This window comes from Microtus pennsylvanicus, chromosome 1, assembly GCF_037038515.1.
Source record: "Microtus pennsylvanicus isolate mMicPen1 chromosome 1, mMicPen1.hap1, whole genome shotgun sequence".
Classification (NCBI taxonomy): Eukaryota; Metazoa; Chordata; class Mammalia; order Rodentia; family Cricetidae; genus Microtus; species Microtus pennsylvanicus.
The window spans coordinates 150,764,707-150,820,490 of NC_134579.1; the positions used below are offsets into that span (position 1 = coordinate 150,764,707).

General features: G+C 51.7%; 5 protein-coding genes across 14 annotated transcripts; 3 read left to right on the top strand and 2 right to left on the bottom strand.

Moving 5' to 3' along the window:
• The first annotated feature begins 5,488 nt into the window (after positions 1-5,488).
• Znf784 (zinc finger protein 784) lies at positions 5,489-9,382 on the top strand. The gene is made up of 2 exons (XM_075941491.1): positions 5,489-5,637; positions 7,345-9,382. Exons 1-2 carry the CDS (start codon positions 5,560-5,562, stop codon positions 8,239-8,241), a joined length of 975 nt encoding a protein of 324 aa, XP_075797606.1. The 5' UTR covers positions 5,489-5,559; the 3' UTR covers positions 8,242-9,382.
• A 2,509-nt stretch (positions 9,383-11,891) lies between these two features.
• Znf865 (zinc finger protein 865) lies at positions 11,892-23,022 on the bottom strand. The gene is made up of 2 exons (XM_075941476.1): positions 22,934-23,022; positions 11,892-15,232 (listed from the first exon to the last, which is right to left on the bottom strand). The coding sequence occupies exon 2, from the start codon at positions 15,203-15,205 to the stop codon at positions 12,014-12,016; it is 3,192 nt and encodes a 1,063-aa protein (XP_075797591.1). The 5' UTR covers positions 15,206-15,232; positions 22,934-23,022; the 3' UTR covers positions 11,892-12,013.
• Positions 23,023-24,871: 1,849 nt separating this feature from the next.
• On the bottom strand, positions 24,872-28,758 carry Znf524 (zinc finger protein 524). The gene is made up of 2 exons (XM_075941582.1): positions 28,610-28,758; positions 24,872-25,917 (listed from the first exon to the last, which is right to left on the bottom strand). The coding sequence occupies exon 2, from the start codon at positions 25,877-25,879 to the stop codon at positions 24,938-24,940; it is 942 nt and encodes a 313-aa protein (XP_075797697.1). The 5' UTR covers positions 25,880-25,917; positions 28,610-28,758; the 3' UTR covers positions 24,872-24,937.
• Positions 28,759-28,767: 9 nt separating this feature from the next.
• On the top strand, positions 28,768-38,152 carry Fiz1 (FLT3 interacting zinc finger 1). 8 transcript variants are annotated; one of them, XM_075941570.1, is made up of 4 exons: positions 30,368-30,643; positions 31,076-31,419; positions 36,005-36,851; positions 37,017-38,152. In XM_075941570.1, exons 1-4 carry the CDS (start codon positions 30,568-30,570, stop codon positions 37,193-37,195), a joined length of 1,446 nt encoding a protein of 481 aa, XP_075797685.1. In that variant the 5' UTR covers positions 30,368-30,567; the 3' UTR covers positions 37,196-38,152. The 8 variants fall into 8 exon arrangements, with proteins under 8 accessions (XP_075797656.1, XP_075797645.1, XP_075797627.1 ...); XM_075941541.1 differs by lacking the exon at positions 30,368-30,643 and adding an exon at positions 28,768-28,966 and having other exon boundaries at positions 36,005-38,152; XM_075941530.1 differs by lacking the exon at positions 30,368-30,643 and adding an exon at positions 29,279-30,330 and having other exon boundaries at positions 36,005-38,152.
• Positions 38,153-49,718: 11,566 nt separating this feature from the next.
• Znf579 (zinc finger protein 579) lies at positions 49,719-52,849 on the top strand. Of its 3 annotated transcripts, none has more exons than XM_075941604.1 (2): positions 49,719-49,801; positions 50,360-52,849. In XM_075941604.1, the coding sequence occupies exon 2, from the start codon at positions 50,529-50,531 to the stop codon at positions 52,476-52,478; it is 1,950 nt and encodes a 649-aa protein (XP_075797719.1). In that variant the 5' UTR covers positions 49,719-49,801; positions 50,360-50,528; the 3' UTR covers positions 52,479-52,849. The 3 variants fall into 3 exon arrangements, with proteins under 3 accessions (XP_075797719.1, XP_075797730.1, XP_075797709.1); XM_075941615.1 differs by having other exon boundaries at positions 49,725-49,801; positions 50,794-52,849; XM_075941594.1 differs by having other exon boundaries at positions 49,784-49,801; positions 49,930-52,849.
• The last annotated feature ends 2,935 nt before the right edge of the window (positions 52,850-55,784 follow it).

The window sequence follows — 55,784 nt, forward strand, 5'->3', positions numbered from 1 at the left end:
ATTTTCTTATCTACTGTTTATCCTAGTTTGTTCTTTCTCTCTGTCTCTGCCTCCCCCTGTGCTAGGGACAGAACCTAGCACCATGCATACACTAGGCAAATACTCGACCATACAACTGCATTCCCAGCCTGCTATACTATTTCTACAGAAAACAGCTAGTGATCTTAACCTCTGAGCTATATCTCCAGATTATTTAAGAACAGAAAAATCCTGGGGTTCTAATAACCGAGGGTCAGGTGCCCACGCAGTACCTCGCTAATCTGAGCCCCATCTGGCTGTTGGCTAATCAGTTTTGAATGAGTTCTTTCCTCCTTCTGGCCTCATTTTCAGGTCTGTAGAGTGAAGCAGGGACAGCACTCGTCTGTACCTGGTGCCACCGGAGCACAAAATGAGGAAGAGGAAATTTCTGTGTGGGAAGCTGTTAGTATTCAGGTGTCCATACTGGCCTGACCTTGGGTTACACGTCCTCAGCTGTAGCCACGAAGAGCCCCTGGAGTGCACATTCACTGTGTTCCCTTTTAAAAGGCCATGCCCGCCTCCCATCTCTCTCTCTCTGCCTGTCTCCATCGGTCTTTCTCTTCTCTTCTCTTCTCTTCTCTTCTCTTCTCTTCTCTTCTCTTCTCTTCTCTTCTCTTCTCTTCTGCTACTCCTGTCCCCAGAGGCCAATCTCCCCTCTCCCTTCCTCCCTTTTCCCCAAGGAATCCCCCACACCTGAGCTCTGTCTTTCTCACACTGCTTTTTTTAAAAAAATAAATAAATAAATTACAATAGAAGTGACTGTGCTGGGGAAGGAAGAATCCTTTTAATATAAGAAGGTGAGATGGACCCTTGCCAATAAGAAGGGAATTTTATACTCTTAGCTTGGTTCTTTCCAGCTGCAGCATTTTTGCAAAGCGCCGGAATTCCCACCTGTTACTCATAGTTGGCCGCAAGTTACAACCTTTAATATTTCTCGACCCTTTTGTGAAAAAGTTCTTATACTGGCTGCTGCCTGGGTTTGGCAGCACCAGACATGCGACCAAAAGATGGATCTGAGGGCGAAGGAGGATCAAACTTAAAGTGTCCAGTTAAGAAGCTGTCAAGAGCCGGGCAGTGGTGGCACACACCTTTAATCCTAGCATTCAGAAGGCACAGGCAGATGGATCTTCTGTAGACCTGGCCAGCCTGGACTACACAGAAAAACCTTGTCTTGGGAAAAAAAAAAAGACCTGAGTTAGGTTCTCAACACCAAGTTACATGGCTCAGAAATTCACGGAACTCCAGCTCTAGAGATACCTCTCCATCTTCTGGCCCCCACAGGCACCCACACAAATACGCATAAATGAAAATTAAAGGTAGTTTTATTTTTGAATTACTTAATGTTTCTGTGTGTGCCTGCACATATGTTTGTGCACCATGTGTATGCGAGTACTCACTGAGACCAGAAGATAGTATCAGATCCCCTGGAACTGGAGTTACAGGCAGCTGGGAGCCATCTGATGTGGATGGTGGCAGTCAAACCCTGGTCCTCTGCAAGAACAGCCAGTCTTAACCACTGAGCCAACTCTCCAGCACCAAAGATAATGTTTTCAAGATTCCTCCACTCTGTATGCTGTACCTGAAGAGACACTAGCCCGCTGGAGCACGTGGCTCTGGCAGGCCTGGCCCTTTTCCCCATTTCCTCTGTCTTGATGAAAATCCTTTGACTAGGATATAGCTTGTGCCTAATCCGGGTCCAGGAGGATGCCCCCACTGTTCGGGGGTCTCCTTCAGTACCAACAGGACCATCCCATCATAGCACTCTGTCACATCTGTTTGGGTCTTTGTTAATTGATTGACATTTGCGTTGATTCAGCATTGTGACTGTTTTTAAAATCATAAGCTTCTAGCTGAGGGGCGGTGGCACACGCCTTTAATCCAGCACAGGGAGGCAGAGGCAGGTGGATCTCTGTGAGTTCAAGGCCAGCCTGGTCTAAAGAGCTAGTTCCAGGTCAGGCCCCAAAGCTACAAAGAAATCCAGTCTCAAAAAAACCAAAACCAAAACAAAACAAAAAAATCCATAAGTCTCTACATAAATTTTTTTTTCCTAAAAATGGTTTTCTCTGTGTGGACCCGGCTGTTCTGGAACTCACTCTATAAACCAGACTGACCTCAGACTCAGAGAAATCCAACTGTTTCTGCCTCCTGAGCACTGAGATTAAAGGCGTGTGCCACCATCTCTTTTTTTGTGGAAATACACCTTTTTAATATTTTTATTGTGTGTGTGTGTGTGTGTGAGAGAGAGAGAGAGAGAGAGAGAGAGAGAGAGAGAGAGAGAGAGGAAGAGAGAGGAAGAGAGAGGAAGAGAGAGGAAGAGAGAGGAAGAGAGAGGGAGGGGGGAAAGAGAGAGAGAGAGAGAGAGAGAGAGAGAGAGAGAGAGAGAGAGAGAGAGAGAGCAAACACACCACAAATGTTCTCTAGGAGCTCAGAGGACAACTCGAGGGAGCTGGCTCTTTCCGCTCACCATGGAAGTTCTGAGGATTGAACTCAGGACATCAGGCTTGGCATCTTACCCACTGAGCCATCATTTATTTTATTTTATTTGGAATTGCTGGACCCCTTGGTAGATCTATAAGTCAATCGATTTTGAAAGACAGAGGATCTAGAGCCAACAAAAAGGAGAGGGGATTGCTGCAGGTCTTACATTGAAGACGGGACAGAATGAAGCGGGTATAACCTCGACTCTTCCACACTTAAGCCTCAACAGGGGCTGGAGAGATGGCTCAGTGGTTAAGAGCACTGCCTCCTCTTCTAAAGGTCCTGAGTTCAATTCCCAGCAACACATGGTGGCTCACAACCATCTGTAATGAGATCTGGTGCCCTCTTCTGGCCCGAAGGCATGCTTGCAGGCAGAATACTATATACATAATAATAAAGAAATCATTTTTAAAAAAAGCCTCAAGAGATCATTATGTCATTTCCTGATGGTTCCCGTAGCCAGACTCAGGTTATACAAAAGACTGTCTAGTGTCATGTACATGGGGGGGGGGGGCTGGTCCTGAGCCCAACTCCATTCCATGCCCGGGTGTTGGTGTAGATCTTGAAAGGATAACCTCAGCTGCTGTGAATTCAAGGGAGCAACAGCCCCAATGCTGTTCCACACCACCTACCCCCATGATCTGGCTCTTACATTCTTTTTGTCCCCTTGTGGTGGTTTGACTAGGAATGACCCCCATAGACTCAGGTGTTTTAATGCTTGTCCCATAGGGAGTGGCACTATTGGGAGGTGTGGCCTTGATGGAGTAGTGTAGCCTTGGAGGAAGCTGTCACTGTGGAGGCAGGCATTGAAATCTCAGATATGCTCAAACTATGCCCAGTGTGGAGCAGTCTCCTGCTGCTGCCTGTGCATCAAGATGTAGAACTCTCAGCTCCTTCTCCAGCACCATGTCTGCCTGTGTGCGATCATGTTTCTCGCCATGATGACAATAGACTAAACCTCTGAAACTGTAAGCCAGCCCCAATTAAATGTTTTCCTTTATAAGAGTTGCCATGGTGGGGCTGGAGGGTAGCTCAGTGATTAAGAGCACTGACTGTTCTTCCAGAGGATCTGGATTTAATTCCCAACACCCACAAGGAAGCTCACAACTCTAACCCCAATTTCAGGGAATCTGACATCCTCACACAGACATACATGCAGGCAAAACACTAACACACACAAAAATAAATAAATCTTTAAAAAAAAGAGTTGCCATGGTTCATACACCTTTAATCTCAGCCCTCAGGGAGGAAGAAGCAGATGGATCTCTGTGAATTCGAGGCCAGCCTGGTCTACAGCGTGAGTCCCAGGACAGCCAAAACTACTGTCTCAAAAACCGAAACAAAGCACGCAGTGGCTAATACAACAGAGGTTTACTTGAAATGTTGCACATCCAAGGCAAAGCAGCACCACGTCTGTGCCGAGTACAGTCACTCTGGGATTCAGTCTGATGGAGATTTCACTTCCTACCAAAGAACAGGAGCAATGGATGGTTGTGTGGGCGTATCTGAGGCTTGCAGTGTGTGTCAAGAGGGACCAAAACACTATCATTTATATGTCATTACCCAAAGAAAATCACATGGCCACATGTAACTTCAAGCAGAAGTGCCACCATAACCCCCCAAAGAACAGAAATCTTAGCTGTGGTGATAAATATTCAGGGTCTCCTGTTTTGTTCAAGTAAACAGAGTGTTTCGAAGCTCAAAGCGCTCTCTCTCTCTCTCTCTCTCTCTCTCTCTCTCTCTGCCTCTGTCTCTCTCTCTCTCTCTGTTTTGTTGGTTTTTCAAGGCAGGGTTTATTTGTGCAGCTCTGGCTGTCCTGGAACTAGCTCTGTAGACCAGACTGGCCTTGAACTCACAGAGTTCACCTGCCTCTGCCTGTCCCGTCCTGGGAGTAAAGGTGTGTGCCACCACCGTCCTGGTCCCACATCTCTTCTCTGTTTCCACTTCTAGAGGTCTATACAGAAAACAGAAGAATGGAGTTGGGCATGGGAGTGCGCGCTTGCAATCACAGTACCAGAAAGATGAAGGGTTCAAGGCTAGGGCTGGAGAGATAACAGCAGCCAAGCATTAGTTGCCCAAGTTCAGTTCCCAACACCCACATGACAGCTAGCAACCATCTGTAACTTCAAGAGGCTACGACACCCTCTCTGGCCTCCATGGACACTGCTAACATGTGGTGCCCAGACATGCATGCAGGCAGAGCACCCAATACCTAGTTTTTTTTTTAAAAAAAAACTTAATCTTTGAAAATAGAGTTCAAGGCCAGCTTAGACTACCTAGTAAATTTGAGGTCAGCTCTCAAGGTCAAGCTCTCTTGTCAATAGGAGGGAAACAGGGAGTAGGGAGAGGAGGAGTTGGCTACAAAAATGTCCTGACTTATCCAAAGTCAGAAAGCCAGGCCCCAGACTGAATTGAAGCCTCAGAAAAGCCCTGTCCTTGGTGTTGCTGAAAACCTTTTGACCTCTTTTCTTCTAAACATCACAGCAGCACCCGGGGCTTTTCTTCCTTCTGGAAGTTCCTGAACTGCTAAGTCTTTGACAGAGACTTTTGCAAAACCTTCGTTCATAAACTGCACCACTTTGTCGCCTGCACATGAATTGAAGGTAACCTTAGAAACGTTTTCTGAAGCATAAATCAAAGCTGCTTCCGTGCCTTGAGGTTCAGATAAGCCAACTTCGTGCTCGGCCGGAATTAGTTTTAAAAAGGGACTTGTAGGGCCGAGCATAGTGGCTCAGAGGCGAGCGGATCTCTGTGAGTTCGAGGCCAGATTGGTCTACATAGAGAGTTCGAGGGCAGAACGGACTAGACAGTGAGAAACTGCATAAACAATCATTTTTAAAAGGGAGGGGGACGACGTCGGAATTCGTCTTCAGGATCTGGTCGACCTTCCAGCTAAAAGCTCAGTCTGTCCCGTGGAGGATTGACAGGTAATGAAGACTTTCTGTGGCTCCCGGCCACGGCCCCGCCCGTCGCCGCCCTGCCGCGCGCTTGCGCAGCGCCGCCAGCCCGGCCCCGCCCCTCGCGGAGCGATCATTGGCCTCAGGGACAGGGTTTAGCTACAAGATGGCCGCCGCTCACCCGGACCCCTCGATTCCGAGCTCACCGACCCGGGAGTCGCCATCCCCGGAGCCGTCGGACCTGGTGCGGGAGACGAAGGGGTCTGGGCCGGGAGTTCACGGCGATAGAGGGCGCAGGACAGGGGGCGGGGCCTAAGAGGACTGGGCGGGAGTATGGTAACATTCTGGGGGCGGGGCTTGGGGAGAAGCCTATGGGGGATGAGGAGCGAGGCCTGGTTGAGGCGGGGCCTGAAGACAGGTTGCGTATTGGCAGGGTTAGGTCCTGAGAGAGGACTAGGGAATTGGTTTGCATAGAGAGGGGTGGAGTCTTAAGAGGAGCGGGCCGTCAGGGAAATTATAGTGGATGGATGGGAAGGTGACCTCAAAGGGGAGTTATAATCCGGACACCATGTTGGGATGCCATGTGATGATACAAGGTCTGCCTTACGAGTGCCTAAGGGAAGATTCTGGAGGAGAAATGGGTGTTCCGGGTGACTTTGGAACCTCTCACTCGTGACTGAAGAGTAACTCAGAATATTGATTCGTTCAACCAATATTGACTGAGTTCCAGGGGACCAAAACGGACAGAGATTGCGTCCTCTTGCAGCTCGCAGTCTCGTGAGGACTTGTGAGGAGTGGCAATGAACAGAATTTATTGTAATATGTTCCATAAGGGGAATAAAAAGTAAACTGATAGGGTGGGGACGGGGCGAGCTAAATTTAGTTGGCAGAAGTCAGCTGGATGACGGGTTATATTTACACGGCAGTCAGTGCGATAAGCAGGATCCAGACCGTGTTGGATATTATAGGGACGACACGGGGCTTTTAATGCAATTGGAGGGCTTAGAGTGGCGAAATGCATGACCTTACTTACATTTTCCAAAGTCTATTCAGGTGCTCTAGAGAGGGAGGTAATGAGGGGCAGTAATAAGAACGGGGATTCCCTTTGAGTGGTATTTTTTTTCAGATGCAAGGGCAAGAAATGATGAGGCTTTTAACTAGTATAGAGGAGAGGCACGTCTGTGTTTGTGGTATATTTTGGGCAGGAAAAGGAAATGCCACCCGAATACAGCAAGAATTCTGGATCATGGATAACAGAGTTGAGAAACCAATAGCCAGGGCTGGAGAGATGGCTCAGCAGTGAAGAGCACTGGCTGCTCTTTTAGAGGTTCACTTCCCAGCATCCATTTGGAGGCTCATAACCATCTGTAACTCCACTTCTGGGGGATCTGACCCTCACTTCTGGACTCCATAGGCACAGCACACATGTGGTGAACATACACACATGAAGGCACTCACACATACACATAAAAAGAAAAACTCAGGCCTGGTGGTACACGCCTTTAATCTCAGCACTTGGGAAGACAGAGGCAGGCAGTGTCTCTGAGTTCTAGACCAGCCTGGTCTACACAACAAGTCCCCGTTCGGCTAAGGCTAATAGTGAAACTCCTGTCTCAAAATAAGTAAATAATAAATCATAAAAATAAGGATCCAGTGGACTACAGAGGAGCAAATATTTTATTTAAAAGTTTTAATTTAATTTATATATTTGAGGAAAGGGTGTGCATGTGTGCCATGGCACAGGCATGTGGAGGTTAAAGGGCAATTTGGGAGAGTCAGTTCTGATTTCTACCCTGCGGGTTCCAGGGATCCTACTCAGTTTGTTAGATTTGGCAAGTGTCTACGCGCTGAGCCATTTCGCCGGCCTGAGCAAGTGGTTTAAGTGGAAGCACATTGAAGAATGTTCTCCGAGAAGGGTCCACAGCCTCCCGTTTCTTCTTCTGCTCTCCAGGTCCTGGTGCCTGATGGTGGCCGCTCTGCCACACCCCCAAGTGACCTCATCGAGATCCAGGTGGTAAAAATTACAGATACTACATTGGTACCTGAGCCCCCAGAGCCCGGATCTTTTCACTGTGCCCTGTGTCCCGCTGCCTTCCATCTGGTCTCAGAGCTGCTGTTTCACGAACATGGCCACCTGGCAGGCGTGGAGGGGGTTGGACAGGGTGGGGACCCAAGCCGTTGCCACGTGTGTGGCCACCGCTGTCCAGGTCCTGCTAGCCTGCGTGCCCACTACAGCTTGCATACGGGAGAGCGGCCTTACCGCTGCCCACTCTGCCCACGAGCTTTTAAGACCTTGGCACCTCTGCTCCGGCACCAGCACCGTCACGGGGTGGAAGCAGGCACCTCTCAAAGGCTTCCACCGGCAGCATCAACTGGACAGCCGAACCCAGGGATGGCCCAGGAGAGGTCGGAGGTGGTGAAGGCTGCGGCAGCTGCAGGGGCTGCAGTAGGCAAGCCTTTCGCCTGCAGGTTCTGTACCAAGCCCTTCCGCCGCTCCTCAGACATGCGAGATCATGAGCGTGTGCACACGGGGGAGAGGCCCTACCACTGCGCCGTCTGTGGCAAGGGCTTCACACAGTCCTCTGTGCTGAGCGGCCACGCCCGCATCCACACTGGCGAGCGCCCCTTCCGCTGCACGCTCTGTGCGCGCACTTTCAATAACTCCTCAAATTTTCGCAAACATCAACGCACCCACTTCCACGGGCCAGGGCCTGGGGTGGGAGAGTCTGGAGGTCAACTGGGACCATCTTGGGTGGTCCAGGATTCAGGGAGTAAGCACGGGACAGAGAACACTACTGAAGAAAGGTGCAGAGAGCCTGTGGAGGTGAAAGTGGAGGTTGACCAGTAGGCTGGGGAGTAGGAAGCCTATTATAGGGGAAGTGGGTGGACAAATAGAAGCAAAAGCCAAGGAGAAATAATGAGCAGCTGGGATTGGAGAGCTGAGAAGGAACCAGGTTCTGGTCTCCCAGAAACCCACGCTACACTTGAGACTCAGGAAAGAGGTACCTGCAGTTCTGTAGATGCCCAGCTGAATGTAAAAACACAGAGAGAGCTGAGCATGGCCCATTCTTCTAAGTCCAGTATTCTAGAAGCTGAGGCAGGAGGATTGTGAGGTCTAGACCAGCCCAGGCTGCAAAGCAAGACTTAATAATCCACAACCACCACCCTGGTCCAATCCTGAACAGCCTCTGGACCATGCAGTGATTGCCCTAAGGTGGACTAATATGAAATCTCTTTCCTACCTCAACTGGGTTGCCTACCCTCCCTAGGCAGAAGATGCCCACAGGTCATCTCTAAAGGGATGCTGGGATTTTTTCTCCCTTAAAACCAGAGAGTACCTAAACCGCAGGTGGGTGTCCATAAATCTCTAGGATGAGCCTGCCCATAGAGATGAACTCTAAGTTCTGCTCACTCACCATCTTACCCCAGAGTGTACTTTCCTTAGCCACTAGACTCTTCTGGAAGCATCCAAGAGCACACACTGCAAGCAAGCAATCACCCAGTATCCCCTTAAGCTTTAGGCTTAGAGCCTGTGTCTCCCGTGTCTACAGACAAGTTTCAGATTTCTCTGTTTTCCACCACTGTGAGGTAAACAGCTTCCTGCTTAGTTCTGGGCAATTCAGAGGAAGGGTTGGCTGCTGCTCACAACCTTGGTGGGCTGGTCCTGGGTGTAAAGAGTAAGAGGAAACACTGTGGAAAAGGGCTGAAAGGACTTGGGAGCTGGAATTTGGGGTGGGAGTGGGGCCTTTGAGTCTGTTCCTATTAAAAGACTTTCTGAAATGCTTCTCTGTCAGTCTTGTATTCCAGTTCTCTGGGTAGTTGGGAGATCAGGGCCTCACTATGCCTCTGTTTTCTTTTCTTTTCTTTTCTTTTTCTTTCCGAGACAGTTTCTCTGTAGCTTTGGAGCCTGTCCTGCAACTAGCTCTTGTAGATCAAGCTGGCCTCGAACTCACAGAGATCCACCTGCCTCTGTCTCCTGAGTGCTGGGATTAAAGGCATGTGCCACCACTGCCCAACGCCTCTATTATTATCTGGAACGGGGAGGGACTAGGCTTTGACTGTGTGGTTGTATTGTAGTTTTGTGCACTGAAGGGATGTTGGAGGTTGATGCTCTTACTCAGCAGAGGCCTTGATTTTCTCATGGAGAAGATGTGTTGCTATCTCAGTCCTTGTTCATCCAGCATCCCCAAGAGATGACTCTCAGATGATGCATAATACAACTCACCATTCCCTCTAAAGAGAGGACCCTGCTTCCCATCTGTCTCACTAGCTCCTCAGCTGAAGCCAGAGACCTACAGGGTTCCTTAAGCCACCTTCCCTCACCTTGTTTCTGATCAGTCTCCCACATTGAGCAGTTAAGCACCCTTGGGGTCCGGGCACTTCTTTCCATCATCTGTTCATCAACGCCCTCATGTCTGAATGACTGAAGCAGTGTGCGTCAGGTCCTGGCCTTCTCTACTTTCTCACATGGATCCTTGCCACTAAACAGAAACTCCCGATTGCTATGGGAAGGGACCACCAACACATTGGCAGTATGGGTAAGTGGCCAGATTCAAGGGGAGGGGAAATATAGCAACTGACACTCAGGCTCGGTGTTCAGATTCAAAAGAAGCAGGGGAACTGGATGCTAATGGAATTTGCACACTCCATCAGAAGAGGGCAGTGGGGCTGGGGTGTAGCTAGAGTGCTTGCCTAGCATGCTTGATATCCTGGGTTCAATTGCCAGCACCACAGAAACCAGGCATAACAGCACATGCCCATCTTCCCAGCACTCCGGAAGTGGAAGCAGAGGGGTCAGAAGTTTGTAGTCATGAGGAAGAGGCTCTTAAGGCCCCACTCCTCTCTGAGAAGCTGTAGGTAGTTAATGGTTGCCCAGGGAAGAGGGGTTGTAGTCCAGTGATGTAGCTGTTGGTAAGCTGCCCTTGCTCAGGTAAATCAACTGCCCAATCCATTTATGCAAGCAACCCTGACTAAACACAATGGGGCACCAAGAGAATAAAGGACATGGAAGTAGAAGAGCCTGCTGGAAAGGAAGAGTTCAGCAGGAGGGTGAGAGGGATGAGCATACTGAGGGCTTTATAGACAGAACCAAAGTTGTATGTGTGTGTACACATATACATATATGTATGAAACTGAGAATAAAAATAAAATTCCAAGGCTGGAGAAATGGCTGCTCTTCCAAAAGTCCTGAGTTCAATTCCCAGCCACCACAAGGTGGCTCACAACCATCTAGAATGAGATCTAGTGCCCTCTTCTGGCCTGCAGGCATACATGCAGGCAGAATACTGTATGTATAATAGATAAATAAATCTTTAAAAAAATAAAATTACAAATTTGGGACTGAAGGAATGGCTCAGCAGTTAAGGGAGCAGCGTTTCAATCACAGCACACACACCGTGTCACAACCATCTGTTACTCTAGGGCCAGATGATCCAATGGCCTCTTTCAGCCTCCAGGGGCACCAGGCATCAAGTGGTGCATAAACATACACAAAGGCAAAATAACCATACATAAAATTTCTTTAAGTTAAAAAAAAAATCTAACTAAAAAAAAGAAAGTTCCAGATTAGCCAGCTGTGGCGGTGCACACCTTTAATGTCAGTACCAGGGAGGTAAAGGCAGGTAGATTCTGTGAGTTCAAGGCCAGTCTGGTCTATAGAGTTCTGGAACAGCCAAGAATTACAGAGAGAGACCCACCCTGTCTCCAAAACAAAACAAAAATCAAGGCTATCCTTACCTCCAAAGCAAGTCCATAGCCAGCCTAGAATCCATGAGATCCTGTCTCCAGAAAGTCTGCAGGCAGTGGTAAATTCCACAGACGTGCTCTCCCAGCTACTGGAGTGTGAATGTCATGTCCAATCAATTCATGTTTCCCTAGTACCCAGGCCAGGACTTGGCAGACAGGAGACTTCCGGTCATGGTGGCTGAAAACATCCTGAAGAGGAGTCTCGGAATCTCAGATCAGTTCCCGGGAGATGGACTTACCTGTCTCACTCTCGCCACTTGCCCAGTTCGTAGGCTAACGCCGGGGACATGGCAAATCCTCACTCAACCCAGGTGAAACGCGACAGAGGTGCTGTGTGTCCATCCAGTTACAGAATCCCCCAGGAACAGCAAGGACAGACCCCAGCGGCCCTGTTGATACGATTTATTGTTCTCTGCTCTGTACAAGCCGCGTCTGTTCCCCCCTCCCCCCAACCCAAGAGCACCCAGACCCCCAACCTGTGCCCCCTCAACTCTGTTCATAGTCCACTGTCCAGCCAGATCCCAAAGGAAGTAGAGGCGGCGGGTAATTCAGGCCCATCTTCACTGCGGAGTTCACGGGAGCCAAAATGCGGCTGGGTAGCAGATGAGGTTTACAAAAGAAGGCTGGACGGAGGATCAAGTTCAGTGTCTGACGGACGAAGAAGGAAGGGCCAGAATGGCCTGGCATTGTAGCAATTTAACCTTCAGTTTATAGGGCAGGGCATGGGGTCAGAAGGAAGCTAGACCATCTGTAGTTCTTTAGAATGGGTAACAATAAGGAGGGGTGGGGAGAGTCTGACCAGCAGCCCCAGGAAGGTGGGGGGGGGGAGTCCAGAAGGGAACATCTGATTGGAGTGGTGCATTGAAATTCCCTGGTCAGGGATCCTTCCCAGGCAAGGCGCTTCCCCCTGTTCCGGGCCCCCCAAGACCCTCAGCCTTGTGCACCAGGCGATGTTTCTTCAGACCATAGGTGTTGGCAAAGCCCTCACCGCAGGAGGAGCAGCGGAAGGGCCTACCTCCCTGATGGGCAGCCAGGTGCTTCCGGAAGTAGCCAGGATCCTTAAAGGCCTTGAGACAGGCGGGACAGCGCAGCTCGGGCCGTGGGGGCTCGTGGGCACGCTGGTGGCGCAACACCGAGCTCAGGTAGAAGAAGCCCTTGCCGCAGTGCTCGCAACGGTAGGCACGCTCGCCCAGGTGCAGCCGCTGGTGCTCCAGCAGGTTGGAGCGGTAGCGGAAGGTCTTGCCGCAGGCGCCACAGCGCTGAGGCCGGGCCACGGCGTGCAGTCGCCGATGCTCGGCCAGGCTGGAGGACTGCGCAAAGCGCTTGGCGCATACTCCGCACTTGAAGGCGCGCTCGCCCGTGTGCACTACTCGGTGCTGCCGCAGGTACCAGGAACGCAGGAAGCCTCTGCCGCACACGCCGCACCGGTAGGGCCGCTGCTCTGTATGACAGCGCTGGTGGCGCATCAGCAGGGCCGCCTCCCAGAAGCGCTTCCCGCACACCGGGCAGCGGAAGCCCCGCTTCTGTCGGTGGCTTCGGCGGTGCAGGAGCAGGTCGTACGCGCCGGCAAAGCTCTGGCCGCAGAGGCCACAACCCAGGGTCCGGCGCACCAGGTGCACATACTTGTGAGTCACCAGACCAAGGAAATGCTTGAAGCTTTGGCCGCACGTGGCACAGCTGAAGCGCTCAGCGCCTGAAGTGGCCCCGCCACCCCCTCCGGTCACAGTCGTCCCACCCGAATCCTCGCTGCCCCCAGACACGCCGGCCAGCGCTGCCACCGCAGCCCCCACCTCTCCGGCCAGTCCGTTGTCCAGCACGCTGGATGCGTCGGTGCCACCGCTAGAACTATCAGAGGACTGGGGGCCACTGGGAGTTGGCGGCAGAAGACGTTCCGGGGCAGCCTGGTGGACCAGCTTGTGCCACATGAGATTCTCGATGAAGCCGAAGGTCTTGCCGCAGGAGTCACAGCCGTATGGTTTCTCTGACATGTGGGCTTCTTTGTGGCTCATGACGTGAAAGAGATCCGGGAAATGCTCCCCACAGTCCGAGCAGGCGTAGCTCAGGCCGTCGGCGGGCCCGCCCGAAGCACCTGCAGCCCCGGGTCCACAGGCCCCCGTGGTCCCCTGGCCCCCGGTGAGGCCTGTGGCTCCGGCCAGGGCGCAGGGCAGCTGGAGCCGGTGCACCTGGCGATGACGCGTGAGGCTCTGCGGGTAGCCGAAGACCTTGCCGCACAGCTCGCACTTGTAGGGCCGTTCCCGGGTGTGCACCACATGGTGCTTGCTCAGGTGGAAGGACTCGCGGAAGCGCTTCCCACACACTGGGCACTGGTGGGGCTTCTCGCCGGTATGGATGCGCTCGTGGCGCTTCAGGGTCTCGCGGCGCCCGAACGCCCGCCCGCAGATGCCGCAGCAAAACGTCTTGCCTGGGACGCCCGTGCCCGCGCCACCAGCGCCGCCGTTCCCGGCACCACCGAGCAGCAGCGGATGCGCGCCGAGAAGTGGCACAGGCACCGCCCCATACACCACCGCCGCTGCAGCAGCTGTGGCTTTCTCGTCGGTGGTGGTCGGGTCCGCCGGCAGGAGGTAGGGGCCAGGGGGGAAGGTGGGAGGTGGTTGCGGGACTGGGGCCGCCCCATCCTTGGCCGGTTCGGTGGCCACAGGTGGCGCGTGGGCAGCCTTGTGCCGCAACAGGCTCTGGGGCGCTGAGTAGGTCTTCCCGCACAGGTCGCAAGGGTAGACCGGCCGCGGGGCCCCGGCCCCGGCATGAGCCGCCTGGTGCTTGAGGAGGTAGGAGGCATCGCGGAAGGCCTTGCCACAGATGCCACAGGGCAGGCGCAGCAGGTCGGCCGAGTGCGTTTTCACATGCCGCTTGAGGCTCTCCCTCCGGTTGAAGCTTTTGCTGCACACGGAGCAGGAGAAGGGCTTCTCACCCGTGTGGATGATCTGGTGCTGGTGGAGGTGGCTGGGCTTCTTGAAGACCTTCCAGCAGAGGGGGCAGGCAAATGGGCCCTCCCCGCCAGTAGTGGGTGGGGGAGGCAAGGCCACCCCAGCTGCGGCAGTGGCAGCGGCAGCGGCAGCGGGGGTGGCATTCCCATCCGTGGAGGTGGCAGGTGCTGCAGGTGTAGCTGAGGGGCCGGAGGACACTGCAGCAGGAGCGGAGGTGGCTGTGGCACTGGAAGTGGGTACTGGGAGGCCCAGCGAAGGAAGCGGTGTCCCGGGCTGCGGCGGACCACCAGCAGTTGGTGGCACATCCTTGTGGCAGCGTCGGTGGCGTATGAGACTGGATACGTGGTTGTAGGTGCGGCCACAGACGCCGCATTCGTATGGTCGCTCCCCAGAGTGCACCAGCATGTGCTGGACCAGATGTGAGGACTGTTTGAAGGACTTCTGGCACACACCGCATGGGAAGCGACGCTCCATCAGGTACTTCAGCCTTCGAAAGTAGCCCTTATCGTCCTTGGTTGGGTCGCAGGCCGCCCCGACCGTGGGCCCAGGTGGGGTCTGCGTGGGTGTGGGAAGTGGCCCAGGGGTCCCGGTGGGAGTGCCAAGACCTGATGCCACCCCAGGCCCAGGTGTGGGCCCTCCTCGTTTCAGGTTTCCGAACAGGTGCTGGTGCCCAGAGAGGTCGACAATTCCCCATTGCGGGGCAGGGAAGGCAGCATCAAAGAGCGGAGGGGGTGGCGCCCCGAAGGTGGGCGGCAATGGCGGATCCAGCTTCTTGGCTTGGGAAGAGGATGAAGAAGATGAAGAAGATGAAGATGAGGAGGAAGATGATGACGAGGAGGATGAGGAAGGAGCCTCCGCCTTGGGTTTGAAAGTGGACTGGGGTGGGTAGTCATACTGAGGCGGAGGAGGCTGGGGTGGGGGCTGGGGCGGGGGCCCCGGGGTGCAGGGCAGGGCCGCCACTGCTTTGGCATGCTCCCCGTACAGTTCCATGGGCTCAAAGCGCTGGTGGTTGAGGAATTCCAAGAAGTCAAAGGGGTAACTCTGGAAGTGGACCCCGTCCTCGCCCCCGATGCCGCTGCTCCCGCCACCCCCGGCACCGCTGCCTGCCTGGTTTGCCTCCATCTCTGGCCGGTGGAGAGAAGGGAGACCCTGTGAAGAAGAGGATGGGGACTGAGCAAGGGGAGCCCGTGAGTAGCAGGCAAAGGGAACTACGTCCATGCCCCTGCACCAGCGCCAATCTCTTAGATCACCTGACAATCTGTCCATACAAGTTTCCCTCTTACCTGTGTGAATCCAGGGTCATTCCTAGCCTCCTCCCAACCTTACCCCCATCTTTTCCTGGATCTTCACGCACCTCCCTATCCACCCTCAGACTGTCTTCTCTATGCACCCGTAGGCACTTGCTTTCTCCCCCAAAACTAATTCTCCGAGGACCTTGGTGATGGAGGGGGACGGGGAGGTTTAAAACCCTCTCCTGGCTCTACATTGAGATTCCTCCACTCCTTCCATATACTTTCCTCTGGTCTTGATCTTTCCAGGTTTGCCACTATAAAATGAGGATAAAAATAGCACCCAGCTAAGTAGTTAAGACAGGGGCTTCAGGAATCAAAATGGCAACTTCAAACCTAAGTCCAGTCCCTTTCTTTTCTTTTTTCCCCCCCAAGACAGGGTTTCTCTGGGTAGCTCTGGCTGTCCTGGAACTCACTCTGTAGACCAGGCTGGCCTCAAACTGAGAGATTCAAGTGTTGGAATTAAAGGCATGGGCCACTACTGCCCCCCCCCAACCCGTCACTTTCTAGCTGTGTAACCACGGGCAAATGACAGAACCTCTGCCTCCACAACCATTGTGACTAAGGGCAAACCAAGCACTCAGGAGGCTGAGATTGCTCCAAGTTTGAGGTAATCTTGTGGTAGGGGAGGGAGGCAGGGAGGAAGGAGAAGGTCTAGGGCAGCAGGATCTATCAAGCACTGGGCTGTTGTGAAGATCCAAAAGTTTAACATTAGCATGTGGAAGGCTCCTCCTGGCGCCTTGTAAACACTCAGTATATGGTAATGCCTTCCATGAATTGATAGTATCTATTCCAGTAGTAGAAAAGGGGAAGCCAAGAAAACTGGGTAAGAGCTCAATACTGAGGGAGAGGGAATATTCTTTGATTGCAAGGCAGAAAGAAAAATCCACTAGCCTAGGTCAAGGTAGTTACGGCAAGAGTGCCTGCATAGACCTGGGTTCTGATCTGATCTTTGCTGGGTCCATGCTTTCTCCACATTGAAAACGAGGCCTGAACTTCCACATGGGGAGCTGAGGGTGAAATGCAACATTATCAGTAGTGTGCATCCACCCTAGGGCTGGATGCCATAAGTGATGACATCACAACCTGGTCCTTGAAATGCAACATTATCAGTAGTGTGCATCCACCCTAGGGCTGGATGCCATAAGTGATGACATCACAACCTGGTCCTTGAAATGCAACATTATCAGTAGTGTGCATCCACCCTAGGGCTGGGTGCCATAAGTGATGACATCACACACCTGGGCCTTGGATTACAGTTTCTCTTAGCTCCTCCCAACAGGCAGGCAGGCACTTTTTGTACAACTTTTTCTGTCTGTTTTCCATTCCTGCTGTCTGTCCTCTCTCCTCACTGGAACCTCAGCTTCCGGAGTTCACTCCTGTGTTCACACACACAGCAGCCCTACTGAGCTTCTGAAGAGTGGCTGGGAGAAAGGCCCATTTTTGCCCATCATCCCTTGCCCCTATAGTTCGGCAGTCTGGCCCAGTCCTCACCTTTCTAATCATACTATACTCAAAACCTAAGGAGCCGCAGGGGACAGGATGTCCCTCCAAGGCCCAGGACCTTTATTTAGTCTGCCTGGCTGGCTCTTGGCACACACAGGTAAAAGGTGTCTCCACCCCACCTCTACACAGAAATAGATATTTTTAGTATCCAGCTCTGAGTGTTCTTGAACAAGAGTCAACACCCATGCCCTTTACAGCCCTTCCATTCAGTCTAAGCTCCAGGAGAAGCAAAGGCATGGCAACCAGAAGACTGCACACAGAGCCTAAGTGCGGGATGCCGCCAGCAAGGAGGAAGACACACAGTGGAAGGATGCAGGAGGCAGAGACCAATTCAGAGTGCTACGGAAGGGGGGAGGGGACCTTTGCGTGCCTCCATGAGGACCTTAGTGACAGCTGCTGCAGCTGGGGTGTCTCACACGGACTGGCCTGTTCTAAGCTCTTCCACTTCTTAACTCATGAGATCCTTGTTACAACTCATATGGAGACGCTTCTCTCTCCACTCAACGCACTGAAGCACCAAGGATCTAGTGATTCCTCGAGGTCCCCAGAGCAAGCGTGCAGTAGAGCAGCTGGTGTGACAGCCAGAGATGCCATCCCCTATGGGAGAGGCTTTCCCAGAGCTGCACCCTGAAAGAGGAGGGAGGTGCAGGGTAGAATTATGGCAACAGGAGTCTCCTTGAGGGGAGCTCTCTGGGCTATTATTTATATGAGGTGGTGTGGGGATTACTATTCAATAGATTCTGCCAGGCATGGTTGTGCAGCTCTATTACCCCAGCTTCTGTGAACCTGAGGGAGGACTCAAGGCTAGCCTTGCCTATGTAGTGAGTTTGAGGTCAGCCTGGGATACAGGAGACTGTCTCAAAAAGCAACAAACCCCATGGATTCTTTGTCTGCCTCAGGACATCCTTCCCCAGCAGTCAATGATACCCTCCCACACACACATCCTATTCAAGTTTCTATCCTCACACTGTCTCCGCTAGTCCATAACCCAGCTCTATTCTTTTCACCACAGCTAGTGCCATCAACAGATTATGCGCTACTTTGCCATGCATTATTACTGTCTGGCCTCTCCACTACGGGAGCAAGGACTAAAGTAGCCTGCTTTCTTTGCCACTATGCCCTAGCACCTATCACAGTGCAGATGTGGACAAGCTACAGATACTTAAATATCTGTTGCTATGTAGAGATGAGCAACACCTCTCTCTCCTCTAGGAGATCCATGAAGAGAATCAGAGAATGTGTTGCAATGACTGAAAATGAAGTCACAGACAGGTGCTGTGGCTCATAATCTCAGCAGCACTTAAAGAGGTAGGAAGACCAGGAGTTCAAGACTAGCCTCAGCTGCATAGCATGTTCAAGGCCAGCCTGGGCTACCTAGCACTCTGTCTCAGACAATAAAAAAGAAAAAAAAAACCCATACCAACACTGAAGAGATGTAGGTAATACAGTGCTCAAAGGGAAATTTATTGCAGTAGACATCTATATTAATAAATATTTGCCAAATAATAAGAGACTAGAAAGATGGTTCAGTAAGTATTTACTGAGTAAGCATGACATAAGTCTTCAATTGCCCCGTTTTAATAATATTTGTTTATTTTCTCCAGGCACATCTGTCTGTGCACTGCCTATGTGACTGAGTGGAAGTCAGAAAAGAATGTCAGATTCCCTGGATTGCTCCAGGGGGTTGAGAGCCACCATGTGGGTGTTGGGTTCTATGAGAATAGCAGGCACTCCTAGTGTGGATCCATCTCTCCAGTCCCAAACTGCCCCTTTCCTGAGGTGCCGTGTGCCAAGGAAAAGTTTATGCAATTATAATGGAAGAGACTGCCCCACTCCACACACCAAACGGAGTTCCACATAAATACAGCAAGTTTTAACAGGGGTGAGGAGATGGTTCAGTGGATAGAGCACTTGGCATGCAAGACCGAAGACCAGAATTTGCATCCCCATAACCCACAGAAAAGTAAGTCAGGCGGGCAAAACAGTTCTCTGTTACCCATACTTAAGAAGAAGGTAGAGGGGGCTAGAGAGATGGCTCAGAGGTTAAGAGCATTGCCTGCTCTTCCAAAGATCCTGAGTTCAATTCCTAGCAACCACATGGTGGCTCACAACCATCTGTAATGGGGTCTGGTGCCCTCTTGTGGCCTGCAGGCATACACACAGACAGAATATTGTATACATAATAAGTAAATAAATATTTAAAAAAAAAAAGAAGGTAGAGATAGGGCTGGGGAGATGGCTCAGCGGTTAGGAGCACTGGCTGCTCTTCCAGAGGACCCAGGTTCAATTCCTTGCACCCACATGGCAGCTCACATGTCTGTGACTCCTGTTTCAGGGGATCTGACACCTACATGCAGGCAAAACACCAATGCACATGAAATAAAAATAAACTAAAAAAAACAAAAAAAAAACAACCCAGCAGAGATGAGAGATCTCCATGGCAAGCAGGTTAACTACACTAGCCCAACTTGAGTGCTTCAGATCCAGTGGGAGCCCTTGCTTCAATAAAGCAGAGCAGAATTGGGGAAGACACACATGTCAACCTCTGGCCCCTATATAAGTATACACATGTACCATGCCACACACAGGGGGAAAATATTAACAAGTCACATCTGTTATTTGACTCTTCTAAGTTCTCCTCGAAACAGTAAGAAAGGACGGGTAGACTCAGAAACACTGAGGCACAGCTGGGCAGTGGTGGCACACACCTTTACTCCCGGCACTCAGGAGGCAGAGGCAGGCTGACCTCTGAGTTCCAGGACAGCCAGAGCTACACAGAGACCCTGTCTCAAAAAAAAAAAAACCACCCAAAAAAATCACTAAGAACTGGGGGTTCACTGAGATGAGTGGGGTTGAAGGAAAGTGGTGGGGTTCCAGACTCCACTCTTCCCTGTCAGTATTTTACTTTCCAAAACAGAAGTGGGGCCCCTACAGCTGCATACTGGAGCTGTGACCTGCTCCATCCTCTCCTGCCTCCTGCCTCCTGCCTCTCAGTCTGCCCGACTCCAGACCAGCCACTGGCATTCACTCAAATCTAGAATATGGGGCTCGCTGCTTCACACAGTGTGTCCCATTCAAGATTCCCAACAGCTCAGTGGTTAAGAGCACTGGCTGCTCTTCAGAGGACCTAGGTTCAGTTCCCAGCACCCACACAGAAGCTCACAACTGCAACTGCCGCTCCAGGAGTTCCAGCACCTTCACATAGAGACAAATGCAAGCAAAAACACCAATGCATGGAAAATAAAAAATAATTTTAAAAAATTCCCAACACTCTCAGAAGTATTGCTATCCTGCTTAGTTGGGAGGATGAAGGCCAGGCCAGGCCCTTCTTGCAGAAAACCTCGAGACCCTGCCTTCCCAAAGTCCTTCCATGACCAACACAGGCCCCCACAAGCTTGCAGCTGTTCTTCCACTGCGCTGGCTCCATTTCTGCTCCGGGGCTTGTGTTTCAGGACTGTTGCTTTTGCAGGCAAAATTAACTCCCCCCCACTCTCCTCATCTCCTTCCTGTCTCTGTTCAATTGTCTTCTCCAGGGAGGCTCTGAGAGGTCACTGCCACCTGTCCCCCAGACCTACACTCCCCAGCTAGCTTCATTTCCCTCCAGATCACCAGCATTGAATGCACCCCACGTTCTGTTTTCCTGACTGTGTTTTTACTGAGATCACTCTCTGATGCCAAGATTTTCTTTTTCCATTTTCACATGTGTAGGCACACGTGTGCATGTAGAGACAGGATGCTAGGAATGATCCTCCATCTCTCTTCCACTCAGTCAAACTCAGCTCACAGATATGGCCAGTCTCGTTATCCAGACTGCTCTGGAGGTCCTATTTCTGCCTTCAGAGACTGGAATTACAGGTGGATCTCCCAACTCACTGGCATTCAGATGGGTTCTGGGAATCCGAACTCTGATCCTTATGCTTTTATGGCAAGTGGTTTAACTACTAAGCCATCTCCACAGCCCCAGAAACAAGATTTTTAAATGCTTTGCTCTGAACTCTGTCCTCAGGACCTGGGACAATACCTAGCTTGCTAATAATTAAATAAAAACAAAAACAAAAAGTGTTACATTTATTTCTTGTGTGTGTGCACATGTGTAGGTCAGAGGACAACTTACAGGAGTCAGTTCTCCCCTTCCACCATGCGGGCTGTGGGAACTGAACTCAGGTCATCAGGCTTGGGAGCAAGAGCTTTTACCCCGAGCCATCTCACTGGTGGCTTGATAAACATTACTGAAGAAGCGAAGGAACAAGGCCAGGCACACAGGGTGAGAAAAGACTCGAGTCTAGTCAAATCCACAGCCTGCAAGGTGAGGCGCTGTCAGAGCAGCCCCGCGGCAGCCAACGGCAGTCTAAGACCAAACTGTCTGTTCCTGAGGGGCAAGATGGAATAAGAGCATCCCCAAGAGATGAAACTCTGTCCACATGTTTATTTTTATTTTGTGTGTGGTTTATGTTTGCATGTGAGGGTGTGGAGGCCCAGGCCAATGTTGCTTGGCCTCCTCAACTGCTCTCCTCTCCTTCTTTGAGGCAGTCTTTCATTAAATCTGGAGTTAGCCAGTGAGCCACAGGAATCCCCTCATCTCCACTTCCCCAGTGCCAGGATTACAGACATGTGCCACTATGCCCATTTTTTTCTTTAATGTAAGTGCTGAGACTATGAATTCAGGATCAAACACTTTACTGATTGAACTATGCCCCCCAACTCCAGGTAGCTTGATTTCTAATGTCCACCTTCTCAACTAGCATAGCCACTCTATGTGGACAGGAATCTTTGCCCATTTTATTCTCTGTAGGAAGTAGATGCTCGTTAAATGGGTGTTGAAAGTGTTTATGAGTCAATAAGGAACAAGTGGATGCAGGAAGAATCTTAGGAGCTTGGTAGAGCAGACAAAAGCCAGGCAATTTATCCCCAGGCTCTTTGGGATCAAGCCTTTTCTCCTTCGCTTCTGCTCCAAGCTCACTGCTGCTCTTCCACACATCACTGTTACCTCCGGAATTCTGCACCAGCTGTTCCCCCAGATCTTTGAATGGCACGATTAAATCTTCTGTTTCAGCATTCACCTCCGGGCATAGCTCACCAGACTCTCAGAAAACCCAAAGCGCACACTGTTTCTGATCTGCCTCTCAACTAGGCTGCAAACCCCCTGGAAAATGAGGGTTAGCTGCGCCTTTCCCCTTCACAACTGCATGGCGTGGGCCTAGAACGGTGGGGCTCATTCAGTAACGAGAAAGAACATATGGTAAAGGATGTAAGCAGCGCCAGGGTCTTTCCTAGGAAGTTTGGGACAATGTCACGAGACTTGGCTAAAGATGGGGACAAGAGCTGCTGATGCTCCATAGAGGAACATTCTCTGCTAACTTGCATTGTTCTGGGAAAGCAGAGGCCAGGATGAGGGGAGGGAGGGAAGTGGGGCGGGAGTGTTTCATGAGAACCTGATGCTAAGCAGGCAGATGTCTCTCCCTAAAGGGGGAAAGGACTCTGGAAGGAGCTATGCCACTGAAGGGTCTTTTTGATGGGGTTGCAGGAAGGGGTTTTTAAAAAGCAATCTTGGCATAGGCCAGAATAGAAAATATTTTTGCACCCACAAAGAAGGCATTGGGGATGGGTTGTGTGTGGTCAGACACGGTGGGGGGGCAACTCTTGTCACAAAGTGCTAATGCAACACCCCCTGGAGGCAATCATACAGGAGATAGGGACCGAGGGCTCATGGGCAGCTGCCCTGCAAGCATAGCAATGCTGATGGCATGGGGAGGGTCCCGTGGTGGAAGCTGACGAGGCTGTAGGGAAAGGATCCATGGGGGGCCCTGGCTCTTGAGAGGTTCGTTACGAATGAAAACGCGTTGGTAGCCAGCCCACGGTGAGGGGGGCGTCCATGAGGGGGTATATCTGGAGTGATCTTGTGGGGGACTAGTGATTGGGGATCCCCTGCCTCGGGCCCGGCAGTGAAGCACTGACGTTCTGGGGGGGGGTGCGTCCTGGGGATTGCGGCAGGCCAGGAAGAGGCCCCCCGCCCCCGAGGAACCCGGGTCCCCGGGCCGCGCACCCCGTCACTCACCGGCGCTGGGGTCTCCGCCGGGAGGAGGCTGAGGAGGCGGAGGTGGTGCCGCCGCTCCGGGGAGACCCGAGGGCCCAACCGGAAGTGCCGCCCCTTCCCCCCCACTCCCCACCAGCCCCGCGCCTCCTGCCCGGAAGCGGAAGTCGCGCAGGTTCCCCCAAAGCGCCGGCGTGGAGGATGGCGGCCCGGGAACGGGGAAGGGAAATTACGCCCGCACAGTGTCTCACGACACGGGAGGGGGGGGGGACAGCTTAGGCTGCTTCCGGTGGGCGAACGGAGCCTGCTGCGCCTGCGCTCACACCACCCACGGACTCTAGGCATCCGGCTAGGACACACCCTGGGGCTCGGGTCTCACGCTTGAGCTCCGCCCCCTAGGCTGGGCCCCGCCCATTTCCGAACGTCTTGTTATAGGTTGGTTCGATTGCTTTTGCTGCACCTCCAATTAGTTTGTTCTAGTCTTCTCTCTAAACTTTTGGAATTCCACCCTCCCGCCCAGGCCACACCCACAGATCACGCCCCCTTTTAAATACTGTCTCTTATAAAAAAAGCTGTGCACCGCCCCTCGCATTTAAGAGACATCACTTTTTTACTTTTTAATTTCTTTTCAGACGTGGTCTCACGCCGTGGCTCAAAGTGGCCTTGAACTCCTGTGTAGGGCATACTGGCCTCAAATTTGCGGCAATCCTGTCAGAGCTTTCGGGAACTCTGAGATTGTGGGGCTGGCTCTCTAATAACTTGTATGCTTGTAGTTCGGCTTTGCACTTTGAAAGCGTTCCTTTAAGTCAGTTATTCTCAACCATTGGCATCAATCAACGTGATGCTCCTTAACCCAGACTTACTGAATAGAAAGCTTTGGGGTGGGTTTCAGAGATTCGACACTTTGGATGCACGACTTTTTGTTTGTTTTGGTTTTTCAAGACAGGGTTTCTCTGTATAGCCCTGGCTGTCCTGGAACTCTCGCTGTAGACCAGGCTGGCCTCGAACTCAGAGATTCGTCCATTTCTGCCTTCTGAGTGCTAGGATTGAAGGGGGATGCACTACTCTTAACTTAGTCCCGCTATGAACAGCTGAACCTAATTTTAGTCTATTTTTCTTCCCTCTCCATGGCCTGAATAGCAATAATGTCCATCCCTAAGCACCCTCTCCAAATGGTTAATACCGCACTTTGGAAAGTACTTCTATGGAATTGATTTTTGAGATGCTCCTATGAATGTTCGCAGGGGTGCCTTAATTGCTTTGTACGCCTATATTAAAAGATCTTTAAAATCAACAATCTGAACTCTACTTCATTTTTAAAAGACTTCTTTTAGCCCCACCTTTCAGTTAAATGCCATCCATCCCCTTTAACTTGCTTTCTGCCAGCCAAGCCTTAAAGTTCTTTGATCCTCAGCCCAATTTTTTGCCTCCTTTCCTAAACTGCGACCTAGTTTTTATTGCCCAGGTTTTGTACCTCGTCTTAAGTCCCACCCTCCCCTCGAGCTCACATCCTTTTCTCTAAACCCTATGGAAATGTTCGGTTCTGTTCACCCTCCTCACCCCACACCCTGGAGCTGGCCTCTCACTCCACCCAGGGCCTTGTGCATTGAAAGCACATTACCACCGAGTTATACTGCAAGCCCTCAACTTAAGTTTTTTTCTTCCGAATAGCAAGTCCTCTGGAAAAGAAGTTGGAGCAAAGAGTGTCCTAGGTAGAATTTCTGGGGACTCAGCTAGGATGGAGGGACCCAGCGTCACGTTTGCATAGTGAGTTAAATGTTTTACAGTACTTGTCTGATGGAGATGAGCTTGGGCCAAGGTTTGTTCCAAGCCATTGGTTCTTTGGCACCATGCTAAGGAGATATGTGAAATGGTTTCTCTCCAATCACACACACCACAGTCAGGGAAGGTAACAGAGGAACATTGAAAGGGACAGGCACCATGACTGAACACACACTGGAAGTCAGTAGGCAGGGATTTATTTCCACAGCCCATGCCTCCCAGAGCCTGTCAGTCCGAAGGAAGGTGCTAGATGGCATCAGGACCCAGCGGTTTAGGTCCCTGCTTTCGACCCCCTTCCGTGACGGGAACACCACTAGAAATAAGGGTGTCTTGGCCTCCTTGCCCAGCACCAGCTGAACTCCCTGCTGTAAACCCAGACAGGGGAGAAGTGGTGGAGGATACAGGCCAAGCAGGCGTCTTTCCTTCAGGACTCTCTTCCTGCACCCTTTCTGGAACAGGCACACCCTCATCATCATCCCACAGCGGTTGGGGTCTTGGGTTTGGGGGGCACAGGCGCACGGGCATCCCCACAAGCTCTGGGTGTTTGCGTTTGTAATGGCGCCGAAGAGTATTGGCTTCGGTGAAGCGCACCCTGCACGAGGGACACTGATACGGACGCTCGCCAGAGTGGATGCGGTGGTGATGTGCGAGCTCCCCGGCCTCGCGGAAGCGACGAGGGCAGAGCACACAACGGAAGGGCCGATGGCCGGCATGGATGTTGCAATGACGCCGCAAGTGGCTGGACCGCTTGAAGGTCTTGCCGCAATCTTTGCACACATGTGGCTTCAACTCTGAGTGCGAGATGCTGTGGCGCTCCAGGTCGGAGAGGTAGGGGAAGGCTCTCAGGCACACAGGACAGAAGTGTGGAGCCCTCTTGGAGCCAGAGCCCTGGGGCCCATCTGCTGCTGATCCTTCCGGAACTGTGTAAGGAACACCCTGATCATCGATCAACAGAAGATCGTTGCTGCCACCGCCATCCACTGGTGCTGCCAACGGGGCTTCCTGCACTGATTTGGGGGGGCGGCCCCGCTTTCGAGGGAGGGAGGACTTGACAGTCCGATTGGAGGTGGTGGCTCCCCCTGGTGGCCGGCCTCGGCGGCCCCGGGGAACAGGAGGAAGTAAGGCCAGAGGTTTTTCTTCCTCCCCAGACAAAGTTGAAGGCAACGGGTCTGAGCTGGGGTTGTCCATTGAGCAGTGGGGAGCTTGAGTCTGGGTACTGGAGCCGGCTAAGAGAAGAGAGGGGGCGGCGTCAGTGTGGTGAGGGTCTAAGCCCCCATGTACCCCAATAATTCATCTATCCCTCCTAAGTCTTTGGAGACCTATATAAGAAGACAATTCTGTACAAGTTGATAAGACACATTGACTGCCCTCCTCCGAAGTGTATCCCATGACTCTCTAGCATTCTTTCATGGCAGTTTGAGAATGATCCCGCTCCACACAGGCTCCTAGGTTTGAATGTCTGGCTCCATCAGGGGAACTCTTTGGGAAGGATTAGGAGGTGTGGTGTTGTGGGATATTTGTACACTGAGTGAAGATGTATTGCTGCGACTGGTCTAACAGCTGATCAGCCAATAGCTAGGCTGGAGAGGTTAGGCGGGACTTGTGGGTAGGAAGGAACTCAGGGTTAGAATCTGGCCTGGCAGGAGCTGCCTACCAGACACTGAAGAAGCTGGACATAGGGTACGGAGGAGCAGTAACCAAGCCACATGGCAGAATGTAGATTAACAGAAACAGGTTCGTTTAAATTATAAGAGCTAGTTGAAAAAGTCTATGCTAAGGCTAAGCTTTCATAATTAACAACAAGACTCTACGTTGTTATTTGTAAGCTGGTGGCCCGAGGGAAAGTCGGACTACAGTGTGCCCTTGATGGAGTAGGTGCTGCCTTGTGGGAAGAGGTGTTTCACCAGGAGTGAGCTTTGAGATTTCCAAATCCTACACCAGGCCAGTCTCCCTCTACCTGAAACTTATGGATCAGACATGAACTCTTAGCTACTGTTCCAGCAGTAGGTCAGCCTGTTGGCCCCCAGGCTCCTGACCAAGATAATTGTGGACTCACCCTCTGAAAATGTAAGCAAGCCCCACTAAATGCTGTTTTTTTTTTGGGGGGGGTTGGTTTTTGTTTTGTTTGAGGCAGGGTTTCTCTGTGTATTTCTGGCTATCCTGGAACAAGCTCCTGTAGACCAGGCTGGCCCTGAACTCACAGAGATCTGCTTGCCTCTGCCTCCCTGAGTGCTGGGATTAAAGGCGTGCGCCACAACTGCTCAGCAAATGCCTTTTTTTTTTCGAGATAGGGTTTCTCCGTTGCTTTTTGGTTCCTGTCCTGGAACTAGCTCTTGTAGACCAGGCTGGCCTCGAACTCACAGAGATCCGCCTGCCTCTGCCTCCCGAGTGCTGGGATTAAAAGCGTGCACCACCACCGCCCGGCAGTAAATGCCTTCTTATAAGTTGCCGTAGTGACGGATTTTCATCACAGCAACAGATCAGTAACTACTTTAGTCTTTAAGGTCAAAATGAGTAAAAAGAAAAAAATCTAGCTGAGAATGGAACTCTGGGCCACAAAGGCCTCCAAAAAGCCCTCTTCCACACAGATGGGGAGGAGGTCTGGAAAGGGGCAGGTGCTAGGCAAATCTGCTGATGTGTGAAGGACGAGTATCCAAGGTGCTAAATGTCTGGACTTTGGAGTCAGATAATCAGAAATGAAATGCTGAATCTGTCCCTTCCTTTCTGTGTGGCATTATACAAGATTCTAACTTCTCTGGGCTCATTTATGTCCTTTGCAAGATGGAACTCAGGGTTTGTTTGTTTGCTTTTCTTTCTTTCTCTTGTTGTTATTGCTGTTGTTAATTTACTAACCCAGACATGCAGTGAGCATGATACACAAAAGCCGGCAACAACCTTTCGAGGAAACACATTTTCTGTTTTGCAGACAGGGAAACTAAGGCACAGAAAGCCAAGTGAGTTAAAGTTCTCTCTGCCAGTAAGTGCCAATTAAGTCAAATCAGTTTTACTGACCTTGGTGGTCCAGGAAATGAGAAAGACCTAGGAAGACTCTGTGTGTGTGTGTGTGGGGGGCATACTTGAGGTCTCCCAGTCATGGGTTTGGATCCCGTTCTACCAATAATTAGCTGCAAGTCAGTTTCCTTCTCTGTAAAGTCAATATACCGAGGTTGTGGGGGAGAATCGACTGAAATAAGGAAGTTTCAAAAATGTCCCCAGAACATCTGCCTGGAATACAGAAAGCACCTGAAAAACCACCACCGTCCTTTCCCAGAGCCCAGATCTCGGGACCATAGAACTGGAGTGTACTTGGAGGACAAGAGCGCTACAGGTGCAGCTAGTAGCACATGCTGCTGGGGCCCCTGCATTCCTCTTTAAACAGTTCTGTTGTCTGGTTGGATTTTAAGTTTTCTTTATGTGTGGTGCTGGTTATCCAACTCAGGGGCCTCACGCATACTAGGCCTGAGTTACAACCCCAAGCCTTGCACCCCCTTTTCATATGCACACAGCACGAGGTCCACACGGGGGCAACCTTTCCAGGACCACAAGGTTCGCACCATGCTGTAGCCAGGACAGGAAACTGAATTTCTGGAACACACCTAGGAAGTGAGTGATCCCTCGACCCTCCCCCACCCACAGTCTGGTGGGACGTCTGCCTGTCAGCCCCGAGTGGCCCAGCCCGCAAGCGGGGCGGGCCCTCAGGGTGCGGTGGCCAATAAGCGGAGCGGGGACATTGGCGGCAGGGGCTGCAAGGAAGGGGTCTGCGCTGGCGAGCCCGGACCGCTCGGCGGGGCGCGAGGTCGGCGCGCGCAGGACAGAGCGCAGAAGCAGGGAACAGGTGCCGGGGGCGCGCTCGGGCACGCGCACCCGGGACCACCCCTTCCCCCTCCCCCCCCACCCGGGCCCCCCGCCTCTAGGTACCTCATTTGCATGCTGCCTGGGCTCGCGTGTGTTTGCGCGCGCGCGCCGGGGGCGACGGGCCGAAGCGTGGGAAGGGGCGGGGGAGAGGGGGGCCCTGCCCCTAGGCGGCGGCGGGGCGGGGGCGGCGGAGCGCGAGCCGGGCCCCGCCCCTCGGTACGGACGCCGGTGGCCCCGCCCTCCCCGCCGCCCGCGCCCGCGGGGAACAAAGGGGACGCGCTGGATCCCAAGGCCCAGACGCGCCTGCGCACCAGTCGCCTTCCTCGTCTCTGTGAGAACCAACGCACGAAAATCCCCGACCACCTCCAAATGCCTTTCCTTCCACAAAGCACTCCAACCCGGTGACCCAATCAAATACAGGTACCGGATAGATGAGACGCGGGAAATGGCTGCTAAGTGCCCCTAATTAACATGGCGCCCGATAGCTTCAAAGCCCCATGGTGTTAAAGCAGTAAAATGGTGCTTGGTGTTTCCTAACTCCGTATTAGTTCGCCCGCTTGGCTTTTTTTCCTTCCGAATGCAACTCGACAACCTGCCCAGCAGGAGTCCAAGGCTAGGAGAAGGAAATCATATCTGCGCCCATCTATGTAAACTCTTAAATATAATCACCGTGGACTAAGAGAAGCGGCGCGTCGCCCTTAGTCTATAGCGCGCCAGGGTAACGTAAGCCCCGCCCCTCCCTCTGCCCTCAACCAAGATGGCACCAGCCTAGCTTCTTTGACCTCCTGGGCTGGGAAAAGGAAGGGAATGTAGAAGGGCCGGGTGGGGGCGGGAAAGGGGAGCCAGGGGGAGGGAGAAAAGAAGACGGAGGGGGGGCGCTTGGGGGGGAGGGAGAAGGGAGCCGAGGCGGAAGTCGAGGGGCCCCTCAGGTGGAAGTGACGCTGACCCCGCTGCCCAAAATGTCGGCGCCCAGAGGGAGGTGTAAGTAATTAAAGAGGAAAGCCGACAGACTTTCCCGGCCTCCCGGGGTCCTGCCTGGTCTCCAGGACCTCCGCAACGCAAAAGCAAGGTGGTCTCGCCTAGTCCCAGGCCGCCTGACCCTGCTCCTGCTCCGGGCGCCCGGGGCCGCACCTTCTAGGGACAGGGAAAGGGGTACAAAGGGCTAGTTTTCCGGGCCTGGTTCGAAAGATCGAGCAGGGTGGGGGAGCCCCCGCAGCACCACACACAGTGGGGTGCAGGAGGAGGAGGCGGAGCTTATGGCGGTTGGGGCGGGGCAGGAGAGAGGGAGGAGCTTGTTGGGGCGGGGCCTAGAGTAGGGAGGGAGGGATTTCGTGGAAGGGTAGAGACTGGTTAGGAAATGGGTGAGGTTTATGCAAAGGGTAGGGCCTGGTAAAGAGGCGTGGATTATATACCATGGGTGAAGGGGCCTAGGTTGAAAAATTGAAGAAACTTGTTAAGGTTAGTGGAAAAATGGGGTGCAGGAAGACAAGAGAGGCCCAGAATATGATGTGGAGTTTGCCTAAGGTGTGGCTTAGAGAAAAAGTTGCCATGGCAAGGGTGCCCGATGGAAATATGCAATTTTGAGAGTATTAGTGAAACTATCAGGTCTTTATCATGAAGGTGAAAGCAGGCTAAGGACGGAGGTGATAGAAAAATGTGCCGGGCAGTGATGGCGCACATCCTTAATCCCAGCACTCCGGAGGCAGGGGCAGATGTATCTCTGTGAGTTCGAGGACAGCCTAGTCTACAGAGTGAGTTCCAGGAAAAGAAAAGAAAAGAAAAAGGTGACTTATTTAGAGGGAAAGTTGGGTGGGATTTGGAGGCAGGTTTCAGCGAAAATCTAACTTAGAAAAGTCAAGTTAACCTTTAAGGAAGCAGATGGGAATAAAGGAACTGAGAGGAGCTTAAATATCCAAACTGCTCAGTTAATCCTTTGCTGTGCAGCAGTGGCTTTGGGAAGTACACTGATCACGTTAGCTCAGACCGTCACCGTGTGACGTAGGCACCAGTATACCCATTGCATGGGTAAAGAGTTCCAGTTGGCTTCATCCAAAGCTACAGACCGACTGCAGAGGAGCTACTGCGATCTCCCTAGAAGTATGAGAGCAGTGTGCGCAGCCCCAAATCCCTTCTCACTAGCAGCTTGTCTTCGGAGATGAGTTAGAAGCAAGAAGTCTTTCGAGGAACACTGGGTGCTTAGGGAACAGAGGGAGGGGCCCAGACCTAGGCAAGAGTAGGAGGGCCTTAATTTGTAGTGGGCGGGGCTTGGAGAGGATTGAGAGAGCCTATAGAAACCTAGAGTAAAATGGAAGTGGCTAGGAAAATTAGAGAAGGAAGAGGGTCTGGAGAGGGAGAGAGACAGAGACAGAGAGATTTCAAGGGCAGTGGGTGTGGCTTGGTGGTGGACAGGTCTTAGCATTGGGCGGGTCTCCCAGAGGACAAGTGTTTCTGAGCCCAGAGAGCTAAAGGAGGGGATGGCCATTGGGGAGGTGATTTTTTACCTGCTTTTGTGTCTCTAATATACTCCAGAGAAAGCCCCAAGCCACCCTGGACCTGCCACCATGGATGAGTCCTCGCTGCCTGTGGTTCCAGCCCCTATTGCTGCTCCAGGGCCAGCACCATCTGCCGCTGCCCCTCGGGTGCCCTTTCACTGCAGCGAATGTGGCAAGAGCTTCCGTTACCGATCGGACCTGCGGCGCCACTTTGCTCGGCATACAGCGCTCAAGCCCCACGCATGCCCTCGCTGTGGCAAGGGCTTCAAGCATAGCTTCAACTTAGCTAACCACCTGCGCTCACACACCGGAGAGCGGCCCTACCGATGCTCCGCCTGCCCTAAGGGATTCCGAGACTCCACTGGCCTGCTGCACCACCAGGTGAGTCCTGGGAGCCACGCGGGGCTGAGATCTGGAGCTCCATTCCACTCAGGGAAAGGCAGCAGGAGATGGGAGTACACTCCTAATCATAGCTTCCTAATCGTAGAAAATTTCACTTTCCTTTCTGCCAAAAACCAATCAAAGCATGACCCTGCAGAGCAAGTTTGCCCCATGTAATTGTTTCACCCCCGCTACTGCTGAAGCCTCTAGTGCCTGCCAGTATCTGCAGCCTTGTGTTTACAGTTCTCTCCCTTACCATCTTGAAAGCAGGTTTCTCCGTGCACACCCAGCTCCTTTATTCTAAGAGCACAGGCTTTGGAGGGAGCTCAACAAGGCCTTCGGGGAAACTTACTCCTTTAAATGACCAGAAGCCAGATGGAGGGTAAAGAAAGTAGTTCCCTAAGGGAGAAGTTGGGAAGCAAATTACAAAAAAAAAAAAAAAATTCAAGGCATGTGATGCATTCTTATAATTCCAGTTCTCCGGAGGTGGAGGCAGGAGGATCAGGAGTTCCAGATCATCCTCAGCTACACACAGAGTTTGAGGCTAGCTTAGGCTATAGGACACACTCTGTCACAAACAGCAAAACAAGAACTAATGTGTAAGAGTGAATTGGGAGTGCTGCAGGTTACCGTAGACAAGAGGGCACAGTGATGTCTGCCTGAGTCTTTTGAAGGGTGGGAAGTCCACCCGGGCAAAGCACTGCAGACAGAAACAGTGGCAGGTGCAAAGGCTGGGAGGTGGGAAGGACCTCCGTGTGCTCATGGGCATTGGCTTCTCCTGGGGAGAACAAACTCACGCATTCACCCCAGAAAGGGCCCCAACAGAAGACCAAAATGTAGCCGCACCAGTTCAGTGTGGCAAATCAGTTTGGCTTTCATCAGAGAGCGCAGGTGAGGGTTTACAGAACATGTGTGAACCCCAAGTACGTGCTTTACCACAAAGCCCCATGCTGTCATGGAGATGGTCTGGTGGACGCTGCATAATGGAGCCCACATTCGGTTACCCTAACTTCCTACATAATGGAGCCCACATTCGGTTATATTAACTTCCCACGTAATGGAGCCCCACATTCGGTTACCCTAACTTCCTACATAATGGAGCCTACATTCGGTTACCCTAACTTCCCACATAATGGAGCCCACATTCGGTTATATTAACTTCCCACGTAATGGAGCCCCACATTCAGTTACCCTAACTTCCTACATAATGGAGCCCACATTCGGTTACCCTAACTTCCTACATAATGGAGCCCACATTCGGTTATATTAAATTCCCACGTAATGGAGCCCCACATTCAGTTACCCTAACTTCCTACATAATGGAGCCCACATTCGGTTACCCTCACTTCCTACATAATGGAGCCCACATTCGGTTACCCTAACTTCCTATATAATGGAGCCCACATTCAGTTACCCTAACTTCCTACATAGATGGAGCCCACATTCGGTTACCCTAACTTCCCACATAATGGAGCCCACATTCGGTTACCCTAACTTCCCACATAATGGAGCCCACATTCGGTTACCCTAACTTCCCACATAATGGAGCCCACATTCAGTTACCCTAACTTCCTACATAGATGGAGCCCACATTCAGTTACCCTAACTTCTTACATAATGGAGCCCCACATTCAGTTACCCTAACTTCCCACATAATGGAGCCCACATTCGGTTACCCTAACTTCTTACATAATGGAGCCCCACATTCAGTTACCCTAACTTCCTACATAATGGAGCCCACATTCGGTTATCCTAACTTCCCACATAATGGAGCCCACATTCAGTTACCCTAACTTCCCACATAATGGAGCCCACATTCGGTTATCCTAACTTCCCACATAATGGAGCCCATATTCAGTTACCCTAACTTCTTACATAATGGAGCCCACATTCGGTTATCCTAACTTCCCACATAATGGAGCCCACATTCAGTTACCCTAACTTCCCACATAATGGAGCCCACATTCAGTTACCCTAACTTCCCACATAATGGAGCCCACATTCGGTTACCCTAACTTCCCACATAATGGAGCCCACATTCAGTTACCCTAACTTCCCACATAATGGAGCCCACATTCAGTTACCCTAACTTCCTACATAGATGGAGCCCACATTCAGTTACCCTAACTTCCCACATAATGGAGCCCACATTCAGTTACCCTAACTTCCCACATAATGGAGCCCATATTCAGTTACCCTAACTTCCCACATAATGGAGCCCCACATTTAGTTACCCTAACTTCCTACATAGATGGAGCCCATATTCAGTTACCCTAACTTCCCACATAATGGAGCCCACATTTAGTTACCCTAACTTCCTAGCACTCTAACGCCTTGCCAGGCCCCTTTCAGCGGGCAGAGTAACAGCTGCACTCCCAGGAGCTGCCTTGGTTCCCTGGCTCAGGTGCTCTCCTAGATAGACGACAAACAAACAAAACAGTTGTATCTTAACACATATGTTGTTGGGGAACCACACAGTTGAGACAGTGTTGAGGGCACTGTGAAGTGGGCCATTTTGCAAAGGGAAAAAGTGGAGCGTTCACAGAGAAGAGAGATGGGTGGACTCAGGCTGTGGATACCTAGCGCCCTGGCCATAGCTGTATTCTGTGATGAGCCTGTTGAAAAGGGAACAGTGTGTACAGAGGCCATCAGTGTAAGGGACTGGGTCAGAGCTGGCCTGTAGCAGGGCTGTGACTGGGGAACTAGGGTCTCCTTTTGTGGGTTCCTGCTCTCTTGGACAAAAAAAAAATTAAAAGCAGAGTTAAAAGCTTAGGAATTATTTTATTAGAATTTGAAAGAAAAATCATAGGAAAGGCAGCATTGTGTGGGGCTGGAGGCTGGAGAGGCGGTAAGAGGATAGAAAGATGCACCTTTTCAGTTAGTCCAGGTGAGAAGGCAGGTTTATCAGTGAAGGTCTGCAAGCAGCCTCGTGGGAAGTGCCTCTTCTGAGAGACAGTGAAAAAGTCCAGAGTGTCAGGACAAGCCTGCTGAAAATTTGGGCTGGTATCCAAAGAAGAGACAGAAAGTAGGAAAAGAGTCAGACGGTGGTTTCACAGACCCTTAGTCCCAGCACTTGGGATGAAGAAGCAGGTGGATCTCTTGAGTTCCAGGATAGCTAAGGCTACACAGAGAAACCCTGTCTTGAAAAACCAAAACAAAGCCAGGCGGTGGTGATGCACATCTTTAATCCCAGCACTCAGGTGGTGGAGGCAGGTGGATCTCTGTGAGTTCAAGGCCAGCCTGGCCTACAATAGTTAGTGCCAGGACAGGCTCCAAAGCTACAGAGAAACTCTGTCTCGAAAAACCAAAAAGAAATAAAGATAAACAAAAACAAAAACAAAGGAGAAAAGGAAAGGTTAAACTTTTTGAGTTAAGAACTCAGAAAAGAGCCAGGGGTAGTGGCGCACGCCTTTAATCCCAGCACAGGCAGAGGCAGACAGATCTCTAGTTCAAGGCCAGCCTGAACTACAGAGCGAGTTCCAGGACAGGTTCCAAAGCTACACAGAGAAAACCTGTCTTGGAAAACGAAGGGGTAGGGGGGACGATGAGGGTGAGTACATGACCTCATTAAGGAGATAATCATTCCTCCCATCTCCATAAGCTGTTTCCTGACCAGATAATTGACAGGACCAATTGCTTTAACCTTCTGGAAAAGTCAGTAGTATGCAGTGTTTGAAGCAGTTTAGAATGTAGCATCTACACCCAGGGCTCAAAGTAGATTTAGATCCTCTTCTTTTGTAAGTTCTATTTATTTATTATCTGTATGCATGTTTAGCTGGCATGTGTGTCTGCACTGCATTTGCTCCTGGTGCTCCAGCAGATAAGAGAGCGATGGATCCCCTAGACCTGGAGCTACAGGCAGGTGGGAGCTGCCTTGTGGGTGCTGGGAAATGAACCCAGAGCCTCTGCAAAAGCAACAAGTGCTCTTAACTGCTAACCCATCTCTCTAGCTCCTGTTCTTTCCTTAAAATGTTTTTATTTCATTATTTGTTGATGTTCAGTTGATTGCTCTGTGACAGAGTTTCCCTGTGTAGACCTGACTGGCCTCCTTCTCACAGGGTTGGCCTGCCTCAGTTTCCTGCCTCCTGAGTACTGGAATTAAAGGCTTGTGCCAAGGTGCCCAACTCCGTTATTTCCGTAACTTAAATATCTTTGTTTTGTATTTTTGGGTTTTTTGTTGTTGTTTTTCAAGACAAGGTTTCTCTGTGTAACAACCTTAGCTGTCCTGGAACTCGCTCTCTAGAGCAGGCTGGCTGGCCTTGAACCCACAGAGATCCGCCTGCCTCTGCCTCCCAAGTGCTGGGATTAAAGGTGTGCACCACCATTGCCCAGCTCCTACTACTTCTTCATAATGATATCTGAACTTTATATGAAGGGTCCTTGTGAAGCTTCCCAATACAAAGAGGTGGGGGTCTCTTCTTAGTGGCCTCCACCCCTGCTTATGCCTGTCTAGCAACCTAACAGAGGAGCGCGGTGAAAGCTAGATCATGTCCCATGAACAGAGGCCGAGAACTTGGGTCCCGTCTCCTAGGAATCTGTTGCAGGACCCGGATCCTCAACCCTGCCTCTTTGCTCTTGCTCCCAGGTCGTCCACACTGGCGAGAAGCCCTACTGCTGTTTGGTCTGCGAGCTCCGCTTCTCCTCTCGCTCCAGCCTGGGCCGCCACCTCAAGCGGCAGCACCGGGGCGTCCTTCCGTCTCCCCTGCAGCCAAGCCCAGGCCTGCCTCCCCTGAACTCCCCCTGCCCAGTGTGTTGCAACGTGGGTCCCTGTACGGTTTGTGGAGGTGGAGGGGCTGGCGGAGGAGAGGGCTTGGAGGGAGCAGGAGCAACCAGCTGGGGACTAGCAGAGGCCGCAGCTGCCGCAGCTGCCTCGCTGCCCCCGTTTGCATGTGGCGCCTGTGCCCGTCGCTTTGACCACGGCCGGGAGCTAGCTGCCCACTGGGCCGCGCACACTGATGTGAAGCCATTCAAGTGCCCACGCTGCGAGCGCGACTTCAACGCGCCCGCGCTGCTGGAACGCCATAAGCTTACTCACGAGCTGCAGGGGAGCAATGCACCCCCAACGCAGGTCTGGCCCTCGGGTGGGGGTCCAGAGGTGGCAGGAGATGGCGATGCAGTGGAGGTAGGGGATGCCCCGCCGACCTGGGACGCCGGGCTACTTCTAAGCCCAACCGGGGCAGGCATCCCCAAGCTGGAGGCACTGCTCCCTGAGGGTGAAGGTGCAGAGAATGCTCGGGCTCCGGCTGCAGCTGCCGAGGCGTCCTCGGAAGACACCCTGTACCAGTGCGACTGTGGGACCTTCTTCGCGTCTGCCCCAGCCTTGGCCAGTCACCTAGAAGCCCACTCGGGCCCAGCCACCTATGGCTGCGGCCACTGCGGAGCATTGTATGCAGCGCTGGCCGCTCTGGAGGAGCATCGGCGTGCCAGCCACGGTGAGGGCAGTGGGGAGGTGGCCCCTGATGGCGAGGGCGAGCAGGCGACTGGAGGGCCGGTGCCCGGCTCCTCCAGCCGTGGCAAGAAAATCTTTGGCTGTTCAGAATGCGAGAAGTTGTTCCGTTCGCCTCGCGACCTGGAACGGCATGTTCTGGTCCACACAGGGGAGAAGCCGTTCCCGTGCCTAGAGTGTGGCAAGTTCTTCCGCCACGAGTGCTACCTCAAGCGCCACCGACTGCTGCATGGCACAGAGCGGCCCTTTCCCTGCCACATCTGTGGCAAGGGCTTTATCACACTCAGCAATCTCTCTAGGCACCTGAAGCTGCACAGGGGCATGGACTGAATAGCCAGGCCACCCCGACCTCTACAAGTCCAGAGCCAGATCATAATAAGATGAGGCCCTTGCCTGGAAAAATGGTGCCACTCAGAACCCACACAGGACCACAGTGAAGCATCCTTCAGCAAAGGGGTCCAAGGACATAATTGTTAGGGACTGAAATCTACAGAGAGACTCTTGACTTTGAGACCCCTGGAATGTGGGCATGCTCAGATCAACTGGCCTCCGCCACTGAGACCTGAGAATGAAAAAGGGGTCTCCACTAACACCTCTCAGCAGTTCACATGTGGGTACCCTCACGGTCCTACCACCCTGAGAGCCATCATTCCCAACCACCTTTATCTGGGGGATGGGGGCAACATCTTGGAATCTTCAGGATCCCCTCCAGATGACACCCACCAGCCACTCACTGGTAGCCCCAGAAAATGAGTATAGCCAGAATCTGCCTTTCCCCATTTTGCTTCCTATGCTGAAAGAGGACCAGGGTAGATGCCCCCACCTTCAGTTAACCTCCTCAGATTAGGTCTCCCTTCCTGCAGAATGTTCTGACCCTACTCATCGTCCCCCATCCTGAACACTAGCTTAAACTGGCCCAAAGTCTCCCTGCCCTGTAGGTTGGATTGACCCAGATACACATACTCCTGTGCACTTGCAATGGGCTGGTGCAGGCTGCGGCCTGACTCCTCTCTCCTTAGAGTAATAGGGCAGACATTTCCTAGAGCACAGTCCTCTGTCCAAGGTCGTCCCAATCCTGTGACCTGGTAGAGGTGGTAGACATTGGGGTTTCCCTCCCCCTCAACTGTAGTACCTGTCAGTCTTTCCATCACTACCACCTTGTCTCTGTGTTCTAACCCCAAGAGGAAAGGGGGACTTGGCTAGGGGTTTCTCCCCTGTGAGCCTCAACCTCACCCCCTGGTCTCCCCAGTGTCTCTGGGACTCAAATAAACCTCATTCTGTCCGTCACTGCTGTCTTGTTTGCTGACTCTGGGTCTCAGGGAGGTGGGGCTCTCTCCCTCTTGGACTTAGACTATGTGCCCTAGGACCTAAGGAGATGGCGCAACAGTTAAAATGCATGCTGTTGGGACCAGAATTCAGTTCTTAGCGCCCACATCAGGCCGCTCCTAACCACCTGTAACCGAGCTCCAGTGTCCTCTTGTGGCCTCCTTGAGCATTGCACTCACATGCACAAACCCACATACGTGTGCACCTCCTTTTTTTTTTAACCTTTAGAAGAGAACAGGTTCACTAGATACCGGTCTTTGAGGAGCAGGGTCAAGGGTCACTGCCCCTTCCTGTGGGTTTTTGAGCAGTTAGTGGTTGGTAGGGTTGGGGGAGGGTGTAAAGACTCCCAAGCTCCCACCCCTCCCCTGAGCATAAGCAGTTAAAGACGGCAGAGTGGGGGAATGACTCTTTCCTCCTGTAAGTGCCCAGATCCTCAAACCCTTGCAAGAGGATTTGGGCACTCCAATCCTTTATAAGCCCTTCAGATGAGAAACGGTTTGCAACTCACCTAAGCAGCCCATCTGGAAATCAAGAAACACCCCCACAGGACACATCCCTTGGAAACCAAGACATATCTTGAAGAGGTTCCAGGCCTTAGATTCTGTTTTCTGCATGGCCATACTAAGCGTTCTAACCTCTAGATCATACATTGAACAAAGCAGAAAATCCTGGCCCTTCTTGAGCTTACTATATTCTACAGTGTGGGAAGAGAAAATGGTAATTTCATGTGGTAGTGAACACCTTTGCAGCAGGAAGGAAGAGCTCTGAGAACGTGGTGGCAGCTCTTCGGGCGCAGGCCTGTTACTTAGGAAGTTAAAGTCCAGTGCCAGCCTGGATGACTTAGAACCCGCCTCAGCAGTAAAAGATTGTGCTGGGGAGATAGGTCAGTTGATAAAATACTTAACTCAGTATCATGAGGGCCTGAATTTAATCTCCAGAACTCACACAAAACTTCCAGGCATGATGAAGCTAGAGAGACAGAACTAGGATCCCTGGGGTTACTGCTCGGTCAGTCTAGCTTTATCCATGGGGTGCAGCCCCACGAGAGATCCGATCTGAAAGGTCGTGGACTCATTGGTATGGATGACACCCGCGGTTGTCCTCTGGCTTTCACACACACACGGCACTCCCATACATAAATGTACACTCTGTGCACACACACACGACACTCCCATACATAAGTGTACACTCTGTGCACACACACACATTAACGATTTGGGAGAAAAGATTGAAAAGAGCTTGGAATGAAGTTCAAAGGTAGAATGCCTAGAATCCCCCATGAGAGGCTGGGGTGTGGCTCAGTGGTAGAGCCCCTGCCTAGAATCCCCCAGTGAGGGGCTGGGGTGTGGCTCAGTGGTAGAGCCCCTGCCTAGAATCCCCCAGTGAGGGGCTGGGGTGTGGCTCAGTGGTAGAGCCCCTGCCTAGAATCCCCCAGTGAGGGGCTGGGTGTGGCTCAGTGGTAGAGCACTTGTCTAGTATCATGTGCAACATCCTAAATTCAGTCCCAGTGCGCTCTCTCTCTCTCTCTCTCTCTCTCTCTGTCTCTCTCTTTCTCTCTCTCTCTCTCTCTCTCTCTCTCTCTCTCTCTCTCTCTCTCTCTCACACACACACACACACACACACACACAGTGACTAGCAAGAGCTCACCATCTTACATAGGATGGCCCCAAGGACTTCTCTGCAAAGACAGCATTAGCTTGGTCCTTGAAGGGGGACTTGTTGGGGGTACATAGATAGGAACAGGAGAAGGATGAGTTCAAGAAGGGAGGGAAGGAGGAGTGGCTCTCACATTCTCAATCACATCCCTGCACAAGTGATCCTGTGAGAACACTACAGTGAATGAAACAGACAATCCCAGCCATCCTAGACTATCTGTTTACTTTCATTTATTTTTGAGACAGGGTCTCACTATGTAGCCTTGGTTGGCCTGGAACTCACCTTGTAGACCAGACTGGTTTTGAATTCATAGGAATACACCTGCCTCGGCCATCCAAATGCTGGGATTAAACACACAGGGCCTGGATAAGCCACAGAACCAGCACTGTCTTCCACTCGCCTCGCTCCATTCCTTCACCATTCCACAGCCAGAGGGCAGGAAAATGGCACACATCGTCTGCACTTAAAGCCTTGTCTTGCATCTTTGCACTGTCCATGGTCACAGCCAAATGCCCAGCTTGAGCCACCTAGCTCTAAAGTACTCGTTTCTTCTCGACTCCCTCCTATTGCCCCACACTAGATGATAAAGCCTATGATGGCTGGGCACGTTGGCACATGTCACCTGTAAGCATTTCTATTGTTGTGATATCATGACTATAGCAACTCTTCAACTCTTTTTTCTTTTTCTTTTTTTTAATTTAATTAATTAATTAACTTATTTACTAGTTTTTTGAGAAAGGATTTCTTGCTGTAACTTTGGAGCCTGTCCTGTAATTTGCTCTGTAGACCAGGTTGGCCTCGAACTCATAGAGATCTGACTGCCTCTGCCTCCCGAGTGCTGAGATTAAAGGCGTGTGCCACCACCGCCCAGCTTGACCACAGCAACTCTTATAAGGAAAACAGTTAATTGGGGTGGTTTACATTTTCAGAGGTTTAGCCCACTGTCACCGTGGTGTGACATGACAGCAAGCCGGCAGACATGGTGCTGGAGAAGGGACTGAGAGGCCCACACCTCGACCCACAGGCAACCGGAAGTGGTCTGTCTCATTGGGTGTGGTTTGAGCATATATGAGACCTCAGAGCCTGTCTTTCTCCACAGTGACACTCTTCCTCCAATAGGCCATACCTCTTCATAGCGCCACTCCCTATGGGGCCATCTTTTTAACCACCACACCCTCTCACAGGCTCCCAAACATTTAAAAAAAATTATTTGTGTGTGTGTGTGTGTGTGTGTGTGTGTGTGTGGTGCTGGAGAGATGGTTCAAAGGTTAAAAGTACAGAAGGACCCAAGTTCAGTTTCCAGCACCCACATCAAGCAGCTCACAGTCTCCTGTAATTCCAGCTCAGGGCACCAGAACTCTAGTGCACATGTAAAATTAAAAGGGATTCTGTGTAACAGGGTATCATGTACCCCATGCTAGCCTCAAACTGGCTGGCTATACAGCAGATAATCCTGACTCTATTCTACCACCACCTCCCAAATGCCGAGATGACAGGCATATGCCACACGTCTGGTGGAGAGCAATTCTGCAAAACCCAGACGGCTACTTTGAAAGGTTGAATGTAGGAGGAGACTCCACGGTTGCCGATAGCGAACAGTGTCCTATGTCTTCATCTGGGGCCGTTCATTCATTTATTCACTAAGGTGGGTGTGGTGAGTGTACTTGTTACTGTGGATGTGTGAGCCTATGTGTAAGGCTGCCTGTGGAGACCAGAGGTTACCGTAGGTGTCTTCCTCAACCACTCTTCACTTTATTTTTCATTACTGTCTGTGTGCTTGTGTGTGTGCATGTTTGTGCTCTTGTGTGTGTGTGCTTGTATGTGTGTGCACGTGCTTGTATGTACATGTCTGTGCTCTCGTGTGTGTATGTGTGTGTGTGCTTGTATGTACATGTTTGTGCTCTTGTATGTGCGCGTATGTGTGTGCACGTGCTTGTATGTGCATGTTTGTGCTCGTGTGTGTATGTGTGTGTGCTTGTATGTACATGTTTGTGCTCTTGTATGTGTGTGCTTGTATGTGTGTGCACGTGCTTGTATGTACATGTCTGTGCTCTCGTGTGTGTATGTGTTTGTGCGCTTGTATGTACATGTTTGTGCTCTCGTGTGTGCATATGTGTGTGCTTGTATGTACATGTCTGTGCTCTCATGTGTTCATGTGTGTGTGCTTGTATGTACATGTTTGTGCTCTTGTATGTGCGCGTATGTGTGTGCACATGCTTGTATGTGCATGTTTGTGCTCGTGTGTGTGTGCTTGTATGTGCATGCTTGTGCTCTTGTGTGTGCATATGTATATGTGTGCTTGTATGTACATGTCTGTGCTCTTGTGTGTGTACATGTGTGTGCATGTGCCATGGCATGGGCATGGAGGGCAGAGGGCAACTTTCAGAAGTTCTTTCTCTCCTACCATGTGGGTCCCAAGGGTCAAACACGGGTCGTCGGGCTAGCAGCTAGCCCTTTTATCCTGAGCCATCTCACCAGCACTGCACCTTCTTAATCGAGACAGTCCCTCTCTGCATCTGAAGCGTGTCTTTGGCTAATGAATCTCCGATATCTGCCTGCCTTGGCTCCCTACACAATATGCTGCACTAGCCTGCTTCTGTAGATGCTGGGGATCCAAACTCAGATCCTTGCAAGCAGGCACCTTACCTAATGAAACCTTTCCTCAGTCCTGGCTGTTTGTTTGTTTTGTTTCTGTTTTACAGTGCTGAAACAGAACCAGGACGCTGTGAAAGGCACATATTCCACCATCTTGCTGGTCCTCTGAAAACAAATTTGCTCAATCGTTCATTCACATTATGGGCTTGGGTTTTTTGGGTTTTTTGTTTGTTTGTTTGTTTTGTTTTTCAAGACAGGGTTTCTCTGTAGCTTTGGAGCCTGTCCCGGAACTAGCTCTTGTAGACCAGGCTGGCCTCGAACTCCCAGAGATCCGCCTGCCTCTGCCTCCCAAGTGCTGGGATTAAAGGCATGCGCCACCACCACCCGGCTATGGGCTTTTTATCTCTGAGTCTTCATCACAAAGAAGAAAAGTTGGGAGAGAGAGTCGGGGGGGACAATTGACAATTTGAAAAAGTCCCATCCCGTGGGAGCAAAGTCATTCCTCAGAGATGCTCGGCCTTAGAGGTATTCTCAATGTTGGGGCCAGAGAGATGGTTCAGCGGGTGAAGGCACCTGCTGCCCGGCCTGACCACCTGAGTTCACTGGGACCCACACTGTGAAAAGAAAGCAAGGACTCTCACAAGTTGCCCTCTGGTCTCCACGGGTGCACCATGGTAGATGCCTGCTACCCACGGGTGCACCATGGTAGATGCCTGCTACCCAATGAATGAGTAAACATGTGAAAGACAAGAGGTATTTTCTAGGGCTGGAGAGATGGCTTAGTGGTTAAGAGCACTGGCTGCTCTTGCAGAGGACCAGAGTTCAAGTCCCAGCACCCACATGGCAGCTAGCAACCATCTATAACTTCATTTCCAGGGGATCTGACACTCTCTTCTGGTCTCCATGGGAAACAGGCACACATGTAGTGCACACACATCCATGCAGGCAAAACACCTATATGCATTAAATAAATAATTTTTATATTTTATTTAATATATACAACACATATGTATACACATGCATGCATACATACATACATACAATATTCTCCACTCAGTAGTGGAGGTCCAGAAGCAAGACTTACTTTTTCTGAGTAATATAAATTTGGTGGTACACGCTATCCCAAGTCTATACTATCAGTATTTGGGAGGCAGAGGCAGGAGTATTCAGGATAGCCCAGGCTAAGTGAGGCCCTCTGTCAAAAACAGAACCAAAAAGTCCATGTTGGAGAAACAAGGCCTGACCCTCTGGAGACAGACACTGCCCCCTGAAAACAAGACAGGCCCTGAGAGAAGGAAGCCAAGGGCAATGAGCACGTGGAAAGATACCAGGGTTGTCACAGAGACAGGAGCCACCCGTGGTTGGTTTGGGGGGTGGCTAAGGAAGCTTGGCTTCCACCCACCTCACCTCCACCACAATCCTTGCAATTCAGCAGAAGCAGTGATGAAAAAGATTGATCCAGTTCTTTTTTTTTTTTTTTTTTTTTTGGTTTTTCGAGACAGGGTTTCTCTGTGGCTTTGGAGCCTGTCCTGGAACTAGCTCTGTAGACCAGGCTGGTCTCGAACTCACAGAGATCCGCCTGCCTCTGCCTCCTGAGTGCTGGGATTAAAGGCGTGCGCCACCGTCACCCGGCTGATCCAGTTCTTGAGTGGTAGCACAGACTCATAATGCCAGCCAGCACTGGGAAAGCTGAGGCAGGAGGATCCTTGTGAGTTCCAGGCAAGCCTGGGCGACAAAGCAATCCCCTATTTATAAACAAAACGAGGGGCTGGAGAGATGGTTCAGCAGTTAAGAGCACTGGCTGATCTTTCAGAGGCCATGAGTTCCATTCCCAGCAACCACATGGTGGCTCACAACCATCTCTAGTGGGATCTGATGCTACCTTCCGGCTTTAAGTTGTACAAGCAGTTATAACTCATGCATGAAATAAATAAATCTAAAAAATAAAAAAATAAAAATAAAACAAAGCCAGGCAGTGATGGCACAGGCCTTTAATCCCAGCACTCGGGAGGCAGAGGCAGGCAGATCTCTGTGAATTTGGGGCCAGCCTGGTCTACAAAGCGAGTTCCAGGGTAGCCAAGGATACACAAAGAAAACTTGTCTCAGAAAACAAAACAACAGCAACAAAGAAACACATGCTATTTCCAAGCACACCCATGCCCGGAGCTGGTCACCAAACCTGTCTCGGTGGGTCCCAAGTTTATAGCTGTGCTGGAGGAAGGAGAGGTGGCCTTCTGCCTCTCCAGATCATCAGTTCCTGTATGGATGCTGGGAACGGCCAAGACTCTCCTCCCCCTTCTGACTCTTCAGCGCCCCACACCTCACCATTCTGGTGCCCAAGTCTTGGTCCTCATTCTTCTGAAAGAGTCTCAGGTTGGACTACTTCGGATCCACCTGCCTCCACCTCCCAAGTGCTGGGTTTGGGACGCCAAGACTGCTTTGTGCAAGCTGGAATGGCATTCTACCAATGCAGCAGCATCACCTGCTCCCTTCATCCCTGTTATCTGCCTACAAATGGGTGGTACTGAGAGCAGTCCAGTATCCAGAAGGCGCTGGCCATCCCGAGTGATTCACAAATAGTCTATTGTTTGTTTGCGGTCAGTACAATATTGAAAAACAGGCCAGTTTGGCCAGATGGCTCAGCAGGTAAAGGCACTTGCTTCCAAGTCCGACGACCTGAGTTCAATCCTTGGGCCTTGGTAGAAGGGGAACTGATTCCTGCAAACAGTCCTCTGGCTTCCACACGCACACCTTAGCACACGTGCACCCCCCACACATAATCAATACATAAATGTAACAAAATCATCATCATCGTTATTGTCTTTTAGAGACAGGGTTTCTCTGTGTCCTAGCTGTCCTGGAACTCACTCTGTAGACCAGGCTGGTCTCAAACTCATATAGATCCACCTCTCTCTGCTTCCCAAGTGCTGGCATTAAAGATGTGAGCCATCATGCCCCGCCCAACAAAAAAAATTGTTTTTGAGACAGGGTTTCTCTATGTTACAATCCTGATTGTCCTGAAACTAGCTCTTGTAGACCAGGTTGTCTTTGAACTCACAGAAATCTGCCTATCTCCCGAGTGCTGGGATTTAAGGCATACACCACAATTGCCCAGCTTATTTTTTTTTAGGATTTATTTATTTATTGTGTATACAACATTTTGCCTCCATGTATGCCTGCAGGTCATAAGAGGGCACCAGATCTCATTACAGATGGTCGCGAGCCACTATGTGGTTGCTGGAAATTGAACTCAGGACCTCTGGAAGAGCAGCTAGTGCTCTTAACCTCTGAGCCATCTCTCCAGCTTAGAGACTAAGAGCTTTAACTGCTCTTCCAGAAGATGCAAATTTTCCAGCACCAAGATTTCCAGGGAGATCTGACACTCTCTTCTGGCTTCCTTGCACACGGCACAAATGTGCACATACATGCCAACTCACACATAAGTAAAATATTTAATAGTAATAATAATAATTCCTTTTAAAAGAAAGAAAATAGGGAATCATTTTATTTTTTAAAGCTTTATTTATTTATTTATTACATATACAGTGTTCTGTCTGCATGTCTGCCTGCAGGCCAGAAGAGGGCACCAGATCTCATTACAGATGGTTGTGAGCCACCAACCACCAAATGGTTACTGGGAATTGAACTCAGGACCTCTGGAAGAACAGCCAGTGCTCTTAAATTCTGAGCCATCTCTCCTGTCCTAAAGAGCCATCTTAGATACTACATACCAGGAATACGTCTCAAGCAATGTCTGAGGCAAGGAAAACCTCACAGAAGTAAGTCCAAAGGAAGGACAGACATCCCAGGCAGAGTAAAGAGGGTGGGCAGTGTCTCTCAAAGGAAGCAGTAGGCCGGAAATTAAGTGAGAGAATGTTGAGCCTGGTTGTGCTTGCCTTTATAATCCCAGCATTCTGGCCACTGAGAAGGAGGATCACAAGTTTTGAGGTCAACCTGAGCTATATAGCTACGCTTAGCTCTCCCCCACCCCCACCCGTCTCCTTCCAGCACCAGAAATTAGGCGAGGGGCAACAGACCTTTATAGGGGTACATGGAGTTTGAGGGCTAAAGGGGGAAAGGCTGTTTTTCTAATTTCTGAGCATGAAGAGGAACCTCCGGAGGTGTTCAGCTCAAAAATGAGGTGTGGCTGAACCAGCAAGACCTCTAGCAAATAAAGATGCTTGCTGCCAAGATGGATCCGAGCTCCATCTCCAGAACCCTCAGGTTGTCCTCTGATGTCCGCCAGCAGGCACACACTTGTTTGTTTGTTTGTTTAAGTGAGGAGTTGTAATTTGTGGGGCTGGAGTCTAAGCTGGAAGCAGAGGACCCGGTGAGAAACGTAGCATCCCTCAATCAGTGCCCCCTAAGTAGGGGGCCCCTTCCCAGGCTGGGTCCCAGTGGCCCAGCCACCTCTCACCTGGACCAGGGCGGTGCTACCACCTCACCTTCCCCCCCCCCCCGCGCCCCCGCCTTTGTCTCCCTCGTCTGGCCTTCCTCCACGCGGTCCCACGGTCCCACGGGAATGTCTCTGAAATGCTAATCGGATCATATGACTCTCCTGCTCAAAACTTTCTCAATGGCTCCTCAGTGCTCTCCAAATAATCCCAAGTCCAGCCGGGACCGGGAGCCCGCCACAGTCCTTGCATCAGGTTCAGGTTTCTCTCTGACAGCTCTGGCCGCGTGGATGGCCACTCCAGACCCCACCCCAAGTAACAAGCCCCTTGTTCTCTTCTGTTTGAAATTCTTCCTGTTTACCCACTTCTAACTTTGTTTCTTTTCTTTTTTTTCCTAAATCCCCCTCGCTGTTGTTGTTTGCTCATTTGTTTGTTTGAGACTAGGGCTGGAGCAGTCAAGTCTGACCTTGACCTCCTTACTTCATCACGGAATCTCCATCTCGCAGTCTCACAGTCTCCACAGGCTAAGTTTTGGACTGCAGGCCTGACCCACCTTGTCTTTTCTTTCTTTCTTTCATCATCTTCTTCCTTTTTCTCCTCCTCCTTCCTATCTCCCTCCCCCCCTAAAAATATTTGTATTTTATGTGTTTTGCCTACCTGTATGCTTGTGCTCCCCGCCCCATGCATGCTTGGTGCTGCGGAAGTCAGAAGCGGGTGCTAGGTCCCCTTGGAACTGGAGAGTTATAGAGGGACTGTAAGCTGCTGTGTGGGTGCTGAGAACACAGTCCAGGTCCTCAGCAAGAGCAGCAGGTACTTTTAGCCACTGGGCCAACTTACCAATCCCCAAGCCACTGATACAAACAAACACAGAGAATTATTACAGACAGCTCTTGGGGTGTTCTTCTTCGTATGACCACTTGGAGAAGCTCCACATTTTTACACAGTAAGCTTCTTGTTCTCTTTTTTCCCCCAAGACATACATATATCACAGGGTCATGATTTTATTTCTCAGATATTTTACTGAGATTTTCAGCCATCCATAGTGATGTTCAAGACTGCAGTAGGAGGCCTGATGGTGATGGCACACACCTTTAATCCCAGCACTCAGGAGACAGAGGCAGGTGGATCTCTGTGAGTTCGAGGCCAGGCTGGTCTACAAGAGCTAGGTCCAGGACAGTCTCCAAAGTAACACAGAGAAACCCTGTCTCAAAAACCCAAAACCAAAACAAAACAAAACTGCAGTAGGGGTCTAAATAGATGGCTCAGTCAGTACAGGCACCTGTACCCAAGCCTGACGACCCAAGTCAGATCCCAGTACCCACATCATAGGAGAGAACTGACCCCTGAAAGCTGCCCTTTGACCTCCACACATGCACCATGGTGTGTGTGCACCCACACACATAAATAATAAATGTATTAAAATGAACTGCATCTGATTCTATCTATTTGTAAGTGTGTATGTGTGTCTGTGCACATACTCTCAGAAGACAGGAGAGAGCATTGGAGCTGAAGTTACAGGGGATTGCATGGCCCTTGACTTGAGTGCTGGGCACTAAAGCTCTGGTCTTTTGGAACAGCAACAAACACTCTTAACCACTGAGTCATCTTCTCAGCTCCATATGTGTGTGTGTGTGTATGTGTGTGTGTGTGTGTGTGTGTGTGTGTGCATGCACAGGTGTGGAGGTCAGAAGCCAACCCACGGGAATCAATTCTCTCTTTCCATTCTGTGGGTCCTTGACAACCAACTCAGGTCACCAGTCATAAGGCAGGTACCTTTACACGAGCCATCTTGCCTGCCTCAAATATCTACATATAAATTAAAACCAAAACAAAAATGTAGCAATGAACTTGGCACAAAAATAATATTGCATATTTCTGGTCTCCGAAGGGTAAATTCCTGGAATTGCTAGGCTGTTAAAGTTCTCCAAACTTCTCACCTCAGAGGTGTACAAAAGGAACTGTTTACCCACACTCTTGCCAACAATGTTTGGCATGAATTTAACCCTAAAAAAACTAGCACTGTAACACAGGGAGATTCCTGCAACGGGCCTTTTCCCTATCACGTATCTTTGAGAGCTGTGGCTATGTTGGTCCCATCTAACAGGCTGAGGCATTGAACCTCCAGGTTCAGTGAAACACGATTGCCAAGAAAGACTAGAGGAATGACATTCACTCCCATTGAAAGACACTTTCCCGAATCAGAGCGCTTCTCTGTCACGCCCCTGGTGACTGATTCTGATCTGCCACCTTGCATCAGACTATGAATTTTTACTCTATCGATCCAGCACCAAGGACAGAGTCAGCCCACAGTAGGTGCTCTGATAAAACTCGTCGGGTTGCGCTCCAGGGGCTTACCACAAAAGGGGAAACTGAGGCTCAGAGAAGAGAGAATTGGTTGCCCAGGCAACCAAGGGAAAGCGGGAGTCAGGCTCCATTATAGAGTGCGGGTACTCTCTCAAGCTTGTATCTCTTCACTGCTTCGTTCATCTCCATCTCTGCCTCCTCCAACCCTCCTTCAGACCCAGAAGCCCAACACAGTGCCTGGCACCGGCAGGGCTTGATAAATGCCTGTTTGTTGAAAGAATGAATGAATATGTGTTATCTGTTGGGAAATGGAGGAGGGGTGGTAAGCTGGATCCACAGTCCCAGGCTTGCAGCCCCCTCTTCCCTCGGAGGGTCTAAAAGACAGGCCTTCAGCCCCTTCCCCTCCCGGGATTCAGGAACCGCATCGCCCTCCCTCTCTGCCCCCCAAGGTCCCTGGTCCTCCGCTTCCGGCTTCTCAGCCAGTCTTTCCTCTTCTAGCTTCGGATCAAACACCGGGTTTCCGGGGGGAAGGCTTAGGCTGTAACACCGAGCCCAGCCTCCTCCTCCACCCCCCCACCACGCTCAGCCTCCTCCCTCCCCGCCACCACCGTTCGCGATCGCCCGGCAGCAGGGAAGGAAGAAAGGAGCGCAGGAGGCGGAGGTAAGACCGGCGCCCAGAGACTGGGGCAAGCGCCGGGCCCTGGGGGAGCAATCCCCAAGGCCTCGACCCGCCGTCCCAGTTCTGCAGATCATACCTTCCCGGAACAGATAGCCCCCTCTTGGACCTAGGGCCCCCGACAGTCTGCAGGCTCCACGCCCTCCCCGGACACCACGCCCGGCCAGGGGACTGGCCACAGCCATCTCTTCCCTGGAGATTTTCTGCAGACCACCTCCCAGCCCCCTCCTCTCCCTTGTCTTGTGAGTCAGGTCCCCCTACTCAGCTCCTTCCTTCACCCAGAATCAGGGGCTGCGTCTAAGTCTAGTTTGCCTAACCTGTTCTGTCTGAAACCCGGGACTCCTAGCCTTCAGTCTGCCTGCCTGAGACACAGGGATCCAGGATTCAGCACTCCTTCAAGCCCAGGAGTGCAGACCCCAGCCTCCTCCCTCAGACCCAGGAGTGCAGACCCCAGCCCTCCTCCCTCAGACCCAGGAGCTTAAAGCTTAGCTACTCCCTGGTCCCTCCCAGCCCCTGACTTCTGGGAACACACTCCATTTCCAGGTCCTCTGGACTGAATCCCACCCCACTTGGACCCCAAGGGTGGACTGGTTCCCAATCCCACTGAGAATATTCAAGCCTCCGGGCCCTGGAGCAAAAGCAGTTGGCTGACGTTGTCTCCCTGTGTCTCCTGTGTATTGTTCTGTCTTGTCTGTCCCCACCTCTGATTTCTATGATCTCTCTGTCTCCATCTCCCACCCTTCCATTTCTCCTGGACTTTGTCGCTCTTTCCTACTTCTTCACAACTCTCTCCTCTCCTTTATTGCCTCCGCCCCCTCCTGCCTCCCCTGCCCCCTCGCCCTGCTTCCCCTGCCTCCCACCCCTCTCCACTTCTGGACCGAGGATCTACCCTCCTCTATCTCTCCTCTTCTCTTCACCCCGCCCCACACCCTTCATCTCTTCTCCCCGCCCCTGCCTCTCCCACTTTCCCCCTACAGGCATGGATCCACAGCCCCCTCCACCTGCCCAAGGCAGTCCACCTCACCGTGGCCGAGGCCGAGGCCGTGGCCGTGGTCGAGGCCGTGGTCGTGGCAGAGGGGGTACTGGAGCCCCTCGGGCACCACTGCCCTGCCCCACCTGTGGTCGTCTCTTCCGCTTCCCTTACTACTTGTCTCGACACCGGCTGAGCCACTCGGGCCTCCGGCCCCACGCCTGCCCCCTGTGCCCCAAGGCTTTCCGCAGGCCTGCCCACCTCTCCCGCCACCTTCGTGGCCATGGGCCCCAGCCCCCACTGCGCTGCGCTGCTTGTCCACGCACCTTCCCGGAGCCGGCCCAGCTCAGGCGCCACCTGGCCCAGGAGCACGCAGGTGGCGAGGTGGATCTGTCCACGCAGAGGGCAGTGAAGGAGGAGCCCGAGTCCAGTTGGGTTCCACAGGACGAGGGCGTGGAGCAGCCCTCCGCAGCGGTGGCCGGGGTTGCGGAGGAGGCGGCAACAATGTGGCCCGAGACGTGGCCCACCGGGGACCCGGCCCCTATTGCTGCCCCCACGAATACCGATCCTCGGGAATCAGAGGCAGAGGAGGCCGAGGCCGGGGCAGCGGAGCTAAGGGCAGAGTTGGCACTGGCCGCGGGGCGACAGGAGGAGAAACAGGTCCTCCTTCAGGCCGACTGGACGCTGCTGTGTCTTCGCTGTCGCGAAGCCTTCGCCACAAAAGGGGAGCTCAAAGCGCACCCGTGTTTGCGCCCAGAGGGCGAGCAGGAGGGCGAAGGGGGACCCCCGCCCCGCCCCAAGCGACACCAGTGTTCCATTTGCCTCAAGGCTTTCGCCAGGCCCTGGTCCCTGTCGCGCCACCGGCTAGTCCACTCCACCGATCGGCCTTTTGTGTGTCCAGACTGCGGCCTGGCTTTCCGCCTGGCCTCCTACCTCCGTCAGCATCGCCGCGTCCACGGCCCTCTCAGCCTGCTGGCCCCACTGCCTGGGACCGGCAAGAAGGACGACAAGTCCTCAGGTGGACGGAACTCAGGGAAAGGGCCTGAGGGGGGCGAAACGGCCGAATGTGGGGGTGCATCGGAAGGGGGTGAAGGAGGGCAGAATGGAGGAGATGCCACCCCAGCCCGGCCCCCGGCGGGGGAGCCACGCTTCTGGTGTCCCGAGTGTGGTAAAGGTTTTCGACGCCGGGCACACCTGCGCCAACACGGGGTCACCCACTCTGGGGCACGTCCTTTCCAGTGTGTGCGCTGCCAGCGGGAGTTCAAGCGACTGGCAGACCTGGCCCGCCACGCGCAAGTCCACGCTGGGGGTCCTGCCCCGCATCCGTGCCCTCGATGCCCACGACGCTTCTCCCGCGCCTATAGTTTACTGCGCCACCAGCGCTGCCACCGCGCAGAGCTAGAACGGGCGGAGCTGGAGAGGGTCGCTGCACTGCAGGCGCTCCAGTCCCAGGCCACACAGTCGCCCCAAACTCCACCGCTTAAGCAGGAGGCAGAAGGGCTCCCTTTGTCCATCGCTCACATCAAGGAAGAGCCGCCCTCACCTGGTACCCCACCTCAGTCCCCGCCGGCTCCCCCTGTTTTTCTCAGCGCCTCCTGTTTTGACAGCCAAGACCATTCAGCCTTCGAGATGGAGGATGAGGAGGTGGACAGCAAGGCCCACCTACAGGGATTGGGGGGCTTGGCCTCCTGACCTTCACATCCACCCTCCGCCCCTCCAGTTGACCTCCAGGTTTGCAGTAAGGAAGACGGAAGTTGAAAGTGAGATACCTCCTCTGCCTACCCCTGAGCCCTGGGTCATTCACCTTCCCTTTTACCTACCCCTAGACCCCGATGCTGGTTAGGAAACACTCACCCCAACACGTGTCTTAAGTAAAGGTAGGACAAGGCGGAGGGCACTTGGCCAGAAGGATAGAGACTGGTGGGTTGGCCTCAGCCTGCCCGTCCCCCACTACAAACACTGGACACCATCGCCTATTTTGAACTGCCAGACCCTGGGGGTTCCCAGTGAGAAAGGTCTGCCCCCTTTCCTCTGTCTTTGTGAATAAATGTGAGTTCGTGCAACCCACGAGTGAGGCTGTCTGTGGAGGTGGGGGTTGGGTGAGTCAGGATTTGCCCACACTTGGGTTCAGAACAACGGTGATCACACATCGCCTCCCAGGAGGGTGTTTGATAGTGAAGAAGCAAGAAGTCCGTGGACCCTGAATTGGGAAGAAAGCTGAGTGCTGAGACAGAACACCCTCAGGAATCCCGTGTGCAGTTCCGTAAATCAGCATGGTATGCGCTGTTTTCCCATCTTCAGGGCATGTTCTAGGCACAGAATTACTACTCCATATCTGAAGAGGCACTAGGTGTTTCCCAAAGTTCCTGTTACAATCCTGAAGGTGCCAATAGTCTCACTCCATTTTCCTGAGGAAACCCAAGAGCCAGATGTGATCTAAGTTGGGTGCAATCCTGGCGTTTTGAGGGTGGGGTGCAATCCTGGCGTTTTGAGGGTGGGGTGCAATCCTGGCGTTTTGAGGGTGGGGTGCAATCCTGGCGTTTTGAGGGTGGAGGTAGTCAAAACAAACCTGCGACTTAGCCAAGGTCACACTGCAACAAGAGGCACAGCCAGATGTGGCCCCGGACACTGTGGCTCCGTAGCCCACGCTCTTAGCCCTTATCCAGGGGTTCATTCATATCTTCTTTCTTCATTCATGCTGGAGTGTCTCACGGAACCCCTACATTGTGCAGGGTGTTGTCCCGGGTGCTCTTCATTCTTCTGTTAATGAAACACACAGCCCTTTCTCAATGTCTGACTTCCATCCTAGCGGGAGGACAGGGACACAGAGATGAGACAATTGAGTAATTGTAAAGCATCTTAGGGGTCAGTGAGGTGACTCAGTGGGTAAAGGCCCTGGCAGCTGAGCCTGAGGACCCAAATGATGGGAGGACGGACCTGACTCCTACAAGTTGTCCTCTGACCTCTACACGCTAACCGTGGTGTGTGCATGCACATACACACACACACTCACAAAATGAATGTAAAAATCATCTTATTAGAGAGATGGAGAGAGATGATACAGGACCAGGAGGGGAGGCAGCACAGATCCATAGACGGATCAAGCAAGTCACAGCAGTCACTGGGGATGCATCTTAGAAGGAAAGCAGAGCTGTACAAAGGTTCTGGGGTACAGCTGTGGCTGACAAGGTCAAGGAGCAAGGAGGCCAACTTGGCTACAGAGGGGAAAATGTGAAGAGACCGGGGTGGAGGCTGAAGAGATGGATCAGCGGTTGAGAGAACTTGTGGATTTTACAACGGACCCTAGTTCAGTTCCCAGTGCCCACACGGCAGCTCACAACCACCCATAACTCCAGTTCCAGGGGATACAATGACTTCTTCTGACCTCCACAGGCACCAGATACATGTGGTACACATACATACACGCAGACAGCACATAGATATAAATAAATCTAAAAACCAAAGGAGTGGGAGGAAGGGAAGGCAGGAGATGAGATCTGGGAGGTGATGGGAGGATTAATATGGACACTTGCAAATCTTTTAATTGACGTGAAATAGAAGGTTGTGGAATGCTTCATGCAGAAGCCAGAAGGATATGGCTTTCTTCTTTCTGTTTATCATGGTTTTGTTAAAAAAAATTAAGCAAATAGAAAATTGAAAGAATGTATGTTAGTATCCTGGAGTCCAAAATTAGCATTTTTCCATGCTTGCCTCTGAGTAAATCAATCCATTGTTCCATCTATTCATCATATCTATCCGTAACTATCCACCCATCATGCAGTCATTTTCCACCCATATGTTCATTATCCATCAGTCATCACCTGTTCTTCAGTTACCCACTCATTCAGACATCTCTTGGTTGCCCATTGACACCTGTGTCTCACCCAGCCAGCAATCCAGCCATCATCCATCGTCCATCCATAATCTACCCGTCATTCACTCACCCGTCAATCTATCTGTCTTACCTATCCATTTGTGATGGCTATCCTTTTCTTTTCTTCTTTTGTTTTTGTTTTTCGAGTTCGAGACAGGGTTTCTCTGTGTAACAGCCCTAGCTGTCTGGGAACTAGCTCTTATAGACCAGGCTGGCTTTGAACTCACAGTGATCCGCTTGCCCCTGCCTCCCAAGTGCTGGGATTAAAGGCGTGCGCTACCAACACCCAGCTGTGATGGCTATTCTTGCATTGATCATCTATCCATCCATCATCCTTTATTCATGCTTCCGTCATCATCTATTGACATCATCCATCCACCACTCACCTCTCCGTTTGTGATGGCTGTTCTTGCATTCATCATTCATCCATCCCCTCACCATCTTCATCCCTCCGCCATTTATTGACGTCCATCTATTACCCATTCATTTACCCTAAACCCATTATCTAGTCATGGTTCCCCCATCTGTTATCCGTCTATCCATCCATTCCTCTATCGTCCCTTTGCATCTATCCATCATCCCTCATCTGTCTAACATCATCCACCCACCATACTTTTTAAAACTGTATTTTAGATCAATTTGAAACTGTGGTCATTTGACTCAGAAGAGTCCCCCTAACTCATCTATTTAAATACTTGGCCCCCGGTTGGTGGAACTGTTTAGGAAGAATCAGGAGATGTGACCTTGTTGAAGGAGTTGTGTCACTGGGAGTGGACTTGGAAGTCTCAAAAACCCACACCATTCTCGGTGTAGATTACGTTGTAGGCTCTTGATTGACTCCTGCTCCCACACCATGCCTGCCTGCTGCCATGCTCCCCTCCATGATGGTCACGGACTCCAACTCTCTGAAACTGTAAGCCCCAAGTCAACGCTTTCTTCTATAAGTTGCCTTGATCATGGTGTCATATCTTTTCAATTTTTTACATTTATTTATTTACATATAGTGTGTGTGTGTGTGTGTGTGTGTGTGTGTGTGTGTGACTGTGTGTGTGCAAGTATGCCCAAGTATATGGGCATGTGTGCCTCAGCACGGTGTGGAGGTCAGAGGACAACTTACAGCAGTT

What these genes read in the sequence shown, in the direction of transcription:
- Znf865 (XM_075941476.1), bottom strand. Translation starts at nt 15,205, where the DNA reads ATGGAGGCAAACCAGGCAGGCAGCGGTGCCGGGGGTGGCGGGAGCAGC.
- Znf579 (XM_075941604.1), top strand. Translation starts at nt 50,529, where the DNA reads ATGATCTCTCTGTCTCCATCTCCCACCCTTCCATTTCTCCTGGACTTT.
- Fiz1 (XM_075941502.1), top strand. Translation starts at nt 30,568, where the DNA reads ATGGGTAAAGAGTTCCAGTTGGCTTCATCCAAAGCTACAGACCGACTG. An exon ending in CTACTGCGATCTCCCTAGAA is followed by an intron (nt 30,644 to 31,075) that starts GTATGAGAGCAG and finishes AATATACTCCAG; the next exon opens with AGAAAGCCCCAAGCCACCCT. An exon ending in CTGGCCTGCTGCACCACCAG is followed by an intron (nt 31,420 to 36,004) that starts GTGAGTCCTGGG and finishes TCTTGCTCCCAG; the next exon opens with GTCGTCCACACTGGCGAGAA.
- Znf524 (XM_075941582.1), bottom strand. Translation starts at nt 25,879, where the DNA reads ATGGACAACCCCAGCTCAGACCCGTTGCCTTCAACTTTGTCTGGGGAG.
- Znf784 (XM_075941491.1), top strand. Translation starts at nt 5,560, where the DNA reads ATGGCCGCCGCTCACCCGGACCCCTCGATTCCGAGCTCACCGACCCGG. An exon ending in CCCCGGAGCCGTCGGACCTG is followed by an intron (nt 5,638 to 7,344) that starts GTGCGGGAGACG and finishes TCTGCTCTCCAG; the next exon opens with GTCCTGGTGCCTGATGGTGG.